This window comes from Schistocerca serialis, chromosome 2 (genome assembly GCF_023864345.2).
Source record: "Schistocerca serialis cubense isolate TAMUIC-IGC-003099 chromosome 2, iqSchSeri2.2, whole genome shotgun sequence".
In the NCBI taxonomy this organism is placed as follows: domain Eukaryota; kingdom Metazoa; phylum Arthropoda; class Insecta; order Orthoptera; family Acrididae; genus Schistocerca; species Schistocerca serialis.
Genome location: NC_064639.1, coordinates 976,649,500 through 976,721,588, shown reverse-complemented (window position 1 = coordinate 976,721,588; position 72,089 = coordinate 976,649,500). Strand labels below are relative to the sequence as shown.

General features: G+C 38.4%; 1 long non-coding RNA gene across 1 annotated transcript; it reads right to left on the bottom strand.

Annotated features, from left to right (window-relative positions):
• Positions 1–64,285: 64,285 nt before the first annotated feature.
• On the bottom strand, positions 64,286–64,747 carry LOC126456673 (uncharacterized). The gene is made up of 3 exons (XR_007585373.1): positions 64,674–64,747; positions 64,465–64,598; positions 64,286–64,380 (listed from the first exon to the last, which is right to left on the bottom strand). It is a non-coding gene; the product is annotated as an uncharacterized LOC126456673 (long non-coding RNA).
• Positions 64,748–72,089: the final 7,342 nt, after the last annotated feature.

Genomic DNA, 72,089 nt, shown 5'->3' with positions numbered 1-72,089 from the left:
CATTTCAGTCGAAGTGTTCGTATGCTTCTCAACAACAGATTCGGTGACTGATGGATTGGTAGAGGCGGACCAGTTCCATGGCCTCCACGCTCTCCCGACCTCAACCCTCTTGACTTTCATTTATGGGGGCATTTGAAAGCTCTTGTCTACGCAACCCCGGTACCAAATGTAGAGACTCTTCGTGCTCGTATTGTGGACGGCTGTGATACAATACGCCATTCTCCAGGGCTGCATCAGCGCATCAGGGATTCCATGCGATGGAGGCTGGATGCATGTATCCTCACTAACGGAGGACATTTTGAACATTTCCTGTAACAAAGTGTTTGAAGTCACGCTGGTACATTCTGTTGCTGTGTGTTTCCATTCCATGATTAATGTGATTTGAAGAGAAGTAATAAAATGAGCTCTAACATGGAAAGTAAGCGTTTCCAGATACATGTCCACATAACATATTTTCTTTCTTTGTGTGTGAGGAATGTTTCCTGAAAGTTTGGCCTTACCTTATTGTAACGCCCTGTATATGGTCTCTTATACAGATGAACCACACTTTCCTAAAGTTTTCCCAATAAATCGAAGTCAAACATTTGCCTTCCCTACCTACCACATTTCTCACGTGCTCATTCCATTTCATATTACTGTGCACATTATGCCCAGGTATAAATTTGTTGTGACCACATCAAGCAGTTCACTACTAATGCTGCATCCAAACATTATAGGTTTGCTTTTCCTACACATCCACATTTTTCTAAATTTAGAGCTAGCTGCCATTCATCACACCAACTAGCAATTTTGTCTAAGTCATCTTGTATTTGACTACACACCAGTTGGACAGAATTTGGCATGATATCCAACAACTCTATCAATCAATGCCAAGCAAAAGAACTGCTTGCATAAAGGCCAGGGGTGAACCAATGCTTTACTGACTCGCTCAGTTCCTGACGCGCTTTCTTTCTCTTGAATAATTTCATCCAATTTTTCTGATATTGTAATCATTTATTTGTCTGTACATTTACATCATATGCAACAGTTTCTGTCTCATTCAGGTAATTTCTTTGTGTTGTGTTGTTTTTTTATGTCTTAGAGTGTATATGTGTCAAGATCTCATGTATTATAAGTGACTGTACATTTATTTCAATATATTGTATTTTTTTTCTTTTTATATCTTTTCAAATAACATAATTTGTCAGAGTAATAGCTGTATTGTAGTGGTCAGAGACTGTAATTAATGAGCTACACCATTAGAAGCATTGAGAAGCTATACTATTTTTTTTTTTTTTTTTTTTTTTTTTTACGTACGAAAATAGCTCTCTTAAGTTTTTACTTCCATGTACTGCACCTTTTCTGTATCTGACGTCAAGCTGTGTCCAGGGTGGAAACAGATTATATTGTACCTTGAAACATATTTTATTTATTTAAAAACACCTAACCTTTCTTGATTCCTGTGTAATGAATATAACTTTATGTGTATTTTCCCATTGTTTCAGCAGCCAGATTGAAAAGATCTAGGACAGATGGTTTGGTAGGATAATGACCAGACATTTTTTGTGTTCTTTCATTATTTCTTCTTTACTACAAAGCAGGCCCATCCTGCAATTTATGATCATTTCCTCATAATCACATATATTTTAAAGTGATAATTTTTTAAAATGATTGCTCATCTATCACTGAACAATGATGATGTCAGTTGCCTCAATGGTCTGACATATTGTGCTCACAGTTTACTTTTGATGATGAATTATTTCAAAAATGAATGCTGTCATATGATTACATGGAAGTTTACAGCAGATTGTCTAAAAAGAATTTAACTTTCATTCATTGTTATTGGGACCTTCTCTTTTTCATTGTGATTTTCAAGTTAGCCAGAAGTTCTTAGTGTTCATGGTCTGTTCATATTGTGACTTACAAAGGAAAAATTTTATTGAAATTTTTCAAACTTTAGAGAGAGAAGGAGGAATGGTTCAAACAGATGTTTTACATCTCCAATAGACTCAGTGTCACAGTCACAAAATGGCACTGCATTGATATTGATTCTAAAGAGATAATAGGGAAAACACCCAGGTCCAAATTTCAACCCATAAATCATGATGGTGTTAAGCAGTACCTCTGCATAATTCCTTCCCTGAACAAGTTTTGAGGAGTTCTGTTGTTTATTTATTTATTTCTTGTTCCGTAGATCCAGTTAGTGAGTCAATCACAAGGATATGGAACGTGTCAAATTGTACAGGTTTCAATTTAAACTTACAATAAATAAAAGGGCAATTCAATGCCAAATTGTACATATTTTAAGTAAGACATACTATAAATACAGTAACAGATACAATGTCAGCTAGATAACATAACAACCATTTAACAGAAAAAGGAGTTTCAAGTAAAGGTTAAAGATAAGAGCACAAAGTTAAATCAGATATTAGGCCTACAAGAGTAAATACATGTACAGCCAATCTGTTGTTACAAAAAGTGTGCTAATGCCCAAATGCACAATAAAATCAATTGAACTACTTCTAGACGCAATAAGTTTAGTGGTGGTATACATTTTCTTTCAGGTATTCATCCACAGTATAATAAGATTTCTCTGTCAGGTAATCTTTGAGAACTTGTTTAAATTTTGGCAGTTCTGTGTGAACACATTTGACATGTAGTGGTAGAGCATTGAACAGCTTAATGCTGGAGTAGTAAACTCCTTTTTGTACCAGAGTGAGACATTTCATTTCGAAATGTAGATTGCCTTTGTTTCTGGTGTTATAACATGGAATTTACTGTTGTCTTGGTAGATGGAATAATTTTTGCACACAAAGGTCAGCAAGGAAAAAATATACTGTGAGGCAGTTGTTAGGATACCTATCTTCCGAAACAAGTGCCTGCAAGAGTGTCTTTGATGGACCCCACACATTATTCTGATTGCTTTTTTTTGGATGGTGAAAACTTTTTTTGCAAGTGGTTGGTTCCCCCAGAATATGATAGCATATGACATCAATGAGTGGAAGTAGCCAAAGTAGGCAACCTTAATAGTGTCAACTTCAGCCACTGAAGAAATTACCCATAATGCAAATGTTGCCGAGCTAAGTTTTTTACATAGATGAAGAATGTGAACTGACCAATTACATTTACTATCCATGTAAGCACCCAGGAATTTTGTATCTTCAACTTTCTATATTGGTTGATCTCTACATTTTATGTTAATTTCATCAGGATTATTTTGTGATGTATGGAACCTCATATAATGAGTTTTATCTGGATTGAGTGAGAGACCATTTGAGGAGAACCAATTTAAGATGTCATTAAAAACAGTATTTGTAGTTTGTTCAAGATCATGATCAATCAAATCGTCAATTAGAATTGTGGTATCATCGGCAAACAGGGTAAATTTGCTGTTTGTCTCAGAACAAAGAGGAAGATCATTAATAAAGATGAGGAAAAGCAGTGGGCCCAAAACGGAGCCTTGAGGCACACCACGTGTTATCGTGCCCCATTCAGACGAGGCAGGTTCTCCAGAAGAGCCATTTAGCATTACAGTCTGCTTCCAATCCTGTAGATATCATTGTAGCCACATGCCAACAGTACCACTTAAACCATAGTATTCTGCCTTTTTCCAAAGAATTTGGTGGTTTACACAGTCAAAGGCTTTTGTAAGATCACAAAAAATACCCACTGGAGACATTTTTTTGTTAATGGCTTCCAAAACTTGGTTGCTGAAAGAGAATATTGCCTGTTCAGTACAAAGACCGGCATGAAAACCAAACTGATTTTTGCTTAAGATACTGTGGAAGTTGAGATGGTCTACAATCCTCCTGTGCATGAGTTTTTCTAGAATTTTCGAGAAGGTAGTTAATAGGGATATTGGGCGATAGTTTGTAACAATGCTTCTATCACCTTTTTTAAAGAGAGGAATCACTACAGCCAACTTAGGTCTGTCAGGGACAATCCCATCTTGTAGGAATGCATTGTATATATTGCATAAGACGGGACTAACAAATTTATAACAGTGTTTCAGTATTTTACTAGAAATATTGTCCACACCAGCAGAATTTTTATTTTTTAATGATCTAATTACTCTTATGACTTCGCTTACAGTAACTAGAGGTAAGGATAACTGTGGAATTCTGTTGCTAATAGCTTTCTGTAAGAGGGACAATGATTCTTCCATAGAACCATTACAGCCTGTCTTCTCTGCTGCTCTCAAAAAGTGGTTATTAAATATTTCTGCAACCAACTCAGGTTTCTTTATGATACTGTCCCCTGTTTCAATCTCTACCTGAGACATGTTCCCTGTTGTCCTGCCAGTTTCCCTCTTTATTACATTCCATATAGTTTTAATTTGATTTTCTGAGCTTTCAATTTCTGATTTTATGCACATACTTTTAGATTTATTTATAACCTTCTTGAGAATGCTACAGTAAAGTTTGTAGTGTTGTCATTTCTTTGGATCATTACAAGTCCTGAGAGAACTGTATAACATCCTCTTTGTTCTACAAGATGTTATTATCCCTGTAGTGATCCAAGACTTCTTGGCATTGCCTATATGACTATTTCTAACTACTTTTTTGGGAAAGATGGACTCAAATACAGACATGAATTCATTTAAAAATGAATTGTACATTTTGTTTACATCTGTTTCCCTACAAACTGGGGTCCAATCTATCTCTTTTAGGCTATCATTGAATTTTTTAAGGCCCTGTTGATTTATTATCCTAAAAGATTTCCAAGAATCCTCAGAACTGTTGCACACACTGATGTAATTGAGCCTAAGCAATTGACCACCATGATCAGAAAGGCCAAGGATTGGATGCACAGTGATCTCATTGCAGTTATACTTATCTATAAATATATTATCTATCAGACTTTTACTGTTAACAGTAACCCTAGTTGGGAAATCTACTATTGCCATCAGATTATAAGACTCCATTAAATGTACTAAATCAGCTTTACTATTGCTCTCATTTAGGAAATCAACATTAAAGTCACCAGTAATTATCAAGTCCTTGGACTTTGAGTACAGTATGGATAATAAAGAATCTAAGTGCTTAAGAAATACATTCAAATTCCCTGAGGGAGATCTATACAGTGCTAACACTACAGCCGTGAAGTCATTTACAGTAATCTCAACACCACATACTTCAATTTGTTGCTCTATACAATGGCTCTTTAAATCTAATGCATTGTAAGATATGTTGTTTTTTACATAAATTACCACTCCACCTTTTTCCATGATGGTTCTATAGTAATGCGCTGCCTGACAGTAACCACTTAGCTGTAACCTTTCAATATCTTTCACATGATGTTCACTAAAACATAATACATCAGTATCTTTTATTCCTTGTGGTTCCTCTAACAGTACAGTAATGTCATTTACTTTATTACCAAGTCCTCCCACATTTTGGTGAAAAATCGTCATTTCTTTGGAATTAGAGACAGATGTAAACTTTTGCCTAAAAAATTATCTGTAGCTACAGACACAGTACGTTCTTTACTAACAATTTCCTGAAACATTTGAGTTTGAAGCCGAGTCTGGCTTGATGGCTGGAGCCATTTAAGTGCGATTGGTTCCAACTTTGGGGAACATTTGTGGACTTCTTCCAATATTTTTGTTTTTAAGAGGGTACCTAATGCTTTTTTTCCTGATCTGTTCAGGTGCATACCGTGTCTTGTAAATAATTTTCGTCCAAAACTGCTTATATCTACAACACAAGTATTTTTAAAACGCTTACACAACTTTGCTAACTTAGAGTTCGTTTGTGAGATAGCCTCATTTACACAGGACTGTGGAATTAAGTCATGTCTCTCTGGAATGTTCACAACAAATACCTTACACTGATGAAGTGCTGATATTTTCTTCCTGAGCGACCGTATGACATCATTCCCTTCGTTGCAGGCAACGTTGTTTGAGCCACCTATTAAGATCACACACTCGTTTTTTACTTTTTCAGGATCACACCCTGCTACAACTTCTTGAAGTTTAGCACCTGGCTTCACAATTCCACAAACATTGGCAGCATTAAAACTGCTTTTCACTATATCAGCCATGCCTCTACCATGACTATCAGCGAAAATGTGAAAACGATTTGTTGATGTTTCTCTCACAGCAGACTGGATCACACCACTGCCACTTTCATTGCTGTTAACTGAACATTGTGGCTTTGGAAGATCAAACCTAACCTTTTTCCGATAGTTTATCAGTACACTCTTCTTACGATGGTTTTCACTTTCTGTGAGACTATTACTAGAACAAAGTACATCAAAATTGTTTACATTCTCGAACCTCGAAACTTTTGCTGTAGACGAAGTTTTAGTGCCGATTGTTTGACGCTTGTTGTGTACTACCTTCCATTCTGATGATTTATCAGCGTCATTTTGCACCAATGTAGCCATGTTCTGGCGAAAGTTTATGTCCTTCTGTCTGTCTTGAAGCAATGGATCCATGCTTCGCTTCGACTTCAGTTCCATATTTTCGGACTTCAGGCTGTCGATTTCTATTCTTAGACTGCTGATTACACATTGTAAACTAGCAATATGCTCTTTATACTTTAATAATTCACTTTTGCACCTTACACACGAATTTTTAACGGCTTCACTGTAACTTATTTTTGGAGTAAAATCACGGATATCTACACACGCCGCCATTGTTGTTGTTGTTGTTGTGGTCTTTAGTCTGAAGACTGGTTTGATGCAGCTCTCCATGCTACTCTATCTTGTGTGAGCCTCTTCATCCATTTTTCTTTCTGAATCTGCTCACTGTATTCATCTCTTGGTCTCACTCTAATGATTTTTGTCCACCACCCCCCGCTTCCCTCCAATACTAAATTGGTGATCCCTTGATGCCTCAGAATGTTTTCTATCAGCTGATCCCTTCTTTTGGTCGAGTTGTGCCACAGATTTCTTGTCTCCCCAGTTGTATTCAGTACCTCCTCATCAGTTATGTGATCTACCCATCTAATTTTCAACATTCTTCTGTAGTACCATATTTTGAAAGCTTCTGTTCTCTTTTTGTCTACACTGTTTAACATCAATGTTTCATTTCCATACATGGCTACACTCCAGACAAATACTTTCAGAAAAGACTTCCTAACACTTAAATCTATACTCAATGTTAACAAATCTCTCTTCTTCAGAAATGCTTTTCTTACCATTACCAATCTACATTATATATCCTCTCAACTTTGGCCATTGTCAGTTATTTTGCTGCCCAAATAGCAAAACTCCTTTACTACTTTAAGTGTCTCATTTCCTAATATAATTCTCTCAGCATCATCTGATTTAATTTGACTACATTCCATTATCCTCATCTTGCTTTTGTCAATGTTCATCTTATATCCTCCTTTCAAGATACTGTCCATTCCATTCAACTGCTCTTCCAAGTCCCTTGCTGTCTTTGACAGAATTACAATATCACTGGCAAATCTCAAAGTTTTAATTTCTTTTCCGTGAACTTTAATTCGTAGTCCTAATTTTTCTTTGGTTTCTTTTATTGCTTGCTCAATATGTGGATTGAATAACACCAGGGAGAGGCTACAACCCTGTCTCATTCCCTTCTCAACCACTGCTTCTCTTTCATACCCTGCAATTCTTCTAATGCTGTCTGCTTGCTGTAAGAGTTGTAAATAGCCTTTCATTTCCTGTATATTTCCTCTGCTGCCTTTAGAATTTGAAAGAGAGTATTCCATTCAAAATTGTCAAAAGCTTTCTTTAAGTCTACGAAAGCTATAAATGCAGGTTTGCCTTTCCTTAACCTATATTTATGATAAGTAGTAGGGTCAGTATTGCCTTGTGTGTTCATACATTTCTATGGAATCCAAACTGATCTGCCCCAAGGTTGGCTTCAATGAGTTTTTTTTCCATTCTTCTGTAAAGAATTCTTGTTAATATTTTGCAACCATGACTTATTAAACTAATAGTTCAGGAATTTTCACACTTGTCAGCAACATCTTTCATTGGAATTGGAATTATTACATTTTTCTTAAAGTCTGCACACCAGATGGAAGAGTTTTGTCATGGCTGTCTCTTGAAAGGCCATCAGTAGTCCTAATGGAATATCATCTATTCCTGGGGCCTTGTTTCAACTTAGATCTTTCAGAGCTCTCTCAAATTCTTCAAGCAGAATCATATCTCCCATCTTATCTTCATCTACAGCCACTGCCCTTTCTATAATCATGCCTTCTAGTTTATCTCCCTTGTATAGACCCTCTATATACTCCTTCCACCATTCAGCTTACCCTTCTTTGCTTAGGACTAGTTTTACATCTGAGCTCTAGTTATTCATTCAGGTGGTTCTCTTTTTTCCATAGGTCTCTCTAATTTTCCTGTAGGTGGTATCTATCTTTCCTCTAGTGATATATACTTCTAAGTCCTTAAATTTGTCCTCTAACCACTGCTGCTTAGCTATTTTGTGCTTTCCATAAATCTCATTTTGTAGACATTGGTATTCCCTTTTTCCTGCTTCATTTACAGCATTTTTATATTTTCTCCTTCAATCAGTTAAATTCAAAATCTCTTGTGTTACCCAAAGATTTCTACTAGCCCTCATCTTTTTACCTATTTGATACTCTGCTGCCTTCACTATTTAATCTCTTAAAGCTACCCATTTGTCATCTGCTGTATTCCTTTCCACTGTTCTAATCAACTGTTGTCTAATGCTCCCTTTAAAACTGTCAACATCCTCTGGCTCTTTCACCTTATCCAGGTCCCATCTCCTTAATTTCCTACCTTTTCCCAATATCTTAAGTTTTAGTCTACAGTTCATAATCAACAAATTGTGATCAGAATCTACCTCTGCCCCTGGAAATGTCTTACAGCTAAAAAGTGGTTCCTAAATCTCTGTTTTAACATTATATAATCAGTCTGAAACCTTGTAGTGTCTCCAAGTCTCTTCCATGTATACAACCTTCTCTTATGATTCTTAAACCAAGTGTTAACAATGATTAAATTATGCCCTATGCAAAATTCTACCAGGCTGCTTCCTCTTTTATTCCTTTCCCCCAGTCCATATTCATCTACTATTTTTCCTTCTCTTCCTTTTCCTACTACTGAATTATAGTCCACCATGACTATTAAATTTTCATCTCCCTTAACTGTCTGAATAACTTATTTTATGTGATCATATATTTCTTCAGTTTCTTCATCATCTGCGGAGCTAGTTGGCATGTAGGCTTGTACTATTGTGGTGGGTGTGGGCTTTGTGTCTGTCTTGGATACAAAAATGCATTCACAATGCTGTTCATAGCAGCTTATCTGCATTTCTATTTTCATATTCATTATTAACTCTACTCCTGCATTACCTCTATTTGATTTTGTATTTGTAACCCTGTATTCACTTGATCAGAAGTCTTGTTACTCCTGCCACCAAACTTCACTAATTCCCACTATATCCAACTTTATCCTATCCATTTCCCTTTTTAAATTTCCTAACCTACCTGGCCAATTAAGGAATCTAACATTTCACACTTCGATCCGAAGAATGCCAGTTTTCTTTCTCCTGATAACGACATCCTTATGAGTGGTCTCCACCCAGAGATCTGACTGGGGGACTATTTTACCTCCAGAATATTTTACACAAGAGGATGCCATCATGATTCTTACTTGGTCACAATTGTCAATGACAGGAAGATGTAAAATTACTCATACAGAGGCTAATATGAAGATATAACTCATCAATAATTGCATCCTTTCCCAGCTGATCAGCCTTCTCATTATCCATTACACCACTGTGGCTTCTAACTCAGACTATTTACACCAGCAAGTCAAAACATTATGACCACTGCCCACCATGAGATTGAGTCCTGCCTGGCAGTGTTGTGGTAACTTGAAGGAAAAGTATATGAAGGGGCCATAGATGAATGGCAGACTATTCTAGTGACAATATGAGCCACAAATAGGGAAATCCCCTGTCATACACAGTGTTGACTAAGGGTGTATTCATATGGCCTGTGATCTGATGTCAAGCATCTCATAAGTGGTGAAGCTGGTTGGTTAGTCATGTGCTATTGTCGTAAGCATCTACACAAAATGGTTGAAGGACATTGAAGCCTTGAGTAGAGGAAGGCACAAGGCACTGGACGTCCAAGCCTCATCACAGAGACACTCTCTAAAGCAGAATATCCTGGGATCCATGGTTGGTCTGACAACAAAGACAGTGTTTCAGAGCATACTGTGCAGCATACACTGTTGAACCTAGGGTCTATAGCATATGAACCCTAAGTGACCTCATATTTACCCAGTGACATTGTCAATTATGAGTGCAGTAGCCATGGGATCATTGAGATTTTACTGTGGACCAATGGAAACATTGCGGCCTGTTGGATGAATCACATTTATTGTTACACCATGCTGATGGTCACATCCAGATACAGTCTCATCCAGGCGAATAGTTCCTCGAAACATGTACAGCACCATGTATGTAGGCTGATAAATGCCATTTTATAGTATGGAGGCATTCATCTGTTCTTCTATGGGGCTTGTAGTTGTAATCTAAGGTGGCTGTGTACTATATAAACATTACTGCAGACCACATGCATACCTTCATGCTTGATATCTTCCCCATAGGTGAAAGCTGCTTCTAGCAGGATAACTGTCCATGTCATGAGACCACAATTGTGCTACAGTGGTTTGAGAAATGTGATAGTGAACTCACATTGATGTCTTGACCACCAAATGCGCTGATCTAAACCCAATACAATACATCTCAAACGCTATTGTGTGCCAGTTCAACACTCACAAATCACCTGCCCACCATTTATGGGAATTGCATGAGCTGTATATAGACATCTGGTGTCATATATCACTAGAAACCTGCCAGAGACTTGCTGAATCCTTGTCACACAGGATCACTTCTGAATTGCTTTCCAAAGGCAGACTTGCTCACTGCTAAGCAGGTAGTCATAATGTTTTGACTCATCAGTGTATATTATCTGATTAGAGTTTCTACATACTATAACTCATGCATTATTTTAATAAAGATGCTGTTCATGATTTTCAGTGTGTTCTCTGCAGACACTGAGAGTCTGGTAATAACAACACTTTTGTTGTGACTCTTCAGCTTCGTTTGGTATACCTCATGTTGAATGAAACAGATCATGGGTGAACTGCCAGATGTCAGTGTCAATGCGTACAGTATTTCAGCAAATAACCACACTGCCATCGTCATTTGCTGAAATATTGTGCCCATCTGACACTGACATCTTGTAGTTCATCCATGAACTGTTTAATCACTTTTGTTACTAAGATTCTTCTAGCATGCTTCATTGCCTCTATTATCCCAACACTTCCAGCTGTACATGTATAAGATTATTGAGAAATTGTGAACAGTTTTCTTACTCATACCTGTGGACGCAAACAGATGAATCCTACATGACTTGCATCTTTCATTTTTGATTCATCTATGTAAACTGGAAAATAATTTGACCTCTTAATTTGCAGCGTTAACAAATCATTGAAGGTAACATAAAATCTTGAAATTCTTCCCCTTCTTTTATCTAAGTCAGAGCTTAAAATGGTATGATATAATTGCTTTCATACACTGGGGCAGATCTCCACTGGAGAACTGACTCTAATAGACACATAACTCTACTACAATATTGGTAGCATTTTGGTACTTCTCCTTTCTTGCATGGGTGCAAGCATCAGAGTGTTTAGGTAAACTAGATGTTCAATAACTGAAAATCTGGAAAGGAAACATTTATCAGACAACTGTTGTCTTCTTAGGCTGAGTGGTTTCTCTAGGGCTTCTATTGATAGTGCATTCATAGGTGTGCTCCTCATTCATCTTTATGAAATGCATCTAATTTTCTCAAACAGCCCTTTTGACCATTATGATGTAGAATTCTGCCATAGTCTATTCTAGATAGAATGAGTGCTCTGTAAGTAGCAAGAAAAATGCTGGGTTGCCTGCCACCACCGTACCTTCGAGACAGATCGAATAATGTTAAGTGCCATTTCACAACTTGAATTACATTACTGATGTGGTGTATCCAGGTGAGCTGGGCATAAATGTTTCTCCCATGGATCTAACTTGTAGTTTTAGTTGACAGGATTCAAAACCATGTAAGGCCAGGCTATTTGAAGTTTCTTCTTTGAAAATAGTTCCGTTAATGACTTTTCTGCTGATGTTGACAGCTAATTCAATCAAAAATTTTGGTCAGATACAATTAGTAACTTTTTTATATTCAAAGGAGAAATTATTTTTTAACACTTATTCTATATATCGAAAGCTATTCTAAGTACATCAAACCAGAATTTTTATCAATAATAAAATTACAATATATAGAATAAAATTACAATATATTCAATAAAAGAACACTCAGATCATAGGCTTCTGTGGCTGCTTCCCTAAATCTGTGCATGCCATGTGGTAATAGCTATAGTTTGTTCATAATGTCCTCACTAATTTTTCAAGGTTGTGTGGGGAGGGAAGGAAGGAAGCTCCAACCTCTGAAGTTCAACTCATGCACCCACTGGGAGAACGCTGTTGCAGAGGGAATAACTTGTACTTTCCTCATGGGGTGCTGGCACTAATTGTGTGCTTACTCAAGCAGTATGGCACAACATAACAATCATGTCATGGTATGCACAGCACTGTATTTTTAGATCACCAATGTAGGTAGTGACTGTACACAAAACACTCATTGCCTGAAGTCAGCCAACATCAACTGGCTTCAGCCAATCTAGAACTAGGGGGTCTCATTAAGGATGTTGTGAACAAATTATAATAGTGATAGTCACAACTCGTACCACTACAGAATATATTTGTATGCTATATTTATGCATAACAGGAAACCCGATACTCAAAAATACTCGTCAGTAACTAGATTAACTATGTCAAAAACTTCGGTATAAGTTGCTTTGGGATATAATTTATCACATCAACAATTACAAATCATGTAGCTTTTAGAAAATGCTTACTGCAGCAGATACTCATACTTATTAAACATACACTGATAGGACAAAAGTCATGGGATAGTGACATGCACATATCCAGATGGCAGTAGATCGTGTACACAAGGTATAAGAGGGCAGTTTCCTCATAGTGCAAGTATTTTTGCATCTACCATGCCAGCTCTGTTTATGACTTCATTCATTCCATTTAGTCATGTATCGTGGCGTGCATCACAAGAATATTGAAGGTCCTGTGCCTACAATGAGACGTTTTTTTGCTTCACCACCACCTGGATTCTACAACACATTTCCTGCAGTTTCGTCACCTCAGCACTTTTGCCACTCGACAGTGCAACATGTAACTGCAAATTCAGGCTTTGCCTCTCCAGCAAATGCACATCAACATGTGTATTTTGAAAATGACAATGAGGAGAGCAAAGTTCTTGCTTTTCATCATGCTGACATGGATTCTGCCCTTCGTGCACAAACTATGTATGAGATGTTGGCAGCCCAGGCAACCATTACAACAATGCCGTGTGCAATCTTGCCTTTGTTGATACAGACCATGTGTATTGATCATGCTCCTGCAGTGCCTGAGTGCTTTACCACTTCATCAATTTACAAAGTGGGCACCACCCAGTGTGTTGATAAACATTCCCCCCTCTCGCGCCTCCTCGAAAGGCTCGCTCCATAGCTCCACGCATGCCAGTAGCACAGTCACCACCGAGCGCACCTCTCTCGTGCACTACAGACAATAGACAGCTTCTATGTGCACCGCTCGTGCGTGCCTCACACTTGGCACTTGCAAACTGCCATCCGCACCAGTGTAAACGTAATAAAAATGTGACTTTTTCGTTCCATTCCCCTCTGAAGCAGACAACTATGCTTCTTCCAAGCCAAGCACCCTAATAAATCCACTGGACAACTCACCCCATCTGACCAGGGACCCGGTTCGTCAGTAGATCACCGACTCCTGACCACACCTGTATGGGGTTGACCACACACTTCTCTGAGCTATGGCAACTCCCTAAGGAGGGTTACAGTTTGAATGCTGGCAGCTGATCACACGGGGGACACAGGCCCTCCCCAGACAACTCCATCCTCATGCGCGGGCCGACACCTCGTCCACCCACTCCACCTACAGGAGTTCCACGTCGGCCTCCCAGCGTGGTCCCTGCTGCAACAACCTACGGAGATTTGACATCCCCATCACTTCACTGCTGTCTCCCTCACTGCCTTCAACACTGGACATGCCCCCCTCCTTCCATTGCGCCCAGACAGTGTTCCACACTGTGGGGACGGAAGGGGGGGGGGGGGGGGGGGGACTGTGTGGTGTCGACAAATACGAACAACATATCTCCGCCATCACAAGTTCTTTGACTCTGTTAACCTAACGACCCATGCCATCTTGCTTCTTCAGTTCACTGTATGATTTGTTGTAATGTGGACATCTGTAATGAAATATACCGAGTCTTACAGAAATAAGTGTGTTTTCTTGGGCTACAACCCAACTGACATCCCACAAAGCCATAGACCCAAGTTCTCAACAAGGCACTGTGTAAGCTGGTGATGGCTACATTATGGTGTGGACTTGGAACGGGCTGGGTCCTCTAGTCCAACCGAATCAATCATTGACTGGAAATGGTTATACTCAGCCACAAGGAGACCATTTTCATAGTCCCAAACATGTCACATGGTCACAACCATTTGAATTGTTTTGAAGACATTCTGGACAATTCAAGAGAATGATTTGGTCACCCACATTGCCAGTGTCAACCTCATCGAACATTTTTATGAGACAGAGTCAGGATGTCAGTTTGTGCACAAAACACTGCACTGGCAACTTACACAATTGTGGGTGGCTGCAGTGGCAGCATGGCTCAATATTTCTGCAGGGACTTCCTTCAATTGTTGAGTCTGTGCTAGGTCATGTTGCTGCACTACACTGGGAAAAAGGTGGTCTGACATGATATGAGGAGGTATCCCATGACTTTTTTCACCTCTTCTTCTTCTTCTTCTTCTTCTTTTTCGGTAGCACTACAGTCCTTGGTGAACCTTGGCTTTTTCAACATTCTTACTCCACATTTCTCAGTTATTTGCTGCTCTTTTCCACCCCCAGACTCCCATACTGGTGAGATCCACCATGACATCATCAGTCCATCTTCTTCTAATTCTTGAAATTTCTTCTTAGTCCATTTTCTTTTCTTTCTCTTGCAAAGTCTGTTAGCTCTCCTCCTTAATTCTCTGTATTTTTCCACATTATTTCTGGTTTCTCTCTGTAGCACTTTTGTTCTCACCCTGTTCTTTTCCTCTATTGCTGACATACAATCTTGGTCAAGCCATTCCTGGGTTCTTCTGTTCCTTCTTATGCCTATTATTTCTTCCACAGCTTCTTTAATGCCTTTTTCAATCCCGATGAATGGATCACAACTTTCATTATTTTCTTTGGAATTCTATCCTTTGTCATTCTCCCCACATGTCCTAGCCAATGTATTTGCTGTGATTTCACAAATTTTACTATGTCGCCACAGTGTACAGACACTTGTAATTTAGGATTGTAGCATATTCTCCAGCCTTCTGCCTCCCTTATTGGACCAAAGATTTTGCATAGTATTTTCCACTCAAAAGCTCTTAGTGCATTTTTGTCACATTCTGTCAATGTCCATATCTGTGACCCATATGTGATAACTGGGCAGACTAGGGAGTTATATATTAGCAGTTTTGTTTTTCTTGTAAGAAGGCTATTTCTGAAATGTTGCATATTTGCAAAGTAAGTTCTGTTTCCTGCTTGTATTCTTTCCCTTATAGCCTTTGCAATACTGTTATAATTTGCTATTAGGGCTCCCAAGTAGTTAAAAGAGGACACTCCTTTGAAGCATTTCCCATTGATGTTTATGTCTTTAGGGGTTCTTCTGGATTCAGATTGTGACATCACCATATATTTTGCTTTGTTTTCATTTACTATGAGGCCTGTTTTTAAGGCTTCTGTTTCCATTGCCTGGTATGTTTCTTGGAGTGTATTGATATTGCTTCCTACTGTAGCAATGTCATTAACATATGCCATATCTGGCTAGTTGTCATAAATATGGTGCCTCTTTTGTTTATTTTATATACTAGACTATGCAGGGCCATATTGAATGGAACATTGAAGAGACTATAGCCTTACTTCACGCCTTTATTAAAGTCAAAGCTTTCACTTGTTCTGCTAAGAACCTTCACTTTTGTTCTTGTCTCTGTGATGGTCATTCTGATTAGTCTTGTTATTTTAGCACATATACAAAACTCTTCCAGTACTCTGTATAGCTCTTCCAATTTATGCTTTCAAAGGCTTGTTTGAAGTAGACGAATAGGAAATGTAGATCTATATCATATTCATAGAACTTTTCCGTCATTTGTCTTGTCACAAATATTTGATCCATTGTTCCTCTGTCTGTTCGAAAGCCACTTATACCTCTACAGGGTTTCACTTGCTTTTCTGTACTCTTTCTTATAAATTGGGATTATTATTCCAGTTTTCCAGTTATCTGGCAATAGTTTCTGTTCCCCATATATCTGACATTAATGTGTGCAGTTCTTTTATTACAGCCTCACTACCAGTTTTTATTAATTAAGGGGTATGCTGTCTTCCCTAGAGGCTTGATTGTTTTTTGACTTGTGCAGTCTGCAAGACCTCTTGTAATGTTGGCTTTCTTGCCTCAGTGGCATAATTGTCTACTTCCAGCTCCACTCTTTCTTCCTGTGCAGCTGTCTCTTCATTTCTAGGCTGTTGGTTAGTGTATCTAGAAATACTCTGCCCATCTCCCCACTATCTGTTCTTCCTCCTTTACCATTTTCCCATCTTTACTGGAGCATGCCATTAATTTTGGCTGGAATCTGTTCTTTATTCTGCCTATGGCGTGAAACTTTTTAGATAAACAGTTGAGATAATACTGACCCATCCAAAATTCGAAAATTAGTTCTTGTATCGACTACTTCTGTTGAGGGAAAGTAATGCTAGAGGAGGGTTCCCCTTTACTATATCCCCCCTCACAAAAGTTGGAAACAATATATTTACAATATTTTGTGACCTACTATGAAGTTTGCCAAACAATGTACAAAATGATGCCAAAAGATGGAATACAGATGTATAGAAGTATCTGATACGTAACATATTACAGAAAACATAAGAAAAATATCTGCTATACACGTCATAATTTATACATATATCAGGACATGGCATTCAGATGTTCAGACCTGTAGAGCATTCTGTCACAAGACAAATGATACAAAGTCAAATCTGCAACATTATAACTAATCTATAGAAATAAGTGCACAGACAATGTAGAATTACAAATTGCAAGTTTAGATCTATAAAGTCACACTTTCAAAATCTTCAAAAGAGAAGAAAAAATATTCAGAGCCTAAGTGTATGACGAGCGAGCCGACTCGAAAAACTCACAACGATGGGTACAGACCAGAAAGATATACTCAGTCATGAGTAGGAATACAGCACAAAATCAATCAGCCACATAACCCAGAGTGTACAAGGATATGTTGACTCATGAAAGTACAAAATAATGAAAAAATATTAGTGCCTAAGCTTACGATGTGTGGACCAACCCATGAGTCGAAACCACACCAGGTACAGACCAGATGTGTGGACCAACCCATGAGTCGAAACCACACCAGGTACAGACCAGCAAAAATGTTTCAACACAACAAAATGAATAAAGCTCACAATGGTATATCAATAAGGTCAGTCACATGTAAAGAGTAATTATAGGATGCATCTAGCCTCAATCAATAGTTGCACACTCTCCTTGAGTACACACACAGAGTTGCGATGACCAGGGGTACCGAAAACAAAGTTAAGCGTGAGTTTGCCCACAACTCAAGTTGCAATGAGATTCAATAAAGCAGTATTCAAGATAAATACAGGTAATCATAGTCATAAATAGCTTTGACTGATGACATAATCGAGTAGCTCAAGGACCAAACTCAGAAATGTATATATCTTGTTATACTGTCTGTAGTCGTAAATGTCTTACACACTATTTGCTAATTGTTCATACAAACTAACTACGTACATGGAGGCCTATAAGATTCAGTTAAAATTGGTAAAAAAACACATACTTATTTGAAGTTACATAATCTATTGGGAAGTTAATCCCCCTACTTGAAAAAAATACATTTATGTGGAATAACACGTTCATGCCAGTGATGATCTTTCTAAACAAATAGCTCCATGAATTCTTCATACAGGATAATTTCTTGGCTAAAAATTTAAAAATCTCAGTGACAACACTGATGTAGTTGACAGATGCTTGAGTACATTACCTAGCACCTGCAATCTCTTTTAAGTGGACTAGGCGAGCAAGGGTATACAACCATAGAGCAGTGTGGGAGTGGATAAACCCACATCTTTCAGTTTCCTCCCTAGATTTCTCATCACACACTCCAGTGGATTGGTTACTTCCTGTCTAGCATTCAGATCAAATCCTACAATATTGTTTTGTGTATTAAATATGCTGTTCAATACCTTCCTCGTATCACATGGCATATTCTCTGCTTATTTATATCAACAAAAAAGAAAAAAGAGAAAAAGAACAAGCATACAATGTTTACGTCCAACTGGAGTTCACATATGAAACTTTAATAAACAGAGCTAAATGCAATGAAAAATTAACTAGTAAGGTGATACACACAAGTATACTATGATACTACTCCTAATTTTTACAGTGCAAAATATGAAAATTTATTACTAGATATTTAATGGCACTGTCCCATTGCAAAATTGTGAAAAGATCTACTCCCATAGTATCATGGCATATATGTATCAAATTATAAAGCACAAATATATCGCAAAACATAATTATATCGTTGTATGAACCTGCAAATATAGTGTGTCGTAGATTTAAACTTAGTCCATATATAATACAGAACTTTAGAAATCACGTGATCTTATGTATTACATTCCTGACAATGGAAAAATAAAAGGAAACAAAAAAAAATTAGATACTTATGGATCATGTCTATAAGCTTTCACCCCTAATACAAACAACCTCTTAGATTTAGGATACTCAAGTCTGTATGCATCTGGATGTGGATTTTCAAGGATTTCGAATGGTCCTATATAAATATCAAAAAATTGGCTTTCACCAATGCACGATCTCCTACCTCAAACTTAAAAAATCTGCATTTACCATCATGTCTCTACTTTCTCCTATCCCTCTGCTTTTTCATCATCTGCCTGACACACTCTTCCCTCTCTTGAAGTGACAGAATTTTACATGGAGGAAACTTAACATTCTCAGAAATAAAGTTAGCTGGTCTGTGATTAAATATGATTTCAAATGGTGAAAAATCTGTTGAAGAATGTTATAAGCTGTTCATAATATCCTCAAAATCACAGACGTAATCTATCCAACTTGGATGATTCTTACTACAATATCTTCTAAACAGTCTTTCAATTTCTCTTGTATATCTTTCGGTAGGGTTACTCAAAGGATGGTACACCAAGGTTAGAATGTGCTTTATTTTTGCATGATCAACAAAATCTTACCAAGCTTGTTATTTAAACTGAGAACCATTGTCAGGTAAAATTGTTTTAGGAATACTCATCTGACGGAAATATGTGTTTTCAAACTTAGAGATGACTTGTTTACCGGTAGCTATCTTAAGAGGAAACAGCTTTATGAACTTTGAAAATACATCAACCACCACAAAAACATAACAAAATCCATTCCTAGACTTAGGCAAAGATCCATAAACATCCACAGACATTATATCTAGGCTACTATTAGGCAATATGTTTTGCATTTGGCCTCTACTTGTTTGGCTACTTACCTTCACTCTTTGACAATCTTCTTCTTGACTCTCCTTCCTATGTTATAAAAAAATGTTTTCTGGATCTTTTGTGTACATTTGGTTGATCCACCAATGACCAAAACTCTCATGTGTATAAGTAATTAAAGAATCAATACATTGTTCCAGCCAACATAGTTTCCAATGATCTGAATCATTCTTATGTCTCCTGAATAAAATACTCTTGTGTGCCTTATAATATTGTTCCATCTTTTCTCCTCCTTTCTTACCCAACATGCTCTTAACCAATTTCCAATTTTGATCATGATTTTGATACCTGCAGATGTCTCTGCAAATTTTCAATGTCTCTTTTTCCTCTTTCACACATCTCAAGTATATAATTTTAAATTCTCTCTTTCCTTCTACAAATGTTAGATGAGTCACTCCCTAAAGGTAGTCTAGACAAAGCACCAGCAACTACATTGTCTGTGCCCCTAATTTCATAATTGAACTGCTGTAAAAACAAGTCTCAATGAGTAATTCTGTTATGGTACAGCTTACACACCTGGAGATAACACAATGCTTTGTGATCAGTATAGATGATGACTTTGTGACCTAGTAGATAATTTTTAAACTTGTTGAATGCCCAATGTACAGCCAAAACTTCTTTCTCAGTTACAGTGTATCTCTTTTCATGCTTCTGCAATACTCTACTAGCAAATGCAAGAGATCTATGTTCAATAACACCTTCAACTTCAACATCCTGAAATAAATGAGCACCCAAACCAATATCACTACTATCTGTCATCATACAAAAAGGAAGAAACAAATACAGTCTGAACAATACCTGACTTTGACACAACTGTTCTCTACTGTCATTGAAAGCATCCTGACATTCCTGATTCCAGTCCCAAACAGTATTCTACTTGAAAAGTTCACACAGCCATGAAGCATTCAAGCTTGACTGCTACAAAATTTTCTATAAAATCCGGTTCATCCAAAAAATTATTAAGGCTTTTTTTTGTTGCAAAGAGTAGGAAAATTAGCAATAGCATCAAATTCCACATCAAATTTACACTTACTTATTTTCAAAGCCATGTCTCCTGATACAAATTTTGAAAATGCATCTTGTGACAAAGCAATTTGGGATTTTTTTTTTTTATTTTTTTTTATTTTTTTTTTTTACCATTAACATATGTGAGTGTAACCTGCATTTCCATATAAAAGAAAGATTGGCCCTCAGTTTTAAAGTATTTGGTGATCTAATTTTGTGCTTAGTTTTATCTATGTAATTGATTTTATAATTTAGTTGGACTATCCCTAGTTAATACTTTCATTATGGGGTGAAATCAGTCATTGTTTCATAACTTAACCCTTTTGCAACCCTGAACTTCTGTTGAAGTCGGTAACAAATGTGTCACTCAGCCGGTGCACTGCTGCAGCAGTCAAGTGCGGCCCCTGCCGCCCAGCTGGTGAACTGCTGTAGCAGCTCCACCTCACGTCATATTTCTCCGCTTCACTACACTCGACTTGTGTCGAAGTTCGACCTATGCACCATCTAGCAGCTTTGTTCAACACGCTCAACTGTGCATTTGCCACCTCGTTTCTAATCTGAAGTAACTTGTTATTAACCTCATTTAGTTTCTACTAGATGTGATACGGCAGAAAAGCGATATACTGTGGAGGAAGCCCTTTGTCTCATACTGGATAGTTACTTCGAAGATGAAAGTGAATCATCATCTCAATCTGATGATGAACATGAAATATCTATTGTAGCTGCTTCTACATCAGGTACGCGTGCTACTCCAGCTATTCCATTGATGTCCCCAGACATGGATTTGTGCACAGACATGACATACAATATCAAAAACATGTGTGATTTGTATAAATATTGTCCCGAATAAACATTTAGTATAAAATCCAATAATTGTGACAACACTACGAGTGTGAAAGCAGGACAGAGTGGCGCCGCGGGGAGTGCGAAAAGTGCGCCGTATTGTGGGCACGGCCGGGTGGGACTGGCACTCATCTACAGCGCACAACACAACAATCATGGTGCCAGCGTGAAAGAGTTAAATTCTATTGTTGACGTTTAAACAAATATAAATTGTGTACTAATTATAAGCATTTGGAAGACAAAATACTAGTAATCTTAATGTATCTATTTATCTCTATTCGAAAACATGTTAGCAAACCCAGTCCTTAATTAATTCCCAAGTACCTTTCAGTTTTGTCAGAAGTATTGTTTGCATACTTATATTTGTTAATTTCATGACTTGAACAAATAATTCATCCTAAACCTTGTAGTAGTAGAAACTTTTAAAAGGAACGAATTTTTCGATGTATTCAGTTAATTTAATGAGTTAAGTTGTAATTGTAATTTCTGTAAATTAAACTTTGAAAAATATGTAGTTTTAGTATCTGTATTACTATGACAAGGTCATCTGCATATCCTTAGCAGAAGCATTGTCTGGAATTTAGTTCCTTAATGAGGTCGTTCACCACTAGATTCCACAATAGAGGAGACAAAACTCCTCCTTGTGGGCAGCCTCTAGTGGTCGTAATTACCATCTTTTCATTCATCATGGTAGCCTCTACCTTCCTTCCACTAAGCATTGCCCTGGTCCACCTATATATAGTGATCCCCAGGTCATGCACCTCTGCTGCCCTTACCATGGAATCGAAGGTCGCGTTACTGAAGGCCCCCTCAATATCCAGGAAGATGCAGAGGGTTATTTCTTGGAAGTGAAGTGCTTTTTCCACCTTCCCAATGAGTTGGTGGAGAGCTGTCTCACATGATTTACCTGGTTGGTATGCGTGTTGGTTCAGGTGTAGAGGGACCGTACTTAGCCTCCTCTCCCCAACATATACATTAACCAGTTTTTCCAATGTTTTGAGAATGAAGGAGGACAGACTGACTGGTCTCATGTTTTTGGCCTTGGTATGATCAGTTCTCCCTGGCTTTGGAATGAAGACAACCTTCACTGCCCTCCAAGCATTGGGAATGGTTCCTACTGCTAGGCTAACCCTGAGTAGCCTGCATAGGACTCTTATAAGCTTTCCTCCTGCCTTTTGCAGGTCAGCTGGAAAAATTCCATCTGGGCCAGGTGACTTGAACGGTTGGAATGTTCCCACCGCCCACTTTATTTTGTTGAAGTTCACACATTCCTTGGCTGATTCCATCCTCTCTTTGAGTGCCTGAGAACCGTTGTCCCTCTGGGGTCACATACTGGTCTGTGTTGTCCGGCAGAGCATATCGAGGAAAGTGAGTTTTGAGGAGCAATTCCAGCTTCTCATGTGCTGTCTTTTTATATTCCCTATCCTCCTTCCTCAACGTACCTCCTGGATTGATTGGTACTCTAGTGAGAATCTTGTGAAGTCTGGCTAGCGCAGCCGTGCCCTCCACTTCCTCACAGAATGCCTTCCAGGATGCCTCCTTTGCTTGTATTATTGCAAGATTGTAATTGACAAGGGCCTCACGATATTTACTCCATTGTCCTTTACATCTCACAATGTTAAACAGCCTCCATACCTGTTTTCTTTGCATTTCCAGTTTGTTATTCCACAAAGGAAAACTCCTACTTGTGCACTTCATGGTGATTGTGCAGTTTTCCTGATATGAGGTCACTATGGCAGAGGTAACAACCTCTGCTACTTACTCTGCAACACTGTCAGGAATATGGCACAAGGAGGGTAGGACATTGTGCAAAAATGGTGCATTAAACAGGATCTGAGAGTTGTGGTGCCATTTACGAAGAGACATATTGAGCATGCAAGTTGGAATCTAAAGCTATTCGATGAAACTCTACCTGTGAAGGAGATAGTGAAATATCTAGGGGTAACCTTGGATGAGAAGCTAACTTGGACCCCTCATATTAAGAGCATCTGCTACAAGGCAAAAAGTACTTTAGTGAGTACTAGGAGGGCTTGTGGTAAAAACTGGGGCCTAAGCCCCAGGGGTATGCACTGGATATACACCACAGTGGTTAGACCTAGGATTTCCTATGGGACCATAGTGTGGTGGAAGAAGGTAGAACAGTGGGTTACTGCTAAGGAGCTTGCTAAGGTGCAGAGATTGGCCTGCTTAGCCATAACGGGCGGGATTAGCAGCACCCCAAATGCTGGAATGGAAGCCATGCTGGATATACCTCCACTTCACCTTCGGGTCAAGATGGAGGCAGCAGCTGGGGCACACAGACTTAAAACTGGAAAAAACTGGGTCTCATTCGGATATCCAGAATCACACACTAACATAGTGAGTGAGGTAAATATAGGAATGGCTGGGGAAATGCCTACCGACTATATAATAACTCCCAACTGCTTCGACAAGTCTTACAACATAATAACTGGAAGTAGGAAGTAGTGGAAGGAAACAGTTCGACACCATATGGGGGACATCGTTTGGTTCACCGATGGGTCGAAAACAGATCAAGGCATTGGGGCAGGATTGTACGGGGTTCAGCCAAGACTGGAGAGTATCATCTCTCTAGGGAAACTGGCCTCTGTATTCCAAGCTGAAATTACTGCAATCAGGGCATGTGTGGAGGAGAATATGCATAGGTGCTACAATTACCGTAGCATCTACATCTATTCAGACAGCCAGGAAGCCCTGAAATCATTGGCAGCTCCTGCAACAAGATCTAAGATTGTTGCAGATTGCCACAGGGCTCTGGTGGAGCTAGGGGAAGCAATAGGGTGAAGCTAGTGTGGGTCCCTGGCCACTCAGGGATCTCTGGCAGTGAACAAGCTGATAGATTGGCTAGGATGGGGGCAACAACTCCATTTATTGGACCGGAACCTGTCCTGACAATCGGCAAAGCTGTGATCAAATTAGAACTGGCTTAGGAAGCAGCACATAGGATATGGGACCAAGGTCCATAAACAAAAACATGGTAAGGTAATGATGCCGAAGCCATGTTTTAAAAGAAGCCCTGCAATCTTGGGATTGAACAAGAAAGAGATCAAACTCATGACTGGACTAATGACCGCCCATAGGAATTTCAAAAAATACCTAAACACAATGGGTATAACAGAAGAGGACCCTGATTGTAGGATCTGTGATGAGGGTGAAGAAACTGCATCACACCTAATCTTCGAATGCATAACACTGGAGAGCAAAAGATACAGAATCTTCGGGACAACTAGACCTGAAGAAATTGTGTCTAACAAAAAACTGGTAGAGGGTCTCCTTGCACTATTTAAGGGCACTGGTTGGCTTTACTAGATATACAGGGAGCGATACCGCACAATAAACCTAGTTTCGGTGCGGGCAGTGGCAGGTCAGACCTGAGCTGTTTTAGCTCCCCTGTTAAAATCAATCAATCAATCTGTTATTGTGAGAATATATAAGGGCCTCATTTTTGGTCACGAGACTGTCAGTCCATGGCCGAGTTTCAGATGAGAAACCCGTGTTGGTTAGAACAACCTCAATGCTTCAACTTAACTGTGAAATAAGTGTTACGCAATTAGGCCGTGTGTTGAAACAATGATAGTGTCTATTCCATATGTACCTGAATATTCCAAAATAACTGTGAATTATGTGGTTATGTTCTTTACTGCTCATAGATATTCAACAGTAAACTATTGTAGCAGTATGTGGATGTTTGCCTGACAAGTATTAATGAGTCTTATTGAAAGTTAAACAATAGTGCACTGGCCTTATTAAATGTGTATATGGGGGATTGTGAAAAGTGAAAGTAAACAACTGTGAAATGCAAATGTGCACCAGTCAGCTACATCATTTACAGTAGACAGTACTGCACTTCCAGCCCCTATTTTTTCAGCTAGTATGTCGACACTGAGGACAATAAAAGAAGAAACAAAGAAGGCAAACCTTCACAATCTCTTAACAGATTCAAATGTTCTTCCCAAATCTTTTCAATCACCAAAATGTAATCAACATACACAATCAATTTCGAACTCAATTCACTTCCCAAGACAAAATACAGTGCTCTTATGAATTCAGCTGCAGATTCATTTAGCCCAAATGGCACCACATAGGATTGGAAACACTTACCTCCATACAAAAATATAGTATACTTTCTAGAATTAATTTCAAATGGGATCTGGTGAAATCCAGCGTTCAAGTCCAAACTACCCATATATTTTACATAATCAAATTTGCGTAACAACTCGTCCATGTTCTCAGGATGGTCATTCTGACTGATAAGAAACTTATTAAGATGTCTAGAGTCCAAAACAATTCTCACTCCACCATTTCTCTTTCTTACCACAACTAAAGGATAATTGCAAGCACTCCTGCTTCTCTCAATTACCCCCTCCACACACACACACACACACACACACACACACACACACATTTCCATTTTCTGGAATTTTTCTCTACATCTTTCCTTTTTGAAAATGGTATATTATATGGCTTGAGAAAGAAAAGTTGATGTTCTCTAAGGTAAAGTTCACTGAACACATTTTTAAGCTCCAATAACAAACTTCCTAAGTTGTTCCTTTTGTCGGGCATTAGGAGTTGTAGCTGCTCTTACTTTAGAATCTATTATATTTTCAAAATCCTGATCCTCAGTCTCATCAAAATCTAAATCATCATCAAACACCCGGTACTCACTTTGGGTCACAATGTTTCGTAACTTTTCCCATAGTTTAAAATACAGAAATTAGTTTTCACATAATTATTACTTTTAGGTTCCAGAATAAACAATTCTTTAGCATTCCACCCAAAAAAAGCCTCAACTTTCACTGTCAAATTTCATACTGAAAATTATATTTTCTTCCAGACTAGGGATCACTAAGCATCCACGTTCAAAAGTTTTGTCTTCTATACTAAAAGTTAAAAGTACCTGAGATTTTACTAATTTGCTTTGCTTTCCTGTAGCTCATCTTATCTTTACACAATGGGAATTTCCACAAAATTGCCGGCCGTAGTGGCCGTGCGGTTCTAGGCGCTACAGTTTGGAGCCGAGCGACCGCTACGGTCACAGGTTCGAATCCTGCCTCGGGCATGGATGTGTGTGATGTCCTTAGGTTAGTTAGGCTTAATTAGTTCTAAGTTCTAGGTGACTGATGACCTCAGAAGTTAAGTCGCATAGTGCTTAGAGCCATTTGAACCATTTTTCCACAAAATTATTACTATACTTTCTGATGTTTCGCCAGAAGATGATGGGTACAAAACTCGTCAAAATGTTGCAACAAGACGACGCCAACACTCGGCTGATAACTCAAGAAGAATTCATCAATATACTTGATCTTGTCTCTAAATTGTTCAGATATACCAAAAATTGGGCTAACTGTATCAATCAAATAGTTACCTTGCCACTAATAAATCTTAATTTTAATGAAAGGACACCCAAAATCTAAATCACCTTTTCTGTTGTCAGGCACTTCATGTACAAGATCACTTTCAGTTTCATCAAATGCTACATCCACAATGACTTCATGGGTTTTTATCAACTTTACTGGCATCATAGCATTACTTTGGTTACTCATGTTGTCAGGTAAAGATTGAACACAATGAATGGATTCCATGGCACAACTAACATCACTTGTTGCAGAAAGAATGCAAAACACATTCCTCATAAAATTACACTTTCTGGTTAGATCTTCTTTCACATCATTCCACCAATTGGGATACAGATTCTGACTAACCACAGCTAACGTATTCCAGAATGCACATTTATCTATACTGTTGTCACTGTGGTCCCAAAGAAACTTCAAAAAGTTTTCACCTTTATTCTCCAGGCTCACAGAAAACTCACCTTTATTGTTTGGATCATTACTCTGCATGACATTAATGAAAAACTGTTTTGACTGGACTGGTATTCCACAACTCTCACTTACAATATCATATACATCACTTACCTTACCTTCATTTTCAACATCATTCACAAATAACTCTGAAACGTCATTAATCTTAAGCTCCGCAGATACCTGATGCTCATCATCATCATATTCCTCAAAAATTACCTTATCAACAACATCACTATGTAATCTTACCCTCCCACACATCACTATTAAAATTTCTCTTAGTCTCTTCATTATTTTCAAAAGCTTCAAGAGGTGTAAGATTTACAAAAGAAAAACTTTTTACTCATCTACATTCATTTTCTCTTGTTGTTGGCTCCAAGTCTTGCATCTAAGGGTACATTCTTGTGGCTGAAATTTTGGTTTAATGTTGTGGGTTCCTGATGACTAAATAACTGATGAAGATTTTCTTGTATATTTCTTGAATTTTATTCTTTGTCACATTATTAAATATCACACCATCATATATATATATATATATATATATATATATATATATATATATATATATATATATATATATATATATATATATATAAAACACACAATAATTGCATTGTTGTTGACAAACTTAGAAAAACACCTGCTTCCACCAGAGGCATGCCTACCACTACCTACACTCTGCAGTACTGACAACATTTCAATGAGTTCACAAAGCAAGAGCATTTACAAACTTTCTTGACAAATTTATTTATTTATTTATTTATATAATAGAGGGAAACATTCCACGTGGGAAAAATATATCTAAAAACAAAGATGATGTAACTTATCAAACGAAAGCGTTGGCATGTTGATAGACACATGAACAAACACAAACACACACACAAAATTCAAGCTTTCACAACCAACAGTTGCTTCATCAGGAAAGAGGGAAGGAGAGGGAAAGACGAAAGGATGTGGGTTTTAAGGGAGAGGGTAAGGAGTCATTCCAATCCCAGGAACGGAAAGACTTACCTTAGGGGGGAAAAAGGACAGGTATACACTCGCACACACACACACACACACACACACACACACACACACACACACACACATCCATCTGCACATATACAGACACAAGCAGACATTGCTTGTGTCTGTATATGTGCGGATGGATATGTGTGTGTGTGCGAGTGTATACCTGTCCTTTTTTCCCCCTAAGGTAAGTCTTTCCGCTCCTGGGATTGGAATGACTCCTTACCCTCTCCCTTAAAACCCACATCCTTTCGTCTTTTCCTCTCCTTCCCTCTTTCCTGATGAAGCAACTGTTGGTTGTGAAAGCTTGAATTTTGTGTGTGTGTTTGTGTTTGTTTGTGTGTCTATCAACATGCCAATGCTTTTGTTTGGTAAGTTACATCATCTTTGTTTTTAGATATCATTTATTTATTTATTTATTTGGTCCTGTTGATTACGTATTATACAGCCAGTGTACAAGTAATATAGGACAAGTCAATTGATGCAGTTTCAGTAGTACATTAACATTTATACATCACATTGCACAGACATTGGTTAATTTTACAAGAACAATTACTTGCATGCAGTATTAAAGCCTGCATTATGCCAAAAACAGTTTAAGTGATTGTTTAAAACAGTAGAATAAGTGACAGCACATATTTTTATGCTACTGACATATATAAGGAAGTAAATTTTCTTCATGGTCATGGTTTGAATGAATACAAGTTTTAACTGCATTCCTTAAGAAGACGTTTAAGTGAATGCTCAAGAGAGTGGGATACATGGGAGTTCACATTTTCTCATAATGAAACAGATAAATTTACATTTTATCACCACAATTTCAGTTAAACTACAAGTAACAGCATCACACTTTAAGGGAGTGCTTTTCTTAGGCAGTTTCCCCCACTCTTGTACATCATAACTGTATGTATTCATTCATTTTATAAAAAGTTTGTTCGATGAGAAATAATTTTAGTTTCCTTTTCATAACCTGTACATTATTTATTTCCTTTTTTATATTGATGGGGAGCTTATTGAAGATCTTTATACCTGACTCAGTAACTCCTCTATGTACTTTAGTGAGAGATGCAGAGCCTTGATGAAAATTTTTCACCTGTCTTGTGTCATGGTTGTGGATGTCACAATTTTTCTGAAACAGTTCCCTGTTGTTGGCTACAAATAACATCAGTGAGTATATATACTGACCTGTGATGGTAACTATCCTGAGAGATTTGAAGAGACCTCTGCAAGATGTCCCATTACGGACCCCACATATTAGCCTCACTGCTCGTTTTTGTATTCTGAAGACTTTTTCAACACCTGTAGCATTTCCCCAGAAGATTATGCCATAGGAGAGAACAGAATGGAAATATGCAAAGTATAACAACAACATTATTTCTCTGTCTACTAACTGATGGAGAGCTCTTAGTGCAAAGCACGACGAGCTAAGTTTATTGACCAGCTGATCAGTTTGTTCTATCCATCTTAGGTGACTGTCTATCTGGATACCTAGGAATTTTGTATGTGTGGTTACATTAATTTTGTGGTTGTTAACATGTATTTCAGGAGCTTTAATTTTTTTTTTATTTTTTGTCAGAAACTGTATCGTATTGGTTTTTCAATTATTTAAGGTTAGGCTATTCGCAGTGAACCATTTGTGTACTTAAGTAGAGACTGTCGTGGCTGTATCATGCATTGTTGAGTTGGGTCCTTTTACGAGGATACTTGTATTATTGTCGGCAAACATTACTATTTTTGCTCTGTTGTTAATTGTGATTTGGTAGATCATTAATGTAGATCAGGAAAATTGGCCCAAGAATTGAGCCCTGTGGGACTCCATACTTTATATTTCGCCAGTCTGATGTTAATGCCATTCCTGTCCCCCTTAAGACAACCCTTTGCTTCCTGTTCTGTAAGTATGATTCTAACCAAGTCAAAGATTTGTCTTTAATGCCATAATGTGGAAGCTTCTTTAAAAGTGTGTTGTGATCTACACAATCAAATACCTTGGCAAGATCACAAAATATCCCCACTGGATACCTTTTGTAATTTAGTTCACCTAAAATTTCATGTGTTAGGTTAAATATAGCTCTGTCTGTGGAGGAGCCCTTACGAAAGCCGAACTGTGTAGGAGCCAGTAAGCCATTTTGTGTAGTGTGACTATAAATCCTATCATACGCTATGCTCTCAAATACCTTGGAGAATACAGGCAGCATGGAGATGGGCCAATAGTTGGATATTTCATCCCTTGCTCCTCTTTTGAAGAATCATCACCAAGATATAACATTATTTTATAAATGAATCCAGAAAAAATTTAAATAATTAGCATTAGATTGTGCAATTAATAATATTAATTTTAAGTATGTCAGAATTTCTAATTTCAAATAATTCTAAAACAATAATAATTTTTAACTTTTAGTACATATCGATTGTAACAAATTATTTTCTTTTAATGCATATTACCCTGAAATATAATGCATTGTATACAAAATCAAATGAAATTCTTTCAGTGAAACAGCCGATAATGTTCACCTATACAAGAATTGCCAGTATAGCTGGTATCGGTTATTTCTATAAAAAAAAAAAAGGTAGTGTTAGAGGAGGGTGTCCCACTACAACCAAGAATACAAGTCTCATTTCCATCAAAGTCACTTACCTCACCTACATTGATTTGCAACAAATCACCAGTCTCAGAATCATCAGCCTCAGTTATTTCACAGCTTTCATTCACATGTACATAAAAAATATCACCTAGTTCAGATCCCATACAGTCATCACCTGATTTATATACAGCAATAACACTGTTTTTTAACCAAGAGAAGAAATCATTAGTACACACTACATTAAAATTCTCACTACTCTCACATTCTGGTTTGTGATTAGCACCTAAATCACCATAATTAAACATAGTACTCCAAAACTTTTGACCAATACATAAATGAGAAATCTGATAATCCTTCTGTTCAATTTCAGATACATGTTCCATACCATTAACACTATTACTGTTATTAATTGCAAGTGTTATTTGAGGGTCCTGTGCTTGTTGTGTTTCCTTGCCCCAAAACTGTGGACCTTCATAGAGGCGAACTGCCAATTCCCGAGTTGTTACTTCTATGATTGTTTCTTCTATTAAAATGCCCATGGTTATCCCTATTATTCGTATCCTGCCAATGTTAAAAATTACTCTCTGTATTGATACTTTGATCCTGATAGAAGTTACCATTATCTCTGTTTCCGTAATTATTCCCATTGTGATTTCTATCATTCCAATTGTTATGGTACATGCTTCTTTCTACTGCCCTATCTAGCCTGTCAACTTATCATAAAAATTGTTCAAGACAGTCATCAGGTCTCTGTACTAAATCCTGCTGCAATCTTTCTGGTAAGCTCCTTTTAAGTGCATCAACCAAGTTCATTTCGTCAAATGATTTATCAAGGTGTGTTAATTTTTTAAGTTGGTTCATACAAAACTCTTTCAAAGTACCAGCCCTGTTCCTATAATTAGGACCATTCAAAAATTCACTTTTGATTCTTTCCTGTCCAGCTTCCAACCAAAATTTATTTAAAAAACTTTTCTCGAAACTTTGATATGCTTACCATTAACTTAAATTTAAATTTACCCATGAGAGAGCTTCGCCTTCAAGATATCTTTTAACAAATTTAATTTTTTGATTCTCATTCATGCCTGACACAAAACTATCTTTACAGTTGTGCAGAAAATCCACGTGATGTAAATTATCTGATGGAAAACTTTTGACAGGAATGTTGCATTGAGCAGTACCATTGTTTGCACACGGATTTTTGTGAATGCAATTTTGCCAGAACTGCTGCAATTTTTGGATTTAAAATAGTTACATTAGTTTGTATATTGTTTTCAATGTTTAAAACTGTTTTTGGTTATACTGGCAATGTTTTATTCCATTTCCCCTGTTACAGCCCTCTGTTCAGTTCTGACATCACCAACATTCTTCGATTGTCTCACTGACTCAACTATCAACTCATTTTCCAAAAAATTTATTTTCTAAAACATCAACTTTTTCATTCACACTTTTTAACCCCTCTTACAACTCATTTTTAGCTCTGAAGCTTTATTGGTAAGTTGGTCCATCTGATCTTGTAATTTGTTTAATTTACTATTGTTATCTATTTTCATTTCCTCTAGTTTTGCTAAAATTAACTGCAAAATATCAGTTTTTACCGTTTCTTTGCTGACTATGATTTCACTCAGCTCAGACATGCCCTGACTCGATCCTACAGGTTTCACTTACTTGTATAACTCACTCCTACCCTCATCTCTATTCATTTCGTTACCAAGCACATGAGTCCACAAACAAATTAAATTCACAAATAGTTTGTACTTATCTTTCCTTCTTGATGTCCTTGGTTGGATTTGTAAAGTCTTCTTTTATTCAATCCAGTCCATCAATGTTGGTAGCACATCATCACTGTTGATATGATTTGCTTTGTTGGGCGGCCCTTGGTCTTCTTTCATCATGTCATCAGAAATTCATTCATACATAAATTGTAAATGGAATAAAGTACTTTCTTTTCTGCAACAGAGAAAACTTCATTATTAATCAGTTGATCCCAGATGATGCCACCATTTGTAATCTCCTCCTCTCTCCTTTTGTTGTTTTCCCCACTATTGTTGATGGTAATGTCTTTTCAAAAAATACGGGAGGAGTAAGATTTACAATAAAATTTTTACTTACCTTCTTTTCTCGTAGTTGGTCCAGTTCTTCATGTCTAGGCGTCTGATTTTTGAAGCTGAAACTTTCACATTTTAGGTTCTCACGTTTCAATTGGTGTAATAAATTTGATGAATGCCTGCGCAGATTTATTGTTATTTATGATTATTTACTTCACACTTTACTATATCACACTGTCTTTTGAATTTTCATATTAACAAAGCCGAAATTAAATTGTTCTTTGAAAATACAAAAACATGTCCGATTACATCAGAGGCATGCCCACTACTTCTTCCTAATTCTGCGATAGTAACAATATTCCAAATGGCTTTCAAATTTTCTTGACAAATGAATTTACATTAATTTATAAGTGAATCCAGAAATAAACATAATAAACAGTACCAGATTGCGTAATTAATAATAGAAATTTTAAGTGTGCCAAATATTTTACAATTTCAAATGTTTATAAAAAAAATAATTTTAACAGCTCATACAATTCAATTTCATAGTTTTTAGCTTGAAATATGACATATTGTGAATAAATTGTATGAAATTTTTCATTAAACAGTTGAGACAATATTGACCCATCCAAAATTCGAAAATTAGTTCTGCTATTGACTATTTCTGTTGAGGAAAAGTAATGCTACAGGAGGGTGTCCCTTTACAATCTCTTCAATCATATAGCTGTTCATTGCATGCTATAATACAATGAATGACTTTCCCATTGAGCATTTTATTACTACACTTACACTGGTTTTCCCTTGTTTTATCTCCTACTGCTTTAGATATACATTGTTTAATTTTCATAGATAAAAACGAGAGATATTTACCCTGTTTGATGAGACTATGTTATTATTACAATATTCTTACTCAATGATAACTGGATCTACTTTGTTTTCATTTAATTGATTCCAACAACAGAAAGTTTATCAAGTGTATTGAGATAGAAAATATTGAAGTTCATCTTTACAATAAGGAGTTATGTGCTGACATTTTAATCTGCACCACTCTCCACAATTTCAAATCTCAGGCTTTTGGCAAATCAAACATGTACAGATACATTCAAAGAATCATCACTACCCAGGTAAGCCTATTAGTCTTTAACTGGCTAGATAACCTTTTAGCCTTTACCTAGTAATAACATTCATGCTAGCTTCTCCTAGAAGCCTTCATGTTCCAATACATGCTTGTTGTCAATTCCACCAGGGATCTATTCATTACTACTAGATTATAAGCTTTATTTTTATTTTTTATTATTAAAGCAGTCCATTCCACTCACATCAAAAACAATTACAACAGTGCAGCTCTTAATGTCTGAATTTTACTTTTTTCTCCATTCCTTTAGACGAATGCTTGCTATAAATATTAAAAGTTAGCTTCCCAAGTTCTGTTGAGAATAATTCCAAGTTGGTTCTTAATCTCAATTTAATATTTGCAGATTTCACAGAATAAAATAGAACTACTTACTAACTCATGGGTTCTTTGATTTGTCACTTTTAGGGTTCCATACTGGTAAAAGCAGAACCAAGTCTCTTGCCTAAAATGATTCTAGGACACAGGGAAGCATCCTATGGGTTTTGATGAGTGAGTTTTCGAGTACTGATCTCAAAATATGTGACACATACATAGATCGCAACATATTCTGACTGAAGTGACTTCAAAGCTCAAAATTTTTCGCATTTCCAAGGGACCATAGACCTTAAAATGTGAAATAATTTTGAACTTGGTACATCTATTAGATCCTGAGAGAAAGGATTCTTAACAGTTGGACAGACAGATGAACAAGTCTGAATTTGTAAACTTCATAAACGAAAATTAATTAAACTTACTGAAAATAATAAGGATAATATGAATGATAAGGATAATGGATTGGAGAATAAACTTTTGAAAGAACCATAAATATTTCTAAAACAAAACACACTTAATAAACAGCAGTTAATCAATCTTATTGTAATATTCGAAAATAATAACTCCAATAAAAATGCTAATATTAATAATAGTAATGAAACGACCTTTTAAAAGCTTCTAAAAGATAAATATCAGGAAATTGAAAAAAACGCTCTTGATGATAATGAAATTGAAACAACTAAACGAATTAATAGGATAGCTGCGGCTTTCAAATCCAGAATAATAACTTATAAAATTAGTAATACTGACAATATTGTACTACCACTATTTTTTAAGAAAATCAAAGAACATGTAATTAATGAATTTAAAAATATTTTTATACAAAGGAGATTGATTAACGTTAATATGAGATTTTAGTTTTAAACCAAAAGACAAAGTTTTATTAAGTAAAACAATTAGAAGTCAATTACCAAAGATCAACAAAAAAATTATTAATTGAAATGGAAGAAATGCAAACAAGGCACTCAGGTTGGGCTTTATATTCTGTAAATAAGTTAGAATTATGTGTTACTAGACACAATCCAATTTTTGGCTCCTCATATATCAATTTACCAAAAGAAATTACAGATAAAAAACTAATGATAAGGTAACGAACATACATGTTTTCTGTATCTAAAAACTGCTATGTATCCAGCAAAAGGTCATGTGGACAAGGTTAATAAATATAAAAATGTAGTTCTAGAAATAGATGAAATTTTTGAAAACAGAAAAAATTACTTTTCCTGCAGAATTCACAGATATTAATAAATCTGAGAACAAATCAAATATTTCAATGTATCTGTATGTATATAAGAGAAAATTTGTTATGTATACTCTTTACCATACAAAAACCAAAGAAGAAAAATATGACAACCTTGTTTTACATTCAGAATCAAAACAAATCTCTTTATTGTTGGATAAAAGACTTGTCCAGATTATCTAGATCACAAAAAACTAAATGAAGAAAAAACTTATTATTGTGATAGATGCTTAAGGTTTTTTCATTCAGAAGAAAATTTAGACAGTCACAAAAATAGTTGCAGAGAACAAAATGAAGTGAAAATAAATATTCCCAAAAAAGGAGAAAAATACATATTTAAAAATTATAATAATTCATTAATGGTGCCTTCTGTGATTTTTACCAATTTTGAATGTATATTGAAATATGTTAGTACTACTCAAGGCCGTCCTGATAAACTGTATATTAATAAATACCAAAAACTTTTGACAATTTCTCTTTCCTATTATATAAAATATTCTGTTGGAGAGTATAAACTACCCATAATTTACGTTGATTATGATGTCCTACAGAACTTTGTAGGAATGTTAAAACAAGAATTTAGATAAATTAAAGCGATATATGAACAAAATGTTGAAATCATAATGACTAAACAAGTTAAAATGAATTTTAAAAATTCTAAAAAATGTTTTTTCAACAAGAAAAATTTGCTATTGGAGAAAAAATAACAGACCATTGTCATTTAAAGGGAAAATTTCGAGGTGCCACCCATGATGATTGTTACATTACCTATGAAACTCCTTCTCTTCCACATTATGTTCATAATTTAACAAATTATGATATTCATTTGTTTATTTGTTTGGATTATAAACATGTCAACACTATGCCAAAAATATGAAGAGAAATATATTTCCTTTAGTAAAGTAGTTGAAGTGGGTTACCTTTAAGATTTTTGGATACTATTAGATTTGTGTCATTAAGTATTGATTAATTATCATTTAATCTTAAAAAAGAACAATCAAAGTAAAGCACAAGGTAAAAAATTACGTTTAATGGTTAAGAAAAGTTGTTTATTCATACAAATATATGGAGTTTGTAGAAAAATTGAAACAAACAAAATTACTTAAAAAAGAACGCTTTTATTCAAGAATTAGTAAACATAACGTAGGAGCTAAACACTATCGACACAAAAAACGAGGTTGGAAAAAATTCAATATTAGAAACTTGGAAGAATGTACGATATTATGTAATAAATCTGATGTTTTAATATTAGCAAACATTTTTGAAAATTTTGGAAATACTTGTATTAAATCTTATAAACTCAATATTTCTTGCCACTTTACTGCTCCAGGTTTATCTTGAAATGCATGTTAAAATGACTAAAACTGACCTATTTACGAAACGACTGTAATATGATGTTAATGTTAGAAAAAGCAATTCAGGGAGGTATTTCCCAAAGTATTGGGTAATAGTTAAATGTAATAATAAATGTACGAAAAATTTATCTGAAAAGATAATCGAATTATTGAATGTATGTAGATGTGACTACTTTATATCGTTGGGCTACGTATCAACTTTTACCATTTCAAAATTTTGATTGGTTAGATCCAAAATATTTAAATTAAAAAAATACTCGACTCATCAGACGATTATAAATATGGGTATATTTTAAAAGTCGATTTAGAATGCTGTGAAAAATTACAGAATTTACTTGAAGATTTACCTTTAACACCAGAAGGAGAAAACACATTATTAACAATATTAGATAATTATTAAAAATATGTTTAACATTATAGAAATCTTAAGCAGTACATAACAACTAACAATAACCCATAATACACTCCTGGAAATTGAAATAAGAACACCGTGAATTCATTGTCCCAGGAAGGGGAAACTTTATTGACACATTCCTGGGGTCAGATACATCACATGATCACACTGACAGAACCACAGGCACATAGACACAGGCAACAGAGCATGCAGAATGTCGGCACTAGTACAGTGTATATCCACCTTTCGCAGCAATGCAGGCTGCTATTCTCCCACGGAGACGATCGTAGAGATGCTGGATGTACTCCTGTGGAACGGCTTGCCTTGCCATTTCCACCTGGCGCCTCAGTTGGACCAGCGTTCGTGCTGGATGTGCAGACCGCGTGAGACGACGCTTCATCCAGTCCCAAACATGCTCAATGGGGGACAGATCCGGAGATCTTGCTGGCCAGGGTAGTTGACTTACACCTTCTAGAGCACGTTGGGTGGCACGGGATACATGCGGACGTGCATTGTCCTGTTGGAACAGCAAGTTCCCTTGCCGGTCTAGGAATGGTAGAACGATGGGTTCGATGACGGTTTGGATGTACCGTGCACTATTCAGTGTCCCCTCGACGATCACCAGTGGTGTACGGCCAGTGTAGGAGATCGCTCCCCACACCATGATGCCGGGTGTTGGCCCTGTGTGCCTCGGTCGTATGCAGTCCTGATTGTGGCGCTCACCTGCACGGCGCCAAACACGCATACGACCATCATTGGCACCAAGGCAGAAGCGACTCTCATCGCTGAAGATGACACGTCTCCATTCGTCCCTCCATTCACGCCTGTCGCGACACCACTGGAGGCGGGCTGCACGATGTTGGGGCGTGAGCGGAAGACGGCCTAACGGTGTGCGGGACCGTAGCCCAGCTTCATGGAGACGGTTGCGAATGGTCCTCGCCGATACCCCAGGAGCAACAGTGTCCCTAATTTGCTGGGAAGTGGCGGTGCGGTCCCCTACGGCACTGCGTAGGATCCTACGGTCTTGGCGTGCATCCGTGCGTCGCTGCGGTCCGGTCCCAGGTCGACGGGCAAGTGCACCTTCCGCCGACCACTGGCGACAACATCGATGTACTGTGGAGACCTCACGCCCCACGTGTTGAACAATTCGGCGGTCCGTCCACCCGGCCTCCCGCATGCCCACTATACGCCCTCGCTCAAAGTCCGTCAACTGCACATACGGTTCACGTCCACGCTGTCGCGGCATGCTACCAGTGTTAAAGACTGCGATGGAGCTCCGTATGCCACGGCAAACTGGCTGACACTGACGGCGGCGGTGCACAAATGCTGCGCAGCTAGCGCCATTCGACGGCCAACACCGCGGTTCCTGGTGTGTCCGCTGTGCCGTGCGTGTGATCATTGCTTGTACAGCCCTCTCGCAGTGTCCGGAGCAAGTATGGTGGGTCTGACACACCGGTGTCAATGTGTTCTTTTTTCCATTTCCAGGAGTGTACATTGATTTTAATTCTGGAATGAGAAAAATGTCAACTAATGATTTTGGTTCAAATGGCTCTGAGCACTATGGGACTTAACTACTGTGGTCATTAGTCCCCTAGAACTTAGAACTACTTAAACCTAACTAACCTAAGGACATCACACACATCCATGCCCGAGGCAGGATTCGAACCTGCGACCGTAGCAGTCGCGCGGTTCCGATGATTTTGAAAAAGATTATTGTAAACTAATGACTAATTCTGTTTTTGGTAAAATGATGGACAATACCAGAAATGGAGAAACTATTAAAATAATATCAGATCCCTAAAAATATATGTAATACATTTCAAAAGCAAATTATGAACATACAAGAATATTTTCAGAAAAATTAGTATCAGTCTATATAAAAAAACAAAAGTAATATTTGATGAACCAGTCTATGTTGGAATGAATATTTTAGATGTTTTGAAGCTAAAAATGTACGATCTTCGTTATAATGTTTGAAACCAAATTTCAAATTCTAAATAATTCCTACCTTATATGATTATTTTTAATTTTTATTTTAATATCAAAATATACTCTACCTTCTCTAATAAAACAATTAACAAAGTTAATATTACAATCACTATCAAACAGCTTTAAATTATCAATAATGACTTCCTCTTATATACACAAAAATTTTATAAAATTACTTTCTTTTTATTTACCCATTATGTGAATTATATCGAATCCTAACCATTTAACATAAGCATGATTTCCTTTCTTTCTCATCATCTTCTCAACATGATATATATCATGATAATTTATTTTTGTACTTCTTGTTCATAAAAATTTCCTTTTATTTCTTCTCTGTCTGAAGCCTTCAATTTATGTGTGACTGGATTAGAGTGAATAACATCAATATGAAAAATTTCTGTCGACCAACTATCTCTATAACTTTTCTCAAAAATTCTTTTATGTTTACTAATGCTAACTTTATCGCCAACTTTATATTTAGGCTTATCGTGGGATACAAAGATGGTTGGCATACAATTTTTGACATTAACTTCTCTTGGCTTCATATTTATTGTTGAATGTTTTGTGTTATTGTACTCATTGACTAACTCTGAGACTATATCTACCCATTAATAATTCCTTTGAAGTGTAAATCTCTTCCACATTTTTTTTTCATATTGTGTTAAATCTTTCTCCTACAGGTGCTTTTAATTCTGTAAAAGTAGTGATATGTTGTTAGCAGGTCTCAAGGCTGCGAGGAGTCCATAGAGGATTCTCTACAACAAACTTTATTTACCAAAACATAGTAGTATAATACCATGGCATACTGGTGCCAGCATAGATTTTCAGACTTCACTAACCTGTTCTTAGCTGGTAGACTTTATACAAATAAAATGTAACAATAAAATGAAAAACTAAAACTGACAATATGTTGAATTCATAGATTGGAACCACTGACGATTAGCCCATGAAACATAGCATACATAGTAATTAAAAATGTAAGTTATTAACAAAAATAGAATGTTTGTTTATGAATACCTCAATGTAAGCCAAATCAATCCAAGGCACTGCTAAGGAAATTATGTTTCAACTGAATTTAAACTTCAAATTCTAATATCGCAATTCGATAAAAAAATTAATCATCACAAGGAAGCAACCAATCCCTTGCCATGGGGACTTTAAGCAAGACGTAATTTTCCAGCATTTAAACAAAGTTATTTTAGAGGAAAATAGAAAAAATTTCTTTAAACATCAATTTTGTTTTGCCTATTTTGGAACATGAAGGGTCCAGTAGAATCAGTAACCTTTATGTCTTACTTAAAATAGCGTATTTACAACTAAAAAAGTTTTTTAAAGAAAGCACTTTCTCATCAACGTTCTGTTGTTGCACTATAGAACCCTTGAGAGAGAGCATAGGCCTCACTGACTGCGCCCAACAGTGGTAGCACCTAAGGCAGCCTCAAACACAACACGGACAAACTGCACTCTACAACATATGGACAAAGCAATAAATTTATAGCCAAGCTTTGTGACTCTAGTGAAGCCATGAGCCTTCTACGTAGCACTAATTTAAGATGGCAACCACTGAATTAATCCATCAGAGGAATCAGTTATTTCAGCACATACCAGACAGCTCGTATCATGGTTTATATAAGCCAACTTTCAGATAATGATGTGAAAATTAATTATGACAAATGAGATTTTGGATTTCCTCTATAGAAAACCAAAGTGAAAACTGGCAGCACATTAGTATTTAATTACATAACAAAGTTTATAGAAGCATTGGGCTGCTAAGAGGCTTAACTAACCTAAGTGACACTGAAAACCAGTAATGTTCAACAGAAAGATTTAAAATTTATAGTGTTTATAATGACACCTCCCAAATTGAATGTGATTTAAGTATCACTAACAGAACTACAGGTGCATAGCGTTTTTCACTGGCTTTCCATTAAAACATTTTAAATAGTTTGTGCTTGATACAACCACAGAAACTCATTTCCAGGCACAGCTGTAAACTTGGGTGACATGAACATTTACAACAAACTGATTTAAACATGAATAAGAGTATAGATGGGTAATAACTCGGACACTACTAAGCCAGAAAGCAAAGCAGTGCAATCGCAACACAATGTGGTTTCCAGCAGAAAAATAACCGCCAACGTCTTGGTATTTTGGAGTCACTCACTAGAAATTACGCCATTGGTAACAGCAGCATGAGGGTTGGAGATACTGCATGATGCCACAGGACAGCAACATCCAGGCCTAAATCAGCAACAGGCACCAGCGGCTTCCACTGCGGACACTGCTGACCCCAGTTCCAATAGGCCAATGTGGCCTCGCTGTACTCACCCACTCAGCTGTGTCACTCCTCCACATCATGCCAAACCAACAGCGGCCATGCACTATTTTAGGGTGACTCGCCTCAACCTCCGTAGCCATACCATCCTTGGTCCAGGAGAGTACTGCCCTCTCGTAACTCACTCCAACCTTGATGGAAACCGACCTTCTTTAAATTGTTCTGGGCGCACCTAAATATGCGATTGCGACCAACAGTACCACGGCAAAACATGAGCATGAGTAAGTGCTGACACACTAGTCATTTCAGAGAAAGTAGAATAGTGATTACTGCTATACTTTTCATTAGTTCTTGAAAATCTTTATTATAAAATTATTTTGCGTTACCTGTTTGTAGATTTCTTGGAGTTTTCTCTATCAATATTTTTTCAAAAGCATCAACTACATTCCCTACTTTTTTTATCTTTGACGGAATAGTCCAAGCAAACTTTGAGATAGGTAATAAATATTTATGTCCTTTATTTTTGTTTGAAATTTCTTTTAATTTTCCAGATTCCATTTCTACTACATCTGATTGCTATAAATCATCAATATCGAAGGAAACAGCATTTCTTCTTCTAAAATTCCCTCTCATTGGTTTATGTAATTCATTAACAATTTCTTCACAAATATTCAGACCATCACCTACAATTTTTTTTAATAAATATACTTTTTTTAGTCTTGAATGTTGTGCAGATACCTTTAATCCTCTGTCTTCCCTTTTTAGAGTTGACTCTTTGAGGTTGAGCCTCAGTAAATTTTCTGCACTTCAAGCACCAGGTGTGAGTGTCCATTTTTATAGATTAAAAATTTGCTAAATTTTAAGTTGTTTTACCAACACATAATTATCTTTACATCAACTGATACAATTTTTAACGAAATCTTTTAATAATACAATTAGAAAGATTGATTTATGTTCGATTTTTCTTAATACAATGTCACTATAGTTGGAGTCATAAATGATGGTGGTCGAATTTGGCTTGTTCTGTGCACTTACATCATGCATTCACCGACAACGAATGAGTGTTCAGCAGTATTCTGAGCAATCTGCTCTGAATGCCGTAGCTATGTGAGCATGAAACATGATCGTACCAAGTTGTTTAGTGAATTTTTATTCCATCTGTTGTGAGTTCTCATCTCTATGGTGGCGGTAAGTAATACAATCCACATAAGAAAGGTGGACACATAATGTGGGATATATGCTTTCTTCAAGCGTAAAGCATGTGCATGTGTGTACCGCAACTATCACTTGGAATAGTCAAAAATTCAATCGTGGTCCTTGTCTTGACATGCGCGAACCGTCATCGATCGTGGATCGCACTGTAGTCACTTGGTAAACCATATCAAAACACTTAATTTCATATCAAAATCATTTAAAGATACATTTTTATTTATATATAGACCAATAACAAAAACTTGATTAAGAATAAAAACATAATCTACATGATGAATTTATTGTTCATATCATTCAATAAATGTAAAATCGACTGTTTGTTGGCAGCTGGTGTGGCCGAGCGGTTCTAGGCGCTTCAGTTTGGAACCGCGTGACCGTTACGGTTGCAGGTTCGAATCCTGCCTCGGGCATGGATGTGTGCGATGTCCTTAGGTTAGTTAGGTTTAAGTAGTTCTAGTTCTAGGGGACTGACGACCTCAGATGTTAAGTCCCATAGTGCTCAGAGCCATTTGAACTGTTTGTTTATAATGGATTTTTTCGCATTTCGATTTAATACTTGAAATTAAATCTACATCTATATCTACATCTAGACTCCGCAAACCACCATGACATACATGGCATACGGTACATCCCATTGTACCAGTTATTAGGGTTTCTTCCTGTTCCATTCATATATGGAGTGCAGGAAGATTGATTGTTTGAATGTCTCTATGCATGTCGTAATTATTCTAATCTTAACCCTCATGATCCCTGTGTGAACAATATGTAGGGGGTTTAATATATCTCATGAGTAATCATTTAAAGCTGGTTCTTGAACCTTTTTAATAGACTTTCTTGGGATAGTTTACATCTGTCTTCAAGAGTTTGCCAGTTCAGTTCCTTAAGTATCTTTGTGAAAACACCCCATGGATGATACAATCCTGTGACCATTCATGCTGCCCTTCTCTGTATACCTTCAATATCCTCTGTTAGACCTGTCTGGTATGGGTCCCAAACCACTTGAGCAATATTATAGGATGGGTCACATGACTGATTTGTAAGAAATCTCTTTTGTGGACTGATTGCATTTCCCCAGTATTCTACCAATAAACCAAAGTCTACCACCCGCTTTACCCATATTGAACCTATGTGATCATTCCATTTCAGATCTCTACAAAGTGTTACACCCAGGTATTTGTACGAGTTGTCTGATTCCAACAGTGACTCAATGATATTATAGTCATAGGCTACTACGTTTTTTCGCTTTTTTAAGTGCAAAATTTCACATTTCTGAACATTTAGAGCAAGTTGTCAATTTCTGCACCACATTAAAATCTTATCAATATCTTACTGAATACTTACTTAGTAATTCATTTTAGATAATTGCATCATCTGCAAAGAGCCTGATTTTACTATTAATATTGTCTAAAACATCATTAATATATAACATGGACAGCAAGGGTTCCAACACACTACCTATGGGCACATCTGAATTTACTTTCACACCTCATGATGACTCTCCATCAAGATAATATGCCATGTCCTCCCTACCAAAAAGTTCTCAATCCAGGCACAAATTACTTTTGACAGTAACGATAGGTGCAGCACTGAGTCAAATTGTTTCCAGAAATCAAGAAACAATGGATCTACTTGGTTGTCTTGACCCAAAGCTTTCAGTATGTCATGTGAGAAAAGTGCGAGTTGGGTTTCATATGATCGATGTTTTTGAAACCCATGCTTGTTGGCATTGAGGAGGTCATTCTGTTCAAGATACTTCATGATGTTTAAGCTCAGAAAATGTTCTAAGATTCTGCAACAAATCATGTCATGGATATTCGACTGTAGTTTTGTGGATCACTTCTACTGCCCTACTTGTAGATGAGTATGACCTATGGCATTTTCCAAGTACTAGGCACAGTGTTTTGTTTGAGTGATCTATTAATACTTCTTCTATTTCTTTTTCTGTAAAGTAATTATTTAGTCGCAGACTATCTGAAACTTATTCCTCTTTGGTAATATAATTATTTAATTGTGTGAGAATACTCATATACTGAGCCTCTGTGACAAGATCTTTTATTTTGATTTCTAAACATTAACCACTTAGTGGATCTTTTATATAGACTAACCTTGTTCCTTTAAAACTAATATAACCCTTGATACTTTGAAAAATTTTATTTAATTCTTTATGAAAATGTTTATCATATTTCTATTTTTGGGTCAAATGATTGTAAAGCCGACTTTATTTTTTCCAATACTTGCAAATTTATTCGGTAGCCCTTAGGCTGCACCTTATTTCCAAAAATGTACATTTATTATGTTCAATGTATCATTAAATGTCCAATTATCTGGCCGTAACTGTAGCACAATGAGACACAAATGGCTGCATTTAGTTTCATTAAAATTTTGATTCGCTGCCCATTATAAAACAGCTCATCGGAGCCAAGGTATTTAATGAATTCTTTGGGAGTAGTTCCTCCAAACCAATCAAACACAATTTTTATCATTATTGTTATACTATCATACACAATGAGTGGCCACATTATCAGGCATATCTGAATTTACTATTCCAGGTTCACATTCTCTAGGATGAATTGGCCATTCATGGATCATAATGACACCACGAAAGTATTTGATTTTTAATTGTTTAGCAAAGTTTTCTCTATCAAAATAACTTAATGCATTAGAATACAAATGAATTATTTTTTGGAAATTTTTTTTGTCTTCACTAGAGCGCCAGCTGAAACTTTTTTCTTCATTACTAAATTATGTCATTTTTGGTCTTCTAACTCCTTATCATCTTTTTTCTTGTACATTATTGCTTTTGCAATACCAGCTGTTCCACCTGCTAATGAACCAATAGTTGCTAGATATAGTAATACTGCCAAAATTAGTGGATGAAATCCTCCTTCATGTTTTGTTAATCCAGAATAATCTTTCTTTTTTATTAGATGTTCGATAATCTTTTTCACAACAGGGATACCTAATGTTATAAGCAAGTCCCGCCTGTCTTCTTATCTGTCTTTCTTATTTGTACATCAGTTAGAAAATTATAAATACTGTGTAGTTGATCATTATTTAGTTTAATTTTAATTGCTTTTGGTTTAGTCTTTCCACTAGGTACCAAAGTATAGCTGCTGCTGAAGTTGTTATTTTTATAAATTTTAATATTTTTATAGTTCCAATATTTGTCATCAAGTTCCAAGCCCATCCCTAATTTTTTTCTTTCTATACATTATTCATCTGACTGCTGTAGCACCTAATTTTTCTCCAGATGATGCTCCATTCCTTCTTTGACAGCTAGTTGAAGTTCTTTATTTGTTTCATGTCTTTTTACTAAATCATTATCATCTCTATAGAGATTTGCAAGCTTCATCTAGTGAATTTATTCCTTGATCTACTCTAGGAAATCTTTCTTCTAATTTTGTTCCTGTGCCACAATAATTATAACCAGGCTGATGTATTTCAAATGGTAATTTATTAGTTAAAGAATTAGGTAATCCTTTTCCACATTTTTCCTTTTTCCAAATCGTGTATGGAAAATTATTAAAAAGTTTAATCAGACATGGTATTCCTTTTGGACTGTTGATAACGAAATAACTGAATTTATTTGTTTACATTGGTGTTATTCCCACTTTTTCATTATGACAATTTTTATTTCCAGCTCATTTTTATCCATGAATAGCTGCTAATCTTTTAATTAAATCTCAAATATCATTCACCCAAACGTGTTCAATAATTCTTTTGTGTATTTTTAGTAAGCCTTCGCTTCTATTCTCTAATATCATTCATCCAAACGTATTCAATCATTTTTTTGTATATTTTTAGTAAGCCTTCGCTTCTTTTCTCATCCTCACTTTGCAATGCCAAATACCTCCACAAACCTACCAACAAATTGCCGGGTCCTTGATACGCAGAATCAGTGATGTATTTCGTTCCCAAATCGGACAAACAAGCTATCAAACAGATGGTCACAATGTTTTGTTTTGGCTCATCAGTGTGTATGTAACTTCGCCTTTTGAGCTCTGCAATGTGATTTGCAACAACTTCATGGTAAAGCATTGGCTAATATTATGTCTGTCCATTGGCAGGAATACGTATCGTCAATTCGTTTAGTTTAAATTAGAACTTTTCATTTACAAACAATTGGATAACAAAAGAAGCACCAAACATACTATATTTTATGATATTAGAAAACTGTAAAAACTCTGTTTGTCATATGCACTCATATCTGAAGCAAGAAACATGGTAGTAATGCTTGGGATAACGTAGTTTCAGTGCCATTAACCGAACTATAATCAGAACTGCTTATTTGAATCATTTTACTTGTTTTTCCATCAAAACGAAAAATGAGTATTCGACTTTGTATACTGTTGCATATAATTCAGTTGTGATCTCTGAATGATAACATTTTCTGTAATTTTGAACAACTTCTGTGACTGTAATTAATGAAATTACTACATGCAAAATATTCGAAAATAGTAGGGGAGAGCCAATAAAGTGTGAGATTTTGAGCTAAACTGTGTGACATAATGTCAAATAAATGTGTGTACACCTGAATCCTTTGACTTTTCACCTTATTCGAGAACCATGCTGTTCTTTGGCCTGTTATCATCTAAGATGTTTATAGGAAAACATAACTGCAGTGGAGTAATGAAAGGGAGTTCTCTCCATCATTTTTCTGAACAGTTCTGAGTTACACCCGTCTAACTTCAAGAACCTTTATTTCATCTACGTTTTTCAGGACTAACTTTAGCAAAGACTTTTACTTTGCTTTACTTTTATTTAACAATCTGCAGCAAGTCAGTTACAATGCATCATGGTGGAATGGTCTGGGATACTGCTTTAATTCAGGTATAGTACTTAAGTCAGCTTGTGAGTCCAGGTGTACCACTCTAACATCAGGACTGAAAGACAATATCATTTGGGAAGCAAAATTTTGGACTGGATGCTGAAACATTCTGAAACCAATAAATTATAATGACGATGATACTGGACTGTGGAACTGTGAGTACCAGCAGCTACAATCACATTAGGCATAACAACTACCAGGGTATATAATCTTCCATTATTTCATCATTTCTTCAACGCCATCAGTTCAGTACGCCATGTGAAGAAATTTTTGTTTACAGAGTGTTTTTTGTGCGTGTTCTTCATATATTTTCATGAGGTGTGATGACAGTGGGGCCGTTGATTTGCCTACTCTGTTATGACCCCATGATAGCGACCCAGATGAGTTCCATAGGATTTACATCAGGTGAATTTGCTCGCCGAGATATCAGTGTGAGTTCGCTATAATGCTTCTCAAACGACTATAGTACGGTTCTAGCTCCGAGACACGAACAGTTACACTGCTGAAAGACGACATCGCCGTCAGAGAAGTTATCAAGCATGAAAAGATGCAGCTGGTTCGCACCTATCAGCATGTCTTCGATTACTACCTGTGACGTCCCTTCGCTCCTCCTTCACTCACCAGGAGGAGATGTGACTCGTAACGATGTTCGTCCCCGTTGTCATGACATGGAACAGCACCTGTAACTCTCATAAGAACACAACTCATCGCGTGGTTTAGAAATATTCTGCAGTTCAGATAATATGCAAAAAACTGGTGATTTCTCAAACTGGGGAACAATCAAGAATGGGGTGCAGCAAGGTTCGGTCTTGGGTCCTCTGCTGTTCTTAATATATATTAATGACTTGCCATTCTATATTCACAAAGATGCAAAGCTGGTACTTTTTGCCGATGATACAAGTATAGTTATCACACCCAACAGACAAGAATTAACTGGTGAAATTCTAAATGATGTTTTTCAGAAAATTGTTAAGTGGTTCTCTGCAAATGGGCTCTCATTAAACTTTGACAAAACACAGTGTATACAGTTCCACACAGTAAATGGAGTGACACCACTGATAAATACAGACTTCGATTAGGAATCGGTAGCTAAGGTAGAATATTCAAAATTTCTAGGTGTATGCATTGATGAGGGGTTGAACTGCAAAAAACACACTGAGGATCTGCTGCAACTTTTGAGTTCAGCTACTTATGCTATTACGGTCATTGCAAATTTTGGCGATATACATCTGAGTAAATTAGCTTACCATGCCTATTTTCATTCTCTGCTTTCCTATGGCATCATATTCTGGGGTAACTCATCATTGAGTAAAAGAGTGTTCATAGCACAATTGCTGGAGCTCATCAAAGATCATCCTGCAGACACTTATTTAAAGAGCTAGAGATCTTCACTGTAGCCTCACAATATATATATTCACTTATGAAATTTGTTATTAACAATCCGAATGAATTCAAAAGTAATAGCAATGAACATGGCTACAACACTAGGAGAAAGGATGATCTTCACTACTCAAGGTAACTTTGGCTCAGAAGGGAGTAAATTATGCTGCCACGAAATTCTTTGGTCACTTACCTAATAACAACAAAAGTCTGACAGATAGCCATATAGCATTTAAAAGGAAATTAACAGAATTTCTTAATGGCAACTCCTTCTACTCATTAGATGAATTTTTGGATATAATAAGTGGGTAATTTCCCAACCCCCACAAAAACAAAAACAAAAAATTAAAAATATTAAGAGTCATGTAATATTTTGTTTAATAGAATATCTTGTATGGACACCTTTTATTAACCTGACACGTTCCACATCATTACGAAGTGTCGTATTCATGATCTATAGAACAAGTACTAATCTAATCTAATCTCTAATCTCTGTTATCTGTCCGCAAAAGTCTTCTCAGCTTGTGTGAACTGGTAAACTGCAATCGTTTATTTTTATGCCCGGTTAGTTCCGTGATGAAATAAAATCTTGATTCTTGATGTCATCATTACGGTCGTTTTTCACATCATAGATAGCAAGGACGAAATTTTGCTGTCTACTGTTCCGATGCTATGCCGTTGCCACGTCCAGTTATTAACAACAGTCAGACGTAACTCCAGATATAAATTATGTTGGAGTAAATATTTTTTTAATACGCCGTAATACTGGTTTAAACTAATCACTCTTCACTGTCCATTATTCAGGTACTCAGTTAGTCACTTAAAATGTTTAAAGAGTCAATCAGCTTGCATTAATACACATTGTATTGTTCGTTTAATGAGTTAGGCGACACGTAAGATTTACCTTTTGACTCAGATTTTATTGTTCTTTCTGTAATTAATTGTTTGTCCCTACAACACATGCACACCGATATGTCATTGAAGATTAACTTCTGTTAGTTCAGTAATCGTGATGCTGACGACAACTTTTGACTAATCGACGTACTTATGTTTCTTCATGTCTTCGTTTTATTGTGTCCTACTCAAAACTACGAATTGTTTTTCTGTCGTTGATCCATTGCTCTCAAGGTTTGTAACGGTTCAACAGTACGAAGCATAAGTCCGATAAACCAATATCATGCAATTGAAGTCTTACTCTACTGTCGCGATGAGAACGGTAAAGATTAACTTTCTTCAGTCGAATGACTGAGCAATACTTCAATCTCTATCTCACGAATTATCAAACTTCCAAAACTGAAACAATCTAATAGCTTTTGCGTCCAGACAACTATCGCAAAAGTACTCTAGAGCGACCCAAGAGCAACTAACTAACTGAACATTTCCATATCCGAGTTGCATTGTAGTCACATTGAATTTCCTTTTCGATGCGGCTAGAACTCTCTTCCGTGGTAAATGTTATCTTTGACTGAATGACTTTCTTGGATTTAACCTCCGTTCATATGATTTTGAATTTATTCTATAGATGTTTGATAAAGAATCTACGATAATCCTTTCTTCACTTTGTATGCTAATCTCAGTATTTGAATGATATAGGTGTTAATCAAAATATTACCAGTGTAGATTTTATCGTCAATCGTTGCCGTCACTGTCACGATGACTCACTTCCCTACTTTAAGTTTCCACAAAGTTTGTTAATTGGGGTTTTCTGCCCTTGGGGCGATACACACCACAGGTCCCACCCAAGTGCAAGAGAATGTCTCCCATAGCATAATACTGCTCCCACCAGACTGTCAGTGGCGCGCTGCACATTTCGAGCCGCCGTTCACCTCGATGACGGTGTTTGTGGAGACGACAATCGACCTAGTGTAGCATAAATGTGAATCACCTGAAAAGTTGACACGTTTCCATTGCTCAACAATCGAATTCTTATGGTCCTGTGCCCACTGCCATCGTAAATGGCGGTGTCGTTGGCTCAACATTTGAATGGGAAGGGGTGGTCTGCTGTGGAACTCAGTGTTCAACAAAGTATGGTGCACGGTGTGCTCGGAAACATTTGCGCATGGACCAACACTGTGCTGTTTCGGCAGAGATGCTACAGATCACCACATGCATATACACAGACATACAGAAAACAGAGCAAAAGCTCTCCAAATGTGGGGGTGACTGGATACAATCAAGTAGATGCCGTGTTTCTTGACTTCCGCAAGGCGTTGGATACAGTTCCCCACAGTCGTTTAATGAACAAAGTAAGAGCAATTGTGTGATTGGATTGAAGAGTTCCTAGATAACAGAACGCAGCATGTAATTCTCAATGGAGAGAAGTCTTCCGAAGTAAGAGTGATTTCAGGTGTGCCGCAGGGGAGTGTCGTAGGACCGTTGCTATTCGCAATATACATAAATGACCTTGTGGATGACATCGGAAGTTCACTGAGGCTTTTTGCGGATGATGCTGTGGTATATGGAGAGGTTGTAACAATGGAAAATTTTACTGAAATTCAGGAGGATCTGCAGGGAATTGATGCATGGTGCAGGAAATGGCAATTGAATCTCAATGTAGACAAGTGTAATGTGCTGCGAATACATAGAAAGAAAGATCCCTTATCATTTAGCTACAATATAGCAGGTCAGCAACTGGAAGCAGTTAATTCTATAAATTATCTGGGAGTACGCATTAGGAGTGATTTAAATTGGTGTGATCATATAAAGTTGATCGTCGGTAAAGCAGCTGCCAGACTGAGATTCATTGGAAGAATCCTAAGGAAATGCAATCCGAAAACAAAGGAAGTAGGGTACAGTACGCTTGTTCGCCCATTGCTTGAATACTGCTCAGCAGAGAGTGATCCATACCAGATAGGGTTGATAGAAGAGATAGAGAAGATCCAATGGAGAACAGCGCGCTTCGTTACACGATCATTTAGTAATCGCGAAAGCGTTACGGAGATGATAGATAAACTCCAGTGGAAGACTCTGCAGGAGAGACGTTCAGTAGCTCGGTATGGGCTTTTGTTGAACTTTTGAGAACATACCTTCACCAAGGAGTCAAGCAGTATATTGCTCCCTCCTACGTATATCTCGAGAAGAGACCATGAGGAGGCATACTGACAATTCTTCTTTCCACGAACAATACGAGACTGGAATAGAGGGGAGAACCGATAGAGGTACTCAAGGTACCCTCCGTCACACGCCGTCAGGTGGCTTGCGGAGTATGGATGTAGATGTAGATGTAGATGTAGAGTACAGTGCTATACTTCAACTCCCAACCAGTGCATTTGGGCCAGATGTTGCCAGCTGTGCTACATTTACAAGTAGTTTTAGAACACTGAACGAGAGGTTATGTTATGATGGCATGGATAGAAGTGATATAAAAAAATCGATAGAATTGCGTAAAATGACGGGGAATAGCCATAAATTGACCGAATATACATCGAAATGCGGAGAAATTGAGGAAGTACTTGCTTATCTTCTGGTTCGCTCATAACAGTTTGTACATGGGGACAAGTATGCGGCAGCAGGAGGAATCCGAGAGCATGTTGACATGGAAGCGAAGGGAGTCAGGAAGCAGTCATTTTTTTCTCCGTCGAGGTAGCATTATACTGTATGTCTATTGAGGTACGTGTGATACACGCGAGTTGACTACTGTATTTGACGCTTTTCTGGAAGACAGAGAACCATCCGCCTCTAAACTTACTTGCATCTGCGTTAAAGGGTAACAGCGATGGACGGTGTGATCGATTGAGATGGAGCTGCAATGAGGTACGATTTAATGGCAGACTGATGATGCATTCTAGAGAGTGAGGGAGATGTTGGCGCAGGTCAAATGACCATTTTTTCCACTGATCTGCCAGGATGCATCAGTCGCATGATATAGTTTGCGTTCTACTGGTGTACAAGCACGTGTTCTGTATTTGTTTTAGAGCACTGTGTACTTGCGATCGTTAACAGTAAACCTCTCCATCATCAGAGGACTTCCATCTCACGTGTGATGAAACGTGACCATCCTGTTTCGACACATTCCTCTGAACGAATGACCATTTATCCCTTGTACTCCATTCCCTATTCGCATCTTAAGTGTAAAATCGAAACATCATTTTTATAACTAAGTAGCGATAGTCGTTTGTGAGATACTGCAGTCCCCATATCCACAGCTTGACCTATGTGCTGTTTACAGAGTTAGTGCCGGCATGACTTGTAATTTCACATGTCGGATGCTGCTGCTGTGTGTTTATCTGTTTCCTTGTAATAGGTATTCTCCGTTACTAACGAACGTTTTATATAGGGCTGATGTGGGGATAGTAAAATTTCTGAAGCGTGATCGGATGTGAACAGTGGACGCTATACATCTCTGGAAAGTTATATTGTGCATGTAGCACACATAGCCAGTGTTTTAAAGAAGTAGTTTTCCCGGTTTACCGTAGTTTATCGTAGAGAGACCGAGAAGGAGGATGTATGTCATGCGCTTGAAATATATATTTCCTACATTCGAATATTAGCAGCGCTACATTCCATATGACTGATAGGTCGAAAACGCAAGCGATCTAACATTATAGCCCATTTTAAGTGCGGAAAGTCGTAGCCTTGGGAGTGCGTGTGTTTATGTTCTCTCTTACCAATACCTTCCAGATACTTATCCTAGACTCTGGAATAATACTTGAAAATTGATAGCTTGGTCAATTTAAGTAAAATTGCCTCGAACTCCATCTCTCTGGAGCTCCATGGCTTATAAGAATCAACTGTTTCTTGTTCTTCTTAACCGTCTGGTATTACATCACAACACTTTCAAATCTGCTACTATACATCGATAAGGAATACTAACCTCCTCGAGAAATCTTGTGCATTTCGATAGGCTATGACTCGGCAAACTCCATTCATTCACGGGACATGGAACGTAGCGGCCTATTTCTGGTCGGATGTAGATTAAATCGGTATCGGTGCTGCAGGAGGGTGGGGGGGGGGGGGGGGGGGGGGTTGGTCAGAGACAGTGCGAGAGGGTGTTTCACCCTCTAATTTTCCCCTAAGACAGAGAGAATGGTCTGTGACTCCCATAAGCATAAATTATGTACTATGCTCGGGGCGTTAGAAACATATAGAGCGTAGTCTGATCTACTTTGATTATGTATGTGTTCGAGGATTAGCAGTGAATGGACGTACTGCACAGTCATCTACCTACATTCGCAATGGTACTCGCAAAGTGGAGAAGGGGTGGTTTAGGTATGATACTGAAACTGGGAAACATACTGTCACATCATTGGTCAGTTATGAAATTAGTGTAAATTTGCTAAAATCGTTCACACTATCAATTGTGATGCTTATTATTAGAGTACATTGATGTTGTCTTTTCCATCCCATCCGTCCACTGGTACGCTGTTTGTTACCACATAATGACTGATTGAATTCGCTTGTTTGAGTTGAAGAAAGAGTTTTGGCGGCTGGGCTATACCTTCTGGGGTGGATAGCACCGTAACAGTGTTCGCGTACATGACTAAAATATGAGGAATCAGTTGAAACGGAACGTAGTGTCATCAGCTACTCCATCACTATGACATATGAGTTTAATGTAGAGCTTGTGAATCACATTCAGACTGTAGTTTCTAAACTCTACACAATGCGAAAAAACTCTTCCAGTTTTCTTATGTTGTAACTGTCTTTTATTTAAAGTCGTCCAGTGTGTGGCGTGTTATACTAGCCGCCGTAACAACGTGATTTACCGTGCGATGTCTAGTTTCCTGCGAGAGGCCGTGGATCAGAATGTCTTAATGTCAGATTAGAACATGACACAGGTCTCGAAGTCGTGGCAGAAAAACGAAATGTTTGGTAGTGTACAAAAGCGTGTTAGAAAACAGTGTTTCAAACAACTAAACAGGACCACAGGGAGTGTCTCTTGCGACTTACAGTATAGTCTGTGGAATACGAGCATTCTCCTAGAGTATAAGTGATGAAACTTTAAAGTGGCCTCTGCAGTGGATCAATACATGTATATTTAATAAGATCGCCCCACACAGGCAGTAGAAGCAGTTTGAAGTGTAAATTCAGTGAGGGACGAGGTGTTCCGTTAGGAATGCTAGAATGGATGCACGCTGTGCTATTTTGGGAAGCATTGCGAAATCTCTCTCTCCGCGCTGGACTGCACCGCAGCTATGCGTCATCGCGCGAGCAATGGTACCTAAGTGAGTTCTATATCAGATGAAGTTAGTGGAGCTTCTATAGTGCTACATTTTTCTCTGTTGGGGAGGTAGAGAATAACGATGATAGCATGCTGGGCTGATAGATTTGAATCGACGTGGATCTGTAGTACTTGTATGTAGTTTGAGAATGCATCACTATGCGCGCATTTCCACCGAATGGTCAAAACACGATCCTGTCGCACTAACTTAGATCGCTCTGTTTCTACATGGGTTGCAGAAGGTGGTGGATATGGCTTTCTTCGGCTTCTGCTCAGTTCCAACTTAAATTGCAAAGAACACATGCGCGGAGCTGTAGAAATGTCTGTAGCTGTAAGATGTGTAGGAATTGACTAAAATCAGGTTCGAATTTTACTGTAGCAGACAGGTTCGAGGGAAGTGACTCTTTTCGAGATATGAGAGTGTCAGAAGTATGATTCACTTGCGGCTGTGATCCAACACAGGTATGTGGTTGAATGGGAGGACGTGATTCCAAGTCATAGACGTCATTTCTAGCGAATAGCGTAACACTAGTGATCTGAAAAGCTGGTGTACATTTCTTACGACCTCAATCAGCACACCATCTACTACTGTTTGTGATCCTCCTCAATCAGTCATCGCCTATAACTCAGTGGATATATAGCAGAATGTCTGACATGGTATCGTTACAAATACTATAGAAATATCTACCGGCATGAGGGAGTTACAAATATGGGTTACATAATGTGTTCCTTAGCCAAACCACTTTCAAAATTCAGCAATTTTATCACGAGGTTGCGTCGTGGGTTACGTGTAACCGGGCTGCTGGTATAATAATATACACTCCTACAATCACGTCACGATATTTGTCTGGGCAAAAAACCACCTCATTCGGAGGTAATGCCATACCTCGATTTATAACGCCAGTATAGCTTTTAACGTGGATACTTGTGATCACCTTTAGAACCAAGACCGCGTGTGGTAGTAACATACAGTAGTTGTTGCGATCGGGTTTTTTTAACATATGAGACGATTATGGCTCTCTTTCTAGGAGACACAATGGTATCATTCACAAGAAAAACTTATGAGACATGTCCATCCATCGCTGATTTTCTCTCAGTATTATTTTGTATCATAGGCAATCAGTTATTGACGAAGTATTATATTTAGTAGTAGGGGATTCGTGATAGGTTCACATTGAGCATCAGGCTTGTAGAGTATGTGTTTGTGTTCTCATATGTGCAAAGGAGGTGACTGTGGAACACTGTGAAAGCTGAGGGAAGAGTATGTCAAGTAAGGTAGATGCACACACCACAATCCATGGTCCCTCAACTAAATAAAGGCGCGAAATGTGGAGAAGCAATGAACCAAACAATTTACATGGGCGGGAATAATGGCCCAGCACAAACACAAGTCCATATTCAGTCTTCTCAAATTTTCGTTGCCATAATATTACACCATTTTCGTCATACTTCTCGATATCAAGCACACAGCAATATAGTCTGCATAATAGTATCACTCGTGCAACATAATTCCGAAGATATAGACTGCAAATTATTTCTACACAAACCTGAAACTTTAGTGCGTATCCCGCCCATGAAGACCATTACGTGAGAACTCGAAACAAACAGTCGATAAATGATATTTCCACTCGCGAATACCGATCTCGGTGATGTAACAGGTTTGTGTAGAAATAATTTGCAGTCTATATCTTCGGAATTATGTTGCACGAGTGATATTTCTATTTCCAGAGCCACACCCATCAGCAGGGTGTATTTCCGATATTTAGCTCATTGTCGAATGTCTTTCAACTGAGAGTGCAATCGTAACATTTAATTGTAAGTACAATGATAAAACATATATGTGATCGGTTTTGTAGGCCTGTGGTGGGAGTGATTCACGTTTCCAGATGGCAGAATAGCGAACTAATACTTAGGATGTGTTGTATAGCTTTCGTTATCGCACGAAAATTTGAGAAGACTGAATATGGACTTGTGTTTGTGCTGGGCCATTATTCCCGCCCATGTAAATTGTTTGGTTCATTGCTTCTCCACATTTCGCGCCTTTATTTAGTTGAGGGACCATGGATTGTGGTGTGTGCATCTAGCAGGTGAAAGACACATTTGCTAGTTCTCTAGACATGAGAAACACCTTAGTTGACTTCGGACTTCGTAAATTACAGGGATGATTTCGAATCTGTTACATCACCGAGATCGGTATTTGTGAGTGGAAATATCATTTATCGACTGTTTGTTTCGAGTTCTCACGTAAAGGTCTTCATGGGCGGGATACGCACTAAAGATTCAGGTTTGTGTAGAAATAATTTGCAGTCTATATCTTCGGAATTATGTTGCACGAGTGATACTATTATGCAGACTATATTGCTGTGTGCTTGATATCGAGAAGTATGACGAAAATGGTGTAATATTATGGCAACCCATGTGAAAATACATGTGTTCTTGTAATCCTAGATTCTGGAGATGGGTGTAGAAACGCGAGCAAGCAGGCAGGTCCGGACCAGAAACAGTAACGCATTTGTACCAAGGGGTGAGACGAGCCAGTCTTTGCACAACTGTTCAGAGAGTGACTTCGATCCTCTGAGAGCTTTCTGATGTAAACGGGATGATTTTTGTATGGCAGAGGATATGAATTGTATGTTTATTACATTGACACAGTACGCGGTAATATATTGCTGGGTTGGAGATCAGTTTCACGCTATAATATTCAAGCTCCTGTCCTCAGTGGGAGTGCAGTGTAGTTGAGTAAGAGTCTTTTCGAGTCTTTCCGTATTTGACGATATGTATGGCACTTTGTGAAGTTTAGTTGTCGATGCAATATGGCCATCAGTGTAAAATAGTTTTTTGCTGCTGAAAGTCACGTCTGTAGAAATAAAGTAAAGGTGGACAGTGCTTCCCTAGGACTGAGGAGAATCGTGACATATAGCTGGTGTGAGTGTAGACAAATCATAATTTTTTCGGGCACTGTACAGTTATAAAAGATAACTGCACTGTTTGTGTAAAATGTGTATATATTGCTTGGTAAAGTTACTGTGGCTTATGTTGTGTAAAATGTGTATGTATTGCATTGTAAAGTTACTGTGGTTTATGTTGTGGCATGACTAGAGAAGATTACTGTGTGTCCTATCGTGAGGGATGTATAGATTCAGCACGTCGATAACCACGAGGTATGAGAGAGATTTTTTATGTGGAAAATTATGCGCACTATAGATACTGAGATTCGTTCCAAAAGCATGAACGTCAAGAGGGGACATTACCTGTACATCAATCAGTGTCAGACTGTAGCAGCGATCATAATATTTAATTTTAGTAACACTGGTAAATATGTCCCTGGCTTTCAACAATCTTGTGAGTCTCGTATGTATTTGATGATCTGTAGACAACTTTGTGGGTTTAACTGTCAGTGCAATTTAGCGATCTGTGCAAAATAATTTTACCACTGAAAGTCTTGTTTGCAGAAAACAATGGCGAATGGTGCTCCCACTGGACCCGCACCGCAGCTAAGTGCAGTCCCGAGGATGACTTGGCGGTTATTTAGATAGACATGTGAAGTCAGCATAACATTCGAAGAACTTTCACATGCCGTCGGCAGCAGAGTGAGAGTGATGAGTCATGCTGGCTTGCATCCAGTTTTCACATGCTCTGCAAATAGATCTTCACTCCCATCTGGTCATGTCAGCAATGGTGCTTAGGTAAACACGTATTTCAATGGCAATTCCTCAGGTACCAAGTATGAACAGGACGTTGCCACCTCATTCTTGCAGGCACCTGTGCGTGAATTGGCAGCTGAAGGTCACGTCACTTTGCAGGGGCTGTCAGTGCATCTCGATTGCCGGTAGCCTCCTGTGTGGTCTAGTGGACAGGGGGCGGTGGGTGGTGCCTGTGTGTCTCTGTTGCATTATTTTGCGCTGTTGGCTGTGCTACACACTAATTGGACAGTTTACGAGTTGATTTCGCATCTGCAGAGCGTTATTTAGGAGTAGTTTACAAATCTGTAGGCTGTGTGGCGTGACCCGAAACATGTCAGAGCGTGTGTTTTGTATCAGTGTGATAAATATACTCCATCCTTAAATAAATTGTTCCAAAATAAATAAAGTAAGTACACTCCTTCCTTACCCTGTCCAGCAACCCGCCATTTTTCTGGGGGAGGGGAGGGCGGTTAGGTTAGTGGAGGTAGCCCACTGGATCTATCTCCCTCCAAAATCCACCATCTTAAATGACGTCACGACTGACATCTAGGCTGTTGCCAAGTCTACACGCCGCCATCTTGGATGACGTCATTGCCACTATCTTGGATGACGTCATGGCCGCCATCTTGGATACATTTGGCAACAATGGCGAGTGGGGTGACGTCGTCGTTGTTCTACTACTCACCATCTATCCTGTTTGACAGAACAGACAAGCCTACAAATCTCATGTTCTGCGAAGAGTCATGGACGTCCAACTTTTTATCACCTAGTGGTAGCTGCTCTTTCCATAGATGCTCGTGACAGAAGCTTCGCCATTTTCGAGATACTCGTTTACAAGCTCTGTGTAATACTAAAGTGCCCATTGTCAAAGTCGCTTATCTCAATGAATTTCCACATTTGTAGCCCTTATCTTCACTAGGGTGATTCCCCGTCTGTGTCTGCTGTGCTTACATATCTTTATTACTTCGTCATGTGCCCTCAATACCACCAAGCGGCATCCGACATCGCGGTGGTCAGTGTTCATAATGTTTTGGCCTGTTAGTGTATGAATCCTACTTAATGACTTGACAATTAATCAAGTAGGGGACTGATGACCACAGTAGTTAAGTCCCATAGTGCTCAGAGCCATTTGAATTAATCAAGTGAACCGAGTTAGCTTCGAAATATTATGAAAAATGAGCCATTACATTTTATGTTCTCGAGGTCATTTGCGGTAGTTGACCTGCTGTGCAGTGGCACTAGATTGTATCATGAGACTTCTTTATGTTTTGCAGTGGGTGGGTGCTGAAAGACACATCCAAACTATTCAAACTACGAAAATTACGCTGTAATTCATCTGTATTATAAGTGTAGTGTTTCCACTGTACAACTTCATTTACAACTGAAACAGATCTCTCTTGACTGGTAGTTCCACATCTCCGCAGCAGGTGAAGATGCTGACTCACCATCACACCTTGCCGATATTCTGATCTGACACCTTTTACACCAAGTGTCGACATACGGCAAACCTGAGCATGCACAATGGGATGTTCCACATATAACAATTACCTAAGCAAGGTTTCCAGATTCCATGAATATCTTTCATCAGCCGGAGTGGTTAGAAGTGCAACATGTTACTCCATATAGTCAACGTGTTACACCTCACCTGTCACATACAGCACCTAGAGATGCGATCTGTCATACATAAGCCATTTTCATATGATCTCAGCTTGAATTTGCATATGCAGAGAAAGACACAAAAGTAAGTGCTACTGCCACTTGTTGTCATCGAAAAATTTATGTCAACTCATTAGGTGTCAACTCATTAGGTGTCATTAAGCAACTGCATTATGAAATTCACTGATGGTTCCACACACTAGTAATAAAGGACAATAAAAGTGCTGTTCAAGTCTCATATTTCATTAGCTTTAATTTTTGAACTGTCTTCTGTCTACCAATAATCATGTCCTGTTTTGAGATTCAGATGCAGAGTCAGCCAACCATTAATAGTCCGTCCATTAGCGAATATGATTACATCATTTCATGCCTGAACCAAATTAAATCAATACAACTTTCCTATAGTTCCAGATCCCATTGAATGAGTCTAATGAGAATATTCATACACCTACCTGCTTGTGGCAAATACAAACTTCTCCAGTGAAAACGATGACTTTATCTTATTATACTTTAGACTGCTTCATAAAACATCTTAGAAGCACACACACACACACACACACACACTCACACACACACACACACACACACACACACACACACACACGCACGCACGCAGACGCGCCCACAAATACTGTGCCCCAGGAGGAATAGTCAATATTCAGGACTATGACAGGGTGTCTTGCAAATATGGACTCTAAAAGGCATAGCTGAAGAACTATGTTGTTTTGGTTCACACTACCATCTCTGTAAACGTGGAAAGCAAAGACCTTGCAGAAGAGATTTGTTTCATAGAATCCAAGCTGATGAAGTACTCATAGCTTTTAAGGGCGCATTTATATCCCATGTTTACTAGACACTTCTGCTTCCAGTGATCACTCCTGTCACGTCCTTCAGTTTTAACCGTTCCTCTTGGGTCACACTATATATTCGCTGGCGGGGAAAAAAACGCAAAATCAAGAAGCACTTGTGTGACATACAAGAAAGTTGGTAAATATGTTTCTACGTCTGAAATATGATGTCAATTCAAATATCGCGCCAGTCGCGTAAGAGTTGTGGTAGTAGCACCACTATCAGGGTACAAATCAGGTTTATTTTAAATACTCGTTGTAACGGTCGTGAACGTTAGCTACCTTTGAGACTGGACGTCGTGAGTTGATGCTAGCCAAGAATGCCTTTAAGGCGACAAAGATGCCATTATCATCCCTTCACTGAGTTTGAATGAGGTCGTATAATAGGGCTACAAGAAGTTGGAAGTTCCTTCAGCGATACTGCCAAAAGACTTGACTAGAATGTAGCCACTGTGCATGACTGCTGACAGTGGTGGTCACGAGAACGTACGGTTGCAAGAAGACTAGGCTCTGGATTTCCACATGGCACTACCGAGAGGGAAGACCACTGTGTGTAGTGTATGGCTCTGGGCACTGTACTGCGGCAGCAATATGAGCAGCAGGTGGCACCACATAGACACAACAAACTATTACAAAGCGGTTATTTTAAGGACGGCTCTGATCCAGAAACCCTGTAGTGTAAATTCCACTGACCACAGCCCACCAATATTTGCGACTTCAGTGATGTCATGTGAGAGCTCATGGAGGGCAACGTGGATGTCTGTTGTGTTTCATGATGAAAAATGGTTCTCCCTCGGTGCTAGGATTCCAGTTGAGGACCTGCTATCAATCTGTTTGTGTGCTAAACGCGCTGGACTTACACTTGGAGTTATGGTTTGGGATGTGATTTTGTATGTCAGCAGGAGCACTCTCGTGCTTATCCCATGCATCCTAACAGCAAATTTGTACGTCAATTGGGTGATTCGACCTGTTGTGCTGCCATTAAAGAACAGCATTTCAGAGGGTGTTTTCCAGCAGGATAACGCTCGCACATAACCGTTGCTGTAACCCAACATACACTACAGAGTGTCGACAAGGTGTTTTGCACTGTTTGATCACCAGATCCAATCGAAGACATATAGGACATCACGGGACGACAACTCCAGCATCATTTACAATCAACATTAATTGTCCCCGTATTGACTGACAAAATGTAACAGGCATAGAACTCCGTCCCACAAACTGACATCAGGCTCTTGTACAACACAATGCAACCACGTTTGCATATTTGCACTCAACATTCTGGTAGTAACAGTAGTTATTAATGTATCAGCATTTGACATTTGCAGTGGCTTATTTCGTTCTTGCATGTACCTGTGATCTTGTAATGTTAATCACTTAAATATGTTACCTAAACAAATGTATTTCTGAAATTTCATTACTCTACATTAATTATTTTTAGTGCTGCAATTCTTTTCACCCATTAGTTTGTATCTCCTAGTTATGTTACAGTGCAGTAGTCTTAACACAGTGCAATCCATAGACTTGTAATGTGCTATAGAATTCTTTCGACCATCACAATTTTTAACTGTATGTAAAAGTTTTTGCTTTTATTTTTTTTTCAGATCTGAGAGGATCTCGACAGTGCCCAATATGTTTGAAGGTTTTTGCTTTGACCACATCCATATCACGTCACATTTACTGTGCACATGGAAGTGCTGAAGCTGAACCTGAGACATGTCCAATCTGTGGAAAGGTGTTCAAAAACAGGTATAACATGTGGGTTCATCGAAGCAGGTCCCATCGTGGAACCTGGAAGACATTGACTCCTGATACTGAGAATTACTTTTAACCTGCTTGTTCTTAGACAGTCCCTGCCAGATCATTAGTTCACGTTTCAGAATAAGTATCCAGCAATGTTTTTCATATTACACAACAATTTACTGGAGCACTTAAGAAAACCAAACAAAATTCTAAAGTGTATAGTTAATTGTACCTATCAATTCCATTACCTAACAGTCAGATTTCGAAGCAATCCACTTAACTTATATTGTGTCCTGGTATAAGTACTCTTACAAAATAATATCAGTATATTTAGGTTAATTGTATTATCAACTGTGTCCTTGCAACTTTAGTCCTTAACGAAGATTATCACAACATACTCTGATTAATTCTGACATTACTGTGTGTTGTACAAACATGAAAGATAAAAATAAAATATTAAAATATAATTTCCCCTGTTTTTAATGTAATACTTAGTTAATTTGATGCAATCTGTATTAGACTGCTGTCATTTGAGTTCAAGCTTCATTCACGGTTTGTGTTTCATAAATCTCATTATGTAGCAGAATCTTTGGGATGCAGAATGAATGAAGTTATTGTTATGCTGCTGCATGCACTGAATCATGAAGACTGAATTTATATAGAATTTAGCTGCAATTGCAATTTACTCTGAAATGAGGCATTCATTGCAATGTATTTAAAATTATTCAAGAACAGCAAGTAAAGCATTAATTTTAGGTTGATGTCCTCAATGATTGTTGATTGTAGTCATTCTGTTATTTGCTAGAAAGTCCTAGATTTTATTATCTTACACATATGTGGAACTGCTGGTTTATGAATTAAATCCCATATCCAGTTTTAGTAATTCTTTCATTTATTCATATTTTATTGACCATATAACATTTAAAGCATATGTTCAACTAAAACATTTATATTTATTTATGTACAACACGAATATGTAATAAAAATGGGGGTTATTATTTTTAAAAAAAGGCAGTTGATATCCGTTTGACCTATGGCAGTGCCATCTAGTGGGCCAACCATAGGGCCATCTGGTTTCCCCCTTCAAGGTAGACAAATTTCGTTCTTTGTAGTTTTTTCGTTTTACGCTTATTTCGTGAGATATTTGGCCTGGTCACGATCAACGGACCACCCTGTGTATATAAATAGAGAGATGGAGACATGTTATGTATTTCGACATCTGTAGCCTGCATAGTTCTAACAGCCTAGGAACTAACCATATTGGAGTTAGCGATATCCACACTGGCCTCATTTGGTTTAGATGTAATGCTAATCGAATACACAACCAGTGGACTGGGCTCAGTAATAGTGCCTTGATGTATCTCCATCTGACCAACAGTATTCAACAATCCTGGAGGAAAAGCATGATGTCAGACAAAGACTGTAAATTTATTTTTTAAACACATAAATAAAGACTTTTACCTACAACCCAATTCATCATTGCTTGTGGTGCTAGTTCAGCCATCACAAACCAGCCACCTCCCTCAAGAGTAATAATAATCTCCATCAAGAGGGTTGAAGTATTATCCCATATCAGTGATGACAGAATTCTGCCATCTGTAACAACACCAAAAATCATTAGATCATGCCAATACACAAACAAAAACATATACAGGTAAAATGTTTTGGATATATACATGCACTGTCGTCTTCCAGACAAAGGTATCTGCTTCCCTTGTCAGCATCGCCAAATTGATAATGGCTGAGAGTCAGTCTAAAACAGAAGGAAATTCAGCTAGAGCAGTTATACCCCTGGGGGCAGAGTGGATTAAGAGGAAGGAAGCACACACAACTGCATTTCGTTGGTGGAGACAAATCCTATCAATCCACCGAGTGGGGTAACTTCCACCGTTTACAACCAATAGCCAGGGAGGAGCTGGAGGATGCTACCGATGCATCTGGCCAATAGGGTAACAGCCCACAAAAATTATATCAGTAAGGAACATGTTTCTCGGAAAAACATCTGAGTCAAAAATTATAAGTGTCTTGGAAGACATCTGGTAGCCATCAGAGTGAAAAATTATAGTGATAAGCAACATGTCTTCAGAAAAATGTGTGACAACCATATATATACGAAATGGAAGATTGTTAACAATTAATGGTGTGTTTTATTGCATTATTTTACAACGTTATAAATTTGAGCACTGATCTGATAATCAGGAAGCAACAATTTTTTATTTAAATAAAAAAATATGGTTGCTGTAAGGATCTTGAACTGCGCATGTGTCAGGGTAGCGTCTTAAAATCATTTGTACATGTTGATATTATTGTGCTCACTGCTGCAGCCACCAGTGAGATGTGTGCCCAAACAGTGAGGCACACAGTGGACTAGCTCCATGTCACTCGACACCAGGTGCCACCTGGTGATCTCAGCATTGGCCTGCTGTATCATATAAAGCTCCCACCACTGCAGACTGTGGCTCCTTTATGTGCAAAAGAGTCAGACATCCATTGCGAGATACTGGCGCATATGAACAGCTCCGCCCCTGATGACAGCTGGCACATTCGTACAGCAGCTGCAGCAGCTGTGAAAGTACATGATTTAATCATATATATATATATATATATATATATATATATATATATATATACGCTTGCTTTAGTTGTCCTTTGCACTTTGGTAATCTCAGTTAACACAACCGTGTCATGGTCACTGATACCAGTTTCGATGTGGACATGCTCAGAGAGATAAGGTCTATTTCTTGCCATTAAATTCAATGAGTGGGGATCCTAAGTATCTGTTCTACATGGTTTTCAGAGGAGGCATTTAGTAAAGTTTCACAGGATGTCTCACCAATAACAAAACAGTAATTTTCCCAATTAATTGTTAGATGATTAAAATCTCCACCAATGATGATCTGGATTGGATGGAGGGTCACTTGGTGATTAAAGTCTCCACCTTCTGTGCACCCCACACACATTTAGCTACCTGAATAGCAGACTCTGATGTGTAATGCACACCTGGCCCATTTATGGGGACCCTACAGTTCTTAATCCTATGGCAACAGTCCAAGAAGTCGCAGATTAGCTTGTCACAGAACTTTCGAAGTCTCTGGTTCAGTCCTTCCACTCGACTCAAACCAAAGGGTCACAATCATTTCTGGGGACAAAGCTGCAAATTGGGAGCTTCGTTGAAACTCATAATGCCCAAGGCTTGTCTTCTCAACCTTCTCTGCCAGTTGCTGGGATGGCCCAACAACGGCCTCGGAACCCTGATGACAGGCATCATTTGTACCAGTGTGTGCCACAATATGCAGCTGGTTGCACAGTGTTCCCTCAATGGCTGCTGGAAAAGCCTCTTCAACATGTTGAATGATGTCCCCAGGAATATACACTGATTGCAATAGTGATCTTTCCTGTCCCTTGCTGCTGCTTCCCTAAGGGGCATCATCATTTGCTGTACATTTGAACTGCGAATGATTAATAGGCCCCTAATCATTTGCATTTGCCTGCTCCTGACACTGGACAAAACAGGTTTCCCTAAAACAGGTGAAGTTAGTCCCACAGGCTCAGTTTCAGTTTCAGTGGAAGGCAGCACCTCAAACTTGCTGGTTAGGGAGATCGGTACAAGACCCTGAGTCCTCCCTGGTCCCCATCCACACTTTAAAGAACGCCTAGATCTACCACTGATACGCCACTTGCAGTCAAGTGGATGAGTAATGACAGATCCTGTAATTTCTGCAGAGGAGACATGGTCCACGGGAGAAGATAGTACTTGAGGCACCTCTGGTACAGGTATCACAGGTACATGACTCTCAGGTGCTCCTCCTACACAGTGATTCGCAGCAGCTGCCTATCATTTGACAGTAGTCAGGGCTATTTCCAGCTGCTTACGAACGTTTACCAGCTCATCCCGTATTCAAGAACAGCATTCACACATACCATGCTCGAAAACAGCATTCATAGTGCGGCTGCATTTTGGCTAGGGGAGTGTTTATAAGGCATTGAACAAATAACCTTAAATTAAGTGCGCTGATTATCTTTTAATCTGTTGAGCAAAAAATCTGCTGATTCCCTATAAAAATCAAAGCAAATGCACAAAACGAGATTTCTATTAAATCAACACAAAAACCTGTGGTGGAAAACTACTATTTCCTAAAAAGTTATGAGGTTAATTATAGCTGTTAGCAAATTCAAAAGCAGAGTTAATTTACGATGTAGGCAGATAATTTATAAGGCTACTCGTCTTTAAGGCAAAACTAGATGTAACACAACATGTTACTCAGAAGATCTCCTACAGTAACTAAATCACAAACGCCGATTCGCTACAAATTGCTAGTAGATTATGCAAAGGACAATTGTAGCTTCTGAAAAAAAACGCACGTTTACTTGCGTTGATAGACTATGAAGTTCAGGGGTAAAGTATTCTTTGACAGAACTTCCAAGACGCTACTCCAGGCGGGTGTAAAATAACGGAAAATACTGAATGTGAAAATGAAGATTTGGCCCTGCCTGACTACCCCCTGAAGGAGTTCTCAGGATCTCTTAGTGATGATATTATCTCTTCCTTCTTGCTCTTTAACATATAAATTACAACATAAACATACATGAATAATTAAGGGAACTAGTAACTACAAATGGTAAATGCTGTTTCTGCTTATACATTTATTGGGGATTAAAACCCCTTTATATATTATAAATGTTTATATATCAATGTCCAAAATACGTAAAGAGACACAAATGAATTTCCTAACTAATATTACTGATCAGTTGCCCAAATCTGCCCCTTTTTATGGCTACGCGATCTAATACAAGTAACGCGAGATGACTGATATCATCTACGTACCAAACGCTAGAAGACAATACTTTCAAAGATGATCTACAGTGGTGTGCAACCTCAGTGGAAATAAAACTTATGTGATCACACCTATTTAGCTTTATAGCCCTAATAAGCCGAAACAATTTGCAATATCACCGTATGTACTGTATCCGATGCATCAGAGCGATGGTTCTCGTACACGTCTGACCGATGGAAGAATTCCAGCCACAAAATAAAAAACTCTTTCAAACACTAGGACGGCAGAAGGCGGTCCTCTGACTAGTATGATCTAATACTGTCTTCTCCTCTCTGTATTCTACACACAAGAAACGCGAGCTCCCAGCCACAAGGCCAGAATTCAGATAACGTCTCTACATGAGTATAGACAGAACAAGTGCTCTCAATCACTGGATGCTGTGTACACAACGACGACTCCCTACCCGGAGGCGAAGTCCATAACCGTATAAGTTCACAACAGTAGAGTGCATAACGGTTCTAACTATAAAAATCTCCTGAGAGCAAAGACAGCAAGTCTGTCTGTACCAGCAAAAGCTGATACTAAGCGTCTCTCAAACACAGACATTCAAAATGGAAGACCTCATTCTCTCCACCGCTGGCTTCCCAGCAAAGCTCGGCTCCCCTCCCTCATAACTGTAGAAGGCGAATCATATGCTCGAAACCACACAATATTCTCCCTCTCTACAGATTCTTCCACACATCGACCAACAATAATTTAGTCTTTTGTCGTCCAGCGCGGAAAGTTTGCGAGGAAATACCTATCCCGGTTAATTAGGAATTCATACAATGGGACGCTTCTAAGAGAAAAAATCCTCTGAAATAACCCAGCCTGCATGATCTCTGAAGTAACGCTTCCTTGCTCCTCTCTGCTGCGTCCAAGATTTTCAGAGTTTCCGGTTATCCTTCGGGTCTAGCTACAATATCGGCCAGCCGCCACTCTATTGTGCTTCAGCGCTCAGGTGCCCCGACCGTCCGGCTAGGGCTACTTCCTCTGTTAAGCAGGACCAACACATCTGTGCAGGCTTTTCCACCCAGCTATTTCATTTCCACTGGCGTTCCAACCTTTACTAGTATAGGCAATCATTCATTATGCCGTTTTGATATAAAGACACTCCATCAACTTTCATGCAATAAGCGTTAACAACTATTTACAAGGTGTACGTGACAATGTCAGTCTTCTTTAAATATTCATATACAGGGTGTTAGAAAAAGGTACGGCCAAACTTTCAGTAAACACTCCTCACACACAAAGAAAGAAAATATGTTATGTGGACATGTGTCTGGAAACGCTTGCTTTCCATGTTAGAGCTCATTTTATTACTTCTCTTCAAATCACATTAATCATGGAATGGAAACACACAGCAACAGAACGTACCAGCGTGACTTCAAACACTTTGTTACAGGAAATGTTCAAAATGTCCTCCGTTAGCGAGGATACATGCATCCACCCTCCGTCGCATGGAATCCCTGATGCAGTGCTCCCTGCCGCCGTTGGATAAGCAGCTGAGCAGCAAGTCGTATACTCCTAGCTCACTCATTTGTTACATAGTTTAACTCTTAATTTCTTTGCGTGTTTTTGGTTCTTGCATTGTTTAATTCATAAATTTCGGGCGTATTATAGTATTTGAGAGTGTAGCATCGTGTTTTAGTACCTGAATAGTGTAATTTCGCTTAGTCTCCTTCCGCCGCCGAGCAGTGTCAGCAGTGCGCAAGTAGCAGCATTACTGCATTTACTAGGCAATCTTGTATTTTAATAACAGTTTAAATTTTGTCGATTTGTTTGCGCTCTCTGTAGATTAGTTCAGACGTTCTTAGCAAAACAGTTTTTAGCATGGATAGGGACTGCAACTGCTGTGTTCGGATGCAGGCTGAGTTGGCATCCCTTCGCTCCCAGCTTCAGGCAGTGTTGGCTTCGGTCACACAGCTTGAGGCTGTTGCCAATGGGCATCACTGTGGGGGTCGGGATGGGGGTTTGTCGGGGACGGCCAGCTCGTCCCACGCATCCCCTGATCGGACTACGACTGTGGTTGCCCAGGATACTGTCCGCATTGAGGCTGATCCCTCACCTGTGGTAGAGTGGGAGGTCGTTTCAAGGTGTGGCAGGGGGCGAAAGACATTCCGGAGGGCTGAACGGAAAGCCTCTCCAGTTTGTCTGACGAACCGGTTTCAGGCTCTGTCTCAGGCTGATACTGATCTTCGGCCTGACATGGCTGCTTGTCCTGTTCCAGAGGTTGCCCCTCAGTCTGCAAGATCCGGGCAGTCGCAGAGGGTGGGCTTACTGGTAGTTGGGAGCTCCAACGTCAGGCGCGTAATGGGGCCCCTTAGGGAAATGGCAGCAAGAGAGGGGAAGAAATCCAATGTGCACTCCGTGTGCATACCGGGGGGAGTCATTCCAGATGTGGAAAGGGTCCTTCCGGATGCCATGAAGGGTACAGGGTGCACCCATCTGCAGGTGGTCGCTCATGTCGGCACCAATGATGTGTGTCGCTATGGATCGGAGGAAATCCTCTCTGGCTTCCGGCGGCTATCTGATTTGGTGAAGACTGCCAGTCTCGCTAGCGGGATGAAAGCAGAGCTCACCATCTGCAGCATCGTCGACAGGACTGACTGCGGACCTTTGGTACAGAGCCGAGTGGAGGGTCTGAATCAGAGGCTGAGACGGTTCTGCGACCGTGTGGGCTGCAGATTCCTCGACTTGCGCCATAGGGTGGTGGGGTTTCGGGTTCCGCTGGATAGGTCAGGAGTCCACTACACGCAACAAGCGGCTACACGGGTAGCAGGGGTTGTGTGGCGTGGGCTGGGCGGTTTTTTAGGTTAGATGGCCTTGGGCAAGTACAGAAAGGGCAACAGCCTCAACGGGTGCGGGGCAAAGTCAGGACATGCGGGGACCAAGCAGCAATCGGTATTGTAATTGTCAACTGTCGAAGCTGCGTTGGTAAAGTACCGGAACTTCAAGCGCTGATAGAAAGCACCGAAGCTGAAATCGTTATAGGTACAGAAAGCTGGCTTAAGCCAGAGATAAATTCTGCCGAAATTTTTACAAAGGTACACACGGTGTTTAGAAAGGATAGATTGCATGCAACCGGTGGTGGAGTGTTCATCGCTGTTAGTAGTAGTTTATCCTGTAGTGAAGTAGAAGTGGATAGTTCCTGTGAATTATTATGGGTGGAGGTTACACTAAACAACCGAACTAGGTTAATAATTGGCTCCTTTTACCGACCTCCCGACTCAGCAGCATTAGTGGCAGAACAACTGAGAGAAAATTTGGAATACATTTCACATAAATTTTCTCAGCATGTTATAGTCTTAGGTGGAGATTTCAATTTACCAGATATAGACTGGGACACTCAGATGTTTAGGACGGGTGGTAGGGACAGAGCATCGAGTGACATTATACTGAGTGCACTATCCGAAAATTACCTCGAGCAATTAAACAGAGAACCGACTCGTGGAGATAACATCTTGGACCTACTGATAACAAACAGACCCGAACTTTTCGAATCTGTATGTACAGAACAGGGAATCAGTGATCATAAGGCCGTTGCAGCATCCCTGAATATGGAAGTTAATAGGAATATAAAAAAAGGGAGGAAGGTTTATCTGTTTAGCAAGAGTAATAGAAGGCAGATTTCAGACTACCTAACAGATCAAAACGAAAATTTCTGTTCCGACACTGACAATGTTGAGTGTTTATGGAAAAAGTTCAAGGCAATCGTAAAATGCGTTTTAGACAGGTACGTGCCGAGTAAAACTGTGAGGGACGGGAAAAACCCACCGTGGTACAACAACAAAGTTAGGAAACTACTGCGAAAGCAAAGAGAGCTCCACTCCAAGTTTAAACGCAGCCAAAACCTCTCAGACAAACTGAAGCTAAACGATGTCAAAGTTAGCGTAAGGAGGGCTATGCGTGAAGCGTTCATTGAATTCGAAAGTAAAATTCTATGTACCGACTTGACAGAAAACCCTAGGAAGTTCTGGTCTTACGTTAAATCAGTAAGTGGCTCGAAACAGCATATCCAGACACTACGGGATGATGATGGCATTGAAACAGAGGATGACACGCGT